Source organism: Zeugodacus cucurbitae, chromosome 5 (genome assembly GCF_028554725.1).
Source record: "Zeugodacus cucurbitae isolate PBARC_wt_2022May chromosome 5, idZeuCucr1.2, whole genome shotgun sequence".
NCBI classification, from domain to species: domain Eukaryota; kingdom Metazoa; phylum Arthropoda; class Insecta; order Diptera; family Tephritidae; genus Zeugodacus; species Zeugodacus cucurbitae.
In genome coordinates, this window is record NC_071670.1 from 32,537,163 (window position 1) to 32,602,165 (window position 65,003).

The 65,003-nt window shown below is 34.3% G+C and overlaps 2 protein-coding genes across 17 annotated transcripts; both read right to left on the reverse strand.

The window, feature by feature from the left end:
- Positions 1-8,143: 8,143 nt before the first annotated feature.
- LOC105213925 (uncharacterized) lies at positions 8,144-30,893 on the reverse strand. 3 transcript variants are annotated; one of them, XM_011187043.3, is made up of 4 exons: positions 19,320-19,573; positions 17,834-18,094; positions 9,068-9,253; positions 8,144-8,503 (listed from the first exon to the last, which is right to left on the reverse strand). In XM_011187043.3, exons 2-4 carry the CDS (start codon positions 17,999-18,001, stop codon positions 8,339-8,341), a joined length of 519 nt encoding a protein of 172 aa, XP_011185345.2. In that variant the 5' UTR covers positions 18,002-18,094; positions 19,320-19,573; the 3' UTR covers positions 8,144-8,338. The 3 variants fall into 3 exon arrangements, with proteins under 3 accessions (XP_011185345.2, XP_011185344.2, XP_011185343.2); XM_011187042.3 differs by lacking the exons at positions 8,144-8,503; positions 9,068-9,253; positions 19,320-19,573 and adding exons at positions 10,988-11,655; positions 11,718-11,810; positions 30,241-30,893; XM_011187041.3 differs by lacking the exons at positions 8,144-8,503; positions 9,068-9,253 and adding exons at positions 10,988-11,655; positions 11,718-11,810 and having other exon boundaries at positions 19,320-19,480.
- Positions 30,894-33,519: 2,626 nt separating this feature from the next.
- LOC105213923 (uncharacterized) lies at positions 33,520-45,966 on the reverse strand. 14 transcript variants are annotated; one of them, XM_054231864.1, is made up of 11 exons: positions 45,827-45,966; positions 41,618-41,889; positions 41,233-41,547; positions 36,442-39,706; positions 36,024-36,131; positions 35,475-35,819; positions 35,330-35,398; positions 35,006-35,071; positions 34,829-34,906; positions 34,689-34,748; positions 33,520-34,466 (listed from the first exon to the last, which is right to left on the reverse strand). In XM_054231864.1, exons 4-11 carry the CDS (start codon positions 37,207-37,209, stop codon positions 34,116-34,118), a joined length of 1,845 nt encoding a protein of 614 aa, XP_054087839.1. In that variant the 5' UTR covers positions 37,210-39,706; positions 41,233-41,547; positions 41,618-41,889; positions 45,827-45,966; the 3' UTR covers positions 33,520-34,115. The 14 variants fall into 14 exon arrangements, 8 of the variants coding, with proteins under 8 accessions (XP_054087839.1, XP_054087843.1, XP_054087840.1 ...); XM_054231868.1 differs by lacking the exon at positions 45,827-45,966 and adding an exon at positions 42,061-44,044 and having other exon boundaries at positions 41,233-41,544; positions 41,622-41,889; XM_054231865.1 differs by lacking the exon at positions 45,827-45,966 and adding an exon at positions 42,061-44,044 and having other exon boundaries at positions 41,622-41,889.
- Positions 45,967-65,003: the final 19,037 nt, after the last annotated feature.

Sequence of the window (65,003 nt, forward strand, 5' to 3'; positions counted from 1 at the left end):
GTAGAGATACCAATGCTCACGCACGTATTTATATATTTACTTATTTATTTATATGTATTTATGCATGTTTATTATATTTATATACTATCATTCCTCTGGATTATTGCTTGTATGCAGTTAATTGAGGTCAACAAGAGGTCATGCTGAATAATTCCATTTACTTTCATTCAGTTGTTAATTAAAACTTTTGCTAGGAGTATGCTGTAAATAACTAAAACTGTAATAAGTGTAAGTAAAACAACAAAGTGGTAGATTCATGGCATTTCATTCAATTATACTGTGATTTAGCATGTTAAGAGTTTTTGTTGAAATAATTAAAGGGACTTAATTTTCACCAGAAAAAATATAAATAAAATCAGTCCAAAAATATTAATTTGACATAATTAGCCTGAAAGTTATGTTACAATCATCAGCTAGCAATTGACATGGGTTTTGAGCAAACCATTTCTTACTGCTGATGTGTATTTATAGGTACCGTCTAATATATTTATTGAAAGGTTGTCTAAATTTAATCTGCTTAGCTGTCTGTAAGAATTTAATTCATATACTCGGTGTATTCACGAACGATCCATGGGATAATCCAACGTTAGGTATTGGACCAAATACATTTTTCCAGAAGCTTATAGCGTTTTTAGACAGGAGCTAAATGAAATAACCGGCCTCTTTTTAATCGTATTTTAATCGACTTGAAAATCAAATGCAACTCTGCGACAAAGACATACGAGTTTTTTGATAATAAAAAGCTACGGTAGATGTCGCTGCTAAAAGTATTACCAACTTCTTATGAAAAGCAAAAACAAAAATGTATAACAGCTGATCGGTAATCGAGTAGTCGGCAGTACAAAATGCAAAAAAAGGTTTCTCAACAAAAATTATTTAATTTGGCTGTCTAAAAAATTAGCCATAAGTAGAAAAGTAATTCCTTCGACTTTCGATGTTAGCCTCCAAAATCGTTAGCCTCGCTTTCGTTATTGAATTTATTCCAAACATTTTTGATATCTTACCAAAAAGTAAAAATATTTGTACAATACAAATTGTTGAAATCATCACAATTTTATTTCCCTTCACCATCAGTACTATGCAAATGCCGGTTAATTGATCAATTAACACCTTTACATAAAAGCTGTTACGAACAATAACTTTAATGAACTAATGATAAAATTCAAAAATATGTCCGGAAATATGGGAATATAATTATTAATTGTCACATAAAAATTACGAAATACAATGGAACTTCTTTAACTCGAATCACCATAATCCACAGAAAAACTTCGAGAATTTTCATTAAAACATACATTTTTCAAAAACCTGTAAAATATAGATTTATTCACAGTTCACAGAGAATATTTTTTAAAATTCTACGTTGATAGAAAAATTTTAAATTTTGTATCATGCTCTGGTCGAAAAGTTCGATTTATGGAAGGAAATTTGTATGGAATTTGCCTTCTATTGCCACTTCAAGAGTTCTAGTTAAGGAGAACTTCGAGTTACAGAAGTTCGAGTTATGGAAGGAAATTTGTACGAAAATTGGTTTCTAAACGCTATTGCCAACTCAAAAGTTCAAGTTATGGAGATCTTCGGGTTATGGAAGTTCCACTGTATATTAAATAAAGATTTTAATTTGTGGGGTTATTTGCATGTCGGAGATACATATTATGTCTCCATAATTTTTTGAATTTTATTACTTCGGTAGCCTTATTAATTAACACTAAAACATTTCCTATTTCCAACGCTCAAACGAAACTAAATGTCAGTTGTTAAATAACACTGAACTAAAATTATTGCTGTGATTCCGTAGACAATGCGCATCATTAATTTTCTTATAAAATGTTTTCGACAAATGTGTAAATATTCACACGTGGCCTAAATGCTAAGGCGGTTAAGTACATACACAATATATTAAGTAAACAACAATAAAAGCTAATGAACGCTTATGCCGTGGGAAATAATTTTTTGTGCAAATGTGGAGGTTAATTTCCGTTTGAAGAATTAAATGCTAAACAACACGGCAGCAAAAATACCATTTATAAATAAATACAAAAGCTTTTAAACTTTAAACAACCATAGCGACAGACAACCGTTACCGCGAATAATAAAATACATATTCCAGATGGACGCACAAAATGGTAAACAAAAACAAAAACGCACCTGACGAAAAAAATAACAATGACACCTACTTAAATATTTTAAAGCCATCAGCATTAGGTGCTCATAAAGCGTTGGCGCACTCTAACTGTACATACACATCGCGCATATATACATATTTTAGTATGCCAAGAGGGGTGTAATTGCCGCTGTAAGGTGTTGGCGTAAATTGTGCTTAACTGTAGGCCATTCTGCGGTAAGTGTGTACGTAAATACTTAACATAAGCGTTGTACTTACATACATATTCGCACATGAAATCACATAGCCAGTTTCCCTTGTAGTAGAGTCGTACGAAAGTAAAAGTATATAACACAAAACAACAACAACCTGTAGAATGTTGTGAAGATCGTGGTGTTACATATGTCCAAGAAAGTAAGTATTTAAAAGAAAGTAAGTATTGTACATAAATATAATCATACTTTGATTAAGTCCTTTATTTACTAAATTTATCAAAAAATTTCCCATGCGAAACTGTTACTAGACCAAATCCTAATATATTAAAACTTTGTTTACATGAATTTTCTCGATGCATCTCTGATTTAGTCCATAATTTTGATGGTAAAGGAATGTCAAAAATCGTCATAAGTAATTTGAGCTGAGAAGATTAGAAACTGAAATCGAGAGATTTGAGAGGATTTGTTTGGTGGTTAATTGTCTCTTATGAATATACTCCTAATGTTAGAATTTTTTCCCAACAACATATAGAGAAGCATCTATTTATTATTTCTAAGTTATTTTACAGAAAAATGTTTCAATAAATATTTATATCTAGACATTTCGCAGATTGCAGAAAGTTTATGCAGAATTTCGCAAAAAATTTTTGCAAGCTAAATAACATAATACCGTTCACCCCTACGAAATACTCATTCGCAGTTCTCATAAACGAGTACATTTATACGCCGTCTTAATTTACAAAATCTTCCAAATTTTGTTTGATGCTTGCAGCTTTTACGTAAGCTTCTCTTTATTTTTACCTTTTTGATTTTTGTCGGTGTTCACTGATTTTGTGTCAAATCTTACGATTTACACGTGATTAAGCATCAAAGCCAATTTACGCACGCTTATTCGAGCGAGCGAATAAAAGCTGAATAATAAACAAAAGGAGTTACACACATTCGCGGATAACATAATTTTTAAATACACTCAATTACCTCACATTCCTTTCGGTAGTTAGGAGGGAGATACTCACACAAGTTCTTGCGAAATGTTTACAAAATGTTTTTATTAAGGTTTCGCGTTTTAATCTCTCTCGCTGCACATACATTTCTTCAAAAGCGTTGTTAACCAAATTTGTTTTTGGTTTCTTGATATCGGTGCTCTGATTTGCACTCAGTGTATTTTGTTACGCAAAATTTATTTGATTACCTTTTCACTTTGGATTAAGTTGATTTCAGCTTATCTCGATTTCCTTTCGTGAATATTTTATACATTGCAATAATTGAATTGCCTTTCCAAATTGTATAAGTATTGATGTGAAATACATTTAATTTAATTAGAAATAAATATATTTATGGATGGCTTTAAAAAGCTCACTACTGTATCCGCAGATATGAAATTATTCAAATATAAAGATTAGATTTAACGGATATCTAACAACACTAATCAACACCTACACCTGAGATAAGGAAATACGTATGTATTGGTGAATTTTAAAAAAGAGTATGCTTCGATGCCTATCACAACTTAGTTTTTTCTTGAATAACCCTATTATTCCTCAATTTTACAAGCCAATATACTCATGAAGTACTTCCCTGATCGAGAATTTTACAGTCATTTCAGGATGGAGGATGACTGGAAAAGATAGAGAAATGAAAAATAAGAACAGCTAGAAAGTAATGGAAGTGATTTACTATAGATGAAACGATTGAGAGATATTAGAACGAAAGGGTGATCCATTTCGAGGTTCCAACTTTTTTAAATAAAAAACACAGAAATTCAAATTTAATGGAGAATGTTTGTTATCATTCGAAAGAACATTATTTGGCATTTATTTTTTTAAAGATTATCTCTTTCAAATGTAGGTCGCGGCTAAGTCTCAGATGGTCTATCCGTTGAGTCCAATTATGAATGACTCATTCGAGTATTTCGACTGGTAATTGACGAATAACAAACATGATGTTTTGCTCCAAGGCCTGCATAGAAGCGGGATTGACCACATAGCCTTTAAACTTTACATATACCCACAGGAAAAAGTCTAAATGTGTGATATCACGATCTCAAACGGTCAAAAACGCGAAGTTATCTGCTCACCGAAGTATGCTCTCAATAAATCTATTGATTGATGCGATGTATATTGATCAATTTGTGAACGTTGTTCTTTCCATGATGAAATACAAACAAATACTGAACAAAAATAACATTACAACTTGGATCGACTCACGCGCGATCTGATAAAAAATACTATTGAAACAAGTACCTCTACTTGGATCTCACTGTATCGAATGCGAGCTTTTCGTAATCTTAAAATATGGTGTTCCTCTAAGATTAATCTATTAATTGGGATTAAATTGTACTATATTATTTAAATGTCAAAATTTTTTTATAATCTCGCCACATGTTTCACACAATATTATAGTTTTGTTCACATAACGGTTGTTTGTGTCACCAAGAAATAAAAGAGTTAGATATGGGGTTATATATATATACAAATGATCAGAATGACGAGTGAAGTTGAAATCCGGATGTCTGTCCGTCCGTCTGTCCGTCTGTCTGTCTGTCCGTCTGTCCGTCTGTCCGTCTGTCAGTGCAAGCGATAACTTGAGTAAAAATTAAGATATTTTAATGAAACTTGTAATACATATTCCTTGGCACCCTGAGGAGATTGCTTTCGAATATGGGCAAAATCGGTCTACTGCCACGCCCACAAAATGACGAAAACCGAAAACCTGTAAAGTGTCATAACTAAGCCATAAATAAAGATATGAATATAAAATTTGGTACATAGGATTGCATTGGAAAGGAGCACATTTGGATGTACTTTTTTGAGAAAATTGGGCGTGACCCTGCCCCAAATAGGTTTTTTGTATATATCTTGCAAACCAATAAAGCAGTTGTTTCTTTTTATTTTCATTTCAGATCCCATATACTTCATTATAGGTAATCTACAATTAAGTGAGCGTATAGACTTCGGCATATTGTATCTTGGTGGTGAAACTAGGGAAATCGGTTCATGAATTACCCCAGTTCCCATATACTATTTATGATGATTTTCGTTATTCTATTGATCTTTATGCCGAATATATGCGTCGAATTGTGTTATCTTTATAAAATTACATCAATAAATTACGAGTTTATAAAATATTCGGTTGCACCCGAACTTAACCTTTCCTTACTTGTTTTTATTTGTAAATTATTATCTTCGAAGGGCGAAATCACTATTTTGTAGATCGTTAAAACTCTTCAGACAATGTATTAATCAAATAAATAATATATTTACTATATGTCGACAACATTAAACCACTGTATAGTAATTAGAACAGTAAGTTGTTTTAATTAGTCAAAAATCTATAAATTAGACCATTGAAGAAACAGAAAATCCATAATACACTCATATAGTACATCTCTATAGTGCGGTGGGTATTTAATGTTCGCTGCACTTGAAATTACATCTTCTTGCTTGTTTATTTTCATTTCTTTTATTTTCCTTTCATTTTTATTTGTGTACTTAGTTTTTCATTCATAAAACTTTTACATCTTACAACAGTAAGTAATTGCACTGTACAATGAAATCCACTCGCTGTAACAATATCATAGCGTCTTTTTTCTCTCTTATTGCAATTTTAATAAAATATTAACACCTCTCCAAACCGCATCCGCTCCTCACGGCTTGCCTTGACGTCTCCAGCTGACATATTATTCATTCCGCTGTTGTCATTTTTTGACTCATTTAATGTTAAACATCCTAGTGAACAAGCTTACGGACAAACTTTTACACAAATACTTATCCACAACGGCAATATATGTATATACATAAGCACTATATTCTTACAAATGTATATCACTAGGTCCGTGGTCGTAGTCCGACAGCAGTCTGTCTTTGCGCCTTCTTAGGTTAGCTGACTTTGTTGTATACAAGTTTCAATGTTTAATTTGAAGTTAAATTTGATGTTGTTAATTTTTTTCCTACTCTCCTACGCTGTACAACTATTTTATACCATCATTCGCCGGACGTGCTGTCTGCCATTGACTATCGCTGCTGCTGCCAGCTGCTGGTGTCTGTCGCCGCTTTTGCTTTCGGTTCTCCAACTTCCTAACTGCCTGGCGTCCAGCTTCCACTTCCACATCCGATTTCGCAGCAAGTTTATGGCCACTTGCAATTTTCTTATAACAATTTGTGTTGCTTTGCATATTATTTTACTCTTAGTTTTTTAGTTGTGTCTTCCGTTTTTCAACATTTACAAATGTTGATATTATTTTTGTTTAAACTTATGCCAACGTCGCTATTTGCTTATATACTTATGTTTTGAGTGGCCGAGACTTTGAGGCAAGCTGAAGTGGTTGCAATTCAATGGAAGAGTCAGCAAATAAACATCAATATGTATAGATATATAAACGAGTAGTACGATTTTACTGCGGTGCAGTGATTGAGTGGAAAACGAGTAATGAATATAGGTAAGCGGAAATAAGAAATATTTTATGAAAAATAATAAGAATTTATTTTATAACAATCCAAGTCAACTTGACATGGGTAGGTGAAACATAAATTTACCAAAGAAGATTGAGATTTTTATGGGAGGTATGTGCCAGTAGACAACATCAACGATTAGTCAAGAAAACGCAACGTCGTTCTCTGAACTCTATAAATACTTTCACTCAAAGCTGTACTTATAGTGTGCATAGTCAAGTGCATTACAAAATCAAATAAGCTAATTCGATGCCGCTTAATTGATCAATATGTCCCGATTTCATAACGATATATGTGAAAGTCCAAATCGATATAAATCGAATCAATCGGTATATAGAGGTTAAGGAAAACCATTGGCCGATTTAATGTGTTTTTTGCGTTGGAACTGAGAGATTGAATAAAATATACTTAATTTCAACAAGTTTCATTGTTCAGTTATGAAATAATCGTTTTTTTATTAAGATGAAATACTAATTTCGATTTGGAAAGTACAAAAACATTCAAAGTATTGGCCATTGGCTTTTACACATTTTGACCACCTCACTGTCAAGTTGTGGATACCATGCCAATAGAAACGTTTGTCTTTTGAACACTAATCAGAGACCCAAATTTGGATTTCTGCCTAGGAATCGAAGTGCTGCCCAGCCATTGTGTGTCCCATCGACCAAAACAAATGGTAATCAGAAGGGGCCAAGACTGGTGAATACAGCAGGTGGCATAAGAGCTCCTAGCCAAGTACTTTTATTGTGTCCTGAACCGAATTTGCCGTGTCTTCTTTTACGTTCTTCATTTCTCACATCAATCAATCATTATCTTTGATCCGTTAAAACCATCTTTTGAATGTTAATAATAAGTGAAATATCTAAATATTTACTCCAATTATCGATTGCGCAGTCACGGAAAGTCACTCCTACGAAAGTCGGTATTACGTAACCGGAACGGACTCGACGTTTTATCCGTCCAACTAGTGTCTACTCGGCAGTATTCCTATTGGGTATTTGCTGTCATTACAGCGAGAAAACCAACCAACAGAAATCCGGAAATCAGTTCTGAGAAAGCTTAACCTTTTTCCTCTCAGATCTCACTCAGTTCTAATCTTATAAACTTAGGTTGTATCATTAGCACAAAAACCAAAAAAATAAGCTTAGAAGAGAATGATAATATCTTTCTAAATAAGAAATCTAAGTCTAACATTAGCTGTCGAGCCACTCGTCACAGAATACTTCGATGTTGAAAGCACACTATCTTTTTATTTAAGTATCTAATTAGAGAAGAATTAATATGAGTAGAGCTCGTAGCTTTCTAATTTGTTAACGTATGCCGATAATAAGCCGGAAATGTTAAAAGTAAGATAAATGAAATATTAATGCAAATTTATAAACCAATTGCCATATACCAATTTTATTCCTTTATTTTCCATTTTCTTTAATATTTCTATATAATTAATATCCGGTTATCCATAAATATTTCCTTAAAATAATAGTATAATAAAAGATGTTGTTGTACAAAATCAAATTCGTAACTTTAAATATTAAATGCGCTTAAAATTTACATAAAACATGGAAAACTTATACTTCATTGAGCGAATCAAGTGGATTTTCCGAAGTTGTGGTGGTTCTCGGCTTTGGGGTAGTTGTTGTCGTAGTTGGATCTTCCCATCCCTTGACTACCAGTGCGTCGCCAAATACAGGTTTGAAGAATAAAACAAAACGTGAGTAACGACGAGCAGAATTCTGTAATAAAAAGATATTTGATTATGAACAAGAATACGCTTTAGAAAAAGTATTGGAAATATTATTTGTTATATTTTAGTTTGATATGTCAACCTGGAAAGTTTGAGATACATTTAAAAGATTTTTACATATTTGGAATTTATATTTGAAAGCAACAATTTCGGTAAAATGTATGCATAAATTTTACCAAAATTTTTAATATATATACCAGTATATACCAGTAACTTATTGTTGAATTATATCCATAAAATGTATGCAAAAATGTTACAAAAATTTATGTTGTACAAATAAATTCCATTAACCTAATAATCAGTTCATTTATGCTTGATTACAGAGGCTGTTAAAAAGCTTTTAGAAAGCTTAAAACCTTACTCAACTAACAGTTATTTTGCTGCAAATAAAGCTTTGCTTTATAAAGCTTTATGTTGAAAAGCTTGCTTTAGTAGTTTACATCGGCAGTAAAAAGCTAATTTTAACTTGAGCTTGCAAATTTAGTGGTGCCCTTATCTAACAACCGAGCTTAATTTGACGTCGGCATGCTTTTAATTTCATTTATAAACTTACCATAATAAGCCTTGAGAACGATTTGGATATGTTGGTCAAAGTTGCAAACGACTTGTTGAAAAGTTCTTCTGGAAAGTCCAAAGACACTTGCTTTCTATCGAATTCCGGTACGTCATCATATTTATTGTTAGAGTTACCAGTAGCTCGGGATGGACGTATTAGACGACTGGTTTTCAGCGATGTTAACTGAAAATATTGAAATGCAAAAAAAAAAAACAGATAATATAATATTAAAATGATTAAAAAGAAAAAGGGAGAAAGTAAATGAATGCAATCAAAGTAGCTGGTGAAATATGATAAAGTTAGAAAATATTTGGATATATAAAATTAATATCTGAAAATAAATACATATAAAACAATTGATGTTTGGGAGATTAACCGGATCAGAGATACAAATTCTCAATATAGTATGCGGCAGATTTATCAAATGAGACAATGGTTTCATAAATTTTTAATTACCAAAATTCGTTTAGACTCTGCAATGACTGACAACTGTTCTAATTGAATGGCATTGATTTTCATAGATTCTGATCGACTTAAAGAAAATATATACTTTATATTTCTCTTAAAAGTGCCTTTCCTTATCTAAATAATACTTGTAGGCACTGAAATCTGTTGATAGAAATAGGGCAATTATATAGGAGATTTATACCGTTCAATAGGCTTCCGCATAAAAATCATAGACCTCAACAATAGGTTAGATATTATATATGTTGCAATGACTTTATAAGGCAAAGGTCCACATAAAATCTTCCAAGTCAAATTAAATTTTCAAATTGTCGTATTTGCTGGAGATAGTAAATAGGGAATAAGAGCAAGAAATATCAGGGGGTTTTAATCCAAATGAAAGCTGAATATACATTTTACACTGAACAAACGTTGGAAAAACACAATAATATAATTTCTAGAATAATTGCAAGAAAATAGACTCGCTCCGTTGGCTAGTGGCCGCTGAAGTGTGTATGTTCTAATATCAATATGGAACTCTTGGGATTGCCGCGAGCCTGGTGGCGGAAGTATGGCTATAAATGTCGATAGAAATATAGATAGTCAATAGAATCTACTAGGCCGACCGAAGCGTTTGAGTTTTTATTGGGCATATCAATTCTATGTATGTATATAAATACATTTTAAAAAGCAAGGAAAGAAAAGACAATTTTCATCATAATTTTCTAAGTAATTTCTCTAACGATACGATTATTTATAGATTTTTTAAATCCATTTTTATAAGGAGATTTTAAGTTCCAAATTGTTAAATTAGAAACTAACTTTTTTATGAAAATTTTCAATGCCAAATATAGGTTCCAACAAAAGATATTCTAGAAAAGGGTATAGTATATTTATATATCTACCACCATCGGCCATGCCATTCGTTTAAAAAAATTATAAAATTTTGAGAAAATTAGTTTCCTTTTCCCTAGGATTATAAAAGATTCACTCAAATTAAAACTAATGGGTGCATGTATAAACATTTAGGAAAATATTTGTTTGTAAAATATATTATTTATAAAAAATCACTTGAAATAAATTATATAAAAACACGATTTTCAGAAAACCAAATATATATCGTATGATTTATTTAAATCCTGTACAATTATTTACAGTTATTAATGATATGGTTTTACAATCGTATGCAATGGGAACGTAAAAATACTTAAATTAAATTAAAAATAAAAAGAACAAAGAAAATATATAAGAAAAAAAATTTCGAATTTTTTGTTTTTGAAAATATACAAAATATCAAATCGACAATAATTCGCTTATAAGATAAAATAAATTGTTATACGGTACAGAGTTTAATGAGAGCTTAGTTGTAAGACAAAAAAGGATACATTATGTACATAGGTATGTAGAAAAAGAATACAAAATATTGATTTTGAAGTTTATATGGGTTATATTGTAGAAATTTTGTATATAAAATACGCATTTTTGCATGAGTATGTGTGCGCGCTTTGCCTTTGTACATGTGTTTAGTTATGTATGTGTGTGTCTCTCGATGAAAGTGCATTCTAAAATGTGTGTGGATCGATGTTTCAATAGCAGCGCATATTTGACAATAATTCTCTATTGAATTGTAGTATAGCCAGGGAAGGGTTTTTTAAGAATATATTTAAATATGTATATGTACATATTCGCATATGCCTCCATACATATATGAATATATATGTATTTTAGTTAACATCACAGCAGCCACTTGCAACTCCTTGCAACTAATAGCCAGCCTCGTCCGAATCTGGCGCGGCTGTGGTGCCACCACCAGCAGGACCAGCTGCAGAGCCTTGCAGAATTGGGCCAGAGAAGCCGAGGAACTTCGAGACAATATTGCCCAGTCCGGCATTTGGATTCGAATTGCCATTACCCGCTGAAGAACCGCTGAAAGCGGTGATTGTGGTCAACACGCCAGTGGTCAAATCGTTGGCAATATTGCCTAGGGTGCGTATTTTCGGTGAAACGACGGCGGTGACGAGCGTTTGGAAGTCCTTAATCGGTACGGGATTCTTAATGTCCCACTGCTTGTTCTTCTCGATGTTGGCGCGATCCAGCTGCTCGATGACGCGTGTTTTGGTGTCGAGGAAGTTGTCGATTTTCTGTGCAATGAAATTATTGTAGATATAAAATAAATTACAAATATTTGCTAAGTAAGGCTTACACCAAAGACAAATCCCAGCACGGCGTTTTTCGCTTCGAATGTCGCTTCGGGTAATTTTCTTTTATTGCGCTCAAGATCATCGCCTGAAACTGCCTGTAAAACCATAATCAGAAATTGTGTTAAATATTGCTTTAGAAAATCGCAATTCATTAAAAAAAATGCAGTTTGAACTCACATGGCTCAATTTCTTTGCTAAATTGTGTGTTTGTGTATGTAAGGCTTATGCTTTCATAAATTGCAAAAAAACCTGTCAATTGCAAATCACTAAAAACAAAGCGCAGATATATTTGCCATAAAATCGCCGACATTTGCACTTTGATACAGCCATAAATACATGTCTTTAATGGCCGCTAAAAATATGCAAGTGGCAACACAATTGACCTAGCCAAGTATCAAGCGAATAAGGTCGTTGCACAATTTCGCAAATACTGTTGAAATATTGATTTAATCAATGCAAAAACTTTTGCAGCAATTTTCAGCTATTATGCAGCTCAAATTGTATAATATTAAGCTAACTAAATATGCATGCAGTTCAAAGTTCGTGAAGTTGAGTTAGTTATTTTTTCCTATTCAATAAATCGGCAATTATCGTTAGATAGCACCAAAGTGACCACTAACCCACCACTTGGCTTAATGCATACGGTGAGTGACCGATTTATAGTTTGACTGTGTCATATCACCTATAGCAGCGCTACAAAAATCCGGTTTCAAGTTTACATTCATTTCAAAAAACAAACAAACCATGATCTGTGCATAATCTTGTTTAAGCGTGTTTTTTTTGTAATTTGTTTCAATCTTAGATATGTGTTTTTTTCTCGATCCATCTCTTATAATATGCGCTACTCGCGTTCGACTTGACCCAGTTAAAATATAAATAATTGCACAAGCGGCAAGAAATACTATATGATATGAAACAAAAATGCGAAACAGAAACATGATATTTGCTAATTTTTGAAAACATATTATCTTATTGCCCAACAAATTAGCAGTGTCATAAAGTTTTAGTTAAGACAAAAGCAGCGCTCAGTAATTATTGGTGCCTCAATCATGTAATTATTTATCATGGTGTGGAGAGTAGAGTATAAAGCGCGTATGCCACAATCTCTCATTGTCTTCTATAAAACTGGTTACGATCAAAATAAAATATAAATAGAACAAATATAAGCATTAATTAAGTCTAAGCTAAAGCTAACTTGTCATTGTATATAGTTAAAAATGGGTGCTTCCATATAGTTAGAATTAGAATTTAATAATCAACTCATTTGTACTGCTTTGTTTAAACTCTGAATTAATTTTGAAGGTTACGCAGTCAACTTTATTGGCATTGAAATTTTTTATTACAAAAGATTACATTTTTTAAATATTTCAATTGCATTTTCAACAAATTCCAAAGCATTGCTAAAAGCTGTTGACTTATTAATCGATGGTTAACATAACAAATTATATTTTCCATAAATTAAAAATGTTTCGATTAACTGTTGACTACAGTTGAACTTAAGCACCTTGACTTAGTAAATTGAATTTAATTTGTCAAGATTTGTTTAATTCAATTGTGACACAGCTGTTGACACTTGAAGTCTGCTAGTTTAGTTCTATCATTACATGAGACTGTAAAGGCGTCTTTCGTTAAGCGTGAAACTTGTTTTCAAATCAAAAGTATTCAACGAAATTAATTTTGTAAAGCAAATGAATAATACGTTACATTACAATTACGTTCAGTTGAGTTGTACAATGATTAGACAACTATTATATAAAATCAAGGCTTATGCAGTAGAAACGATAGTATGTTGTATATGTATATTGAAACATTTTAGCTCAGTACAAATTTTGAAATCAACCTTACTTGTTTCTGAAGATAAATTAAATAATAATAATTAGTGTTGCCTACATCTTGGCGCATCGATTATTAAAACACGATACCTTATTCAAATATAATAGTACAATTAGTTGGAACAATTAAGACATTAATTAAGTCATCGTAATTAATTAAGCTCCAACAATAAATATTTGTGGTATGTTAAAAACTATCCAGTAAATAAGATGGATAACAATTATTGGTTTAATTGTTCAAAAATATTTATAATACTTTTTATTTTTAATTTCGTAATTAACAATATACTAAGTAAACTTAATTTGTGAAAAATACACATATTACATATTTTATATATACGAGTATATATATATATATCTTTCTCTTTAGTGTTTTTCAGAAATCTATAGTCGAAATTATTGATTTAAGAGCAGATTTTTCAAATGGGTATATAAACACTATAAATATTCAGCGGTATGATATTTTCTGCCGAGAACCCACCAACATGAATTTCTTATATTTTAGATTATTAATTAGAGACTTTGAACTGGCAACAAAATATAGGTATATACTTAGAAAGTAGAATAAACAAGAGATGACCTTTAAACTTCAAACAAAATGCGTAAAATCGAGTTTGAAAGGCACTGCGAAGGCTACAAAAGCTTTCAGCATATGAATCCAATAAACATTGCCAACAATTACATCTATAATTGCAGTTTGTAAAAAAACAAATTAAAAATTTTAGCACCAAACATTAAAAGGCAACTAAAACTAACTGCTATATAGAATACATAAAATACTATAAATTGTTTATATTGTATACATTTTTTCACTCTCAACAGCAGCCAATAATTAACTAGTTTTAATTGTAGCCGAGAGGAGTTAACGGTATTATTTTTTTCACATTTAATATACTAGTTGAGTGCAGAATGCTTTTATAAAGAAAAAATAAAAAAATTTAGAAGTTCAAAGCATGTCCAAACTTAATATGTGAGACGTAATAGAAGAAGTGACATGGCGTATACGCAACAGAAATGTTAATAGAATTACTTAAAAAAAAAATTTAGAAGTTCAAAGCATGTCCAAACTTAATATGTGAGACGTAATAGAAGAAGTGACATGGCGTATACGCAACATAAATGTTAATAGAATTACTTAACAGTTACTTTTGGATTGTTAAATATAAGCTAAGCTTTTATTATCAATTATGCAGTAAAATTTCCAGTAAAAAATACAAGTTTAAGTAATTAAACTCAAAATTTAGAGTTTGCGATTATTTCATACTCAAAAAGCAAGTTACTATTTTAATTTTAATTTTTTATATCCCACATTTTTAGTTCAGCGCATTTTTCGCTTTTTCATGATACCTGTCTTCGCTACAACGGTTTCGTTGCTTTACCACTCTGTGGGAGTTTATTGCTGCCCAGTGCGTCATCATGAAATGAAATTGCATAATAATTTCTTATAATATTTGTGCCAGCCGATTTTTGTTTTCCTTTTTAATTCAACATCTTAATGTGTATGTGAGCTTTTCGGCTCTCGCATGGTCTCAAGCATGCGCTTGAATAATATTACACTCAACAGGTCTACGCTTCTGCGCTCTTCACGCTTCTTTCTTTTACACACTCTTCTTTCTTCGCTCTTCTTTCACTTTCCATTTCGTATGTATGCATGTACCACAGACATATTTGCTATGTTGCTCTTTACTATTTGGTTTTCATTTTCGTATTTTCGTATTTGTTGTCATAGGTCGCTTTTGATGGCTTGGTGTCGTGGTTGCGCACATCGATGGTCAGCTCAACGCTTGGACACTTGTTTACATAGCTACACACGTAACAACAACAAATCACCGTGGATACCTTTGCTAGCTTTAATTTGATGTCGTTCAGTTTGTTAGTTGGTGTGAGAAATATTTTAGTTTTTCAATGTTGAATTAAAAATTTAAATTTCAAAGCATTCATGTCATTTTGTCTTGCTCTTCTTTTATTATTATCAGTACATATATAAGTGTGCGTCAAGGTCGTGCGTGAGTTGTAAAGTTTTTTTTTTCATTTTTTATAATTGTAGGTATGTCATTTTTACTGTTTTCACCCATATATTGGCATAGTGCATATTTATTTTGCTTGTTGTTGTGGTTTTTTGTGCTTGACCAACAAGTGTTAATGACTTTTATGATTGATTTTCGTATGTGATTCAATATTTTGTTTTATTATCGTACATTTCCATGCATTCATACACGTACGTACGTGACTTTCATATGTGTACTTAGTTAAAATGATTTATTTACGAGTCTGCCATAAATTTGATTTTAGCGGTGATTGCGAAATGCAATGACTAAAAACATTTTGGCGGCAATAGAAACCATGCGGGCGGTATATAAACACTGCTGTGCATTAAAACTAAAAATGTCTACCGAAAATTATGAGAAAATACTTATCGAAAATACTAGCAGAGCATACAAATTAACTTTTATTATTAAAAAAATGTTAAATATAAATTAAATGCATAACGGCGGTAAAAAGCTGCGCTAATAATATACAAAGCGTGCTTAAAATTTTGAATTGTTTTTATAAGAGAGAGCCATTCGAATTGAATGTTCATGGTTTGAAGTTAGACCTAACCTTCAAAAAGCACGTGTAAAAAATCACAGCTATCGAGGTTTGCCAAGTTCATATGAAGACCATAGACTAACGTCCACAATAGATTTTTATGAAAGAAAATATTAAAAAAGTCCAGAGAATAAGTTTAGTTGAACATCATCATCGAGACAACATACGATTGAAAGATATCAATGCAATATTTTTCTCTGAGCGGAGAATATGCCAATACCCTGAGAACTGTTTTGAATGAAAAAAGAAATTTTTAACACAAAATTATAAGTTCAGTTTTTCAGTGGTATATCGATAACATCTATGTTCAATAATATTACAAAATCGATATTCTTTGAAACGATGTGGCCTTTCCGTCAATTTAATACCAGTAAGATTGGATATATCTATTACAAAAAAATTCCGGCGATCAATTTGTAGACCTAACAACACTTGGTTGGGTATTTATTTTTTTTTTTTTTGTAACTTACATGACATTACGATTTTTGAGGCAAACTGCAAAAACATAATAATAATTTGTATGCTTATGATTCCATCTCTCGAAAAAATAGTCCAATACTCTGAGTACAAGAATCGATTTTGTCGTAGAGCCTTAGACTTAATGACATTATAACATCCAGATTTTTAAAATAATCTGCAGAACAGAAAATATTGATCCAACAATTTCCAATTCTTCTTTTGACAACTTTGAGAAGGTTACAAGTTGTTCGCTTTATTTAAATTATGAAATTCTATTCATGAATAGAATTTTTAAAAATTGAGTTTTTGAAAATACACCACTACACTAGAATATGCTTTGCAATTAAGTACTTGCGCTTGCCTTAGATGTTCTTTGATTCCCCTTTAAAAGAACAAACCTAGAATTTTTACAAATCTATCAATCAAAATATGCATTAGATTATATTTAATAAAAACTGAATAAGTACGAAACAGTAACACTTGTCTTTTAATATATCTGTGACTCTAGTTAAAGCTGTTTGATAAACTAATTTCGCAGTTAAACATTTATATACAGATATATTGAATGAAATAATTTTAATAATTACATTGGGTTGGTTCAATACACTGTTCATAAAATAAAAATGTATAATTTTAAAAATTCGAATTTTTTCAGCCAACACTTTGAAGACATCAAAAAGTGAAAGAAAGTAAAAATGGCACTCCTTTCACGAAATCTCATGTAAAGCATGAACAAAATAATGACAGTGCACTAAACACTGTAACAATGTAAATTAAAGATTTTACTTCCTGCAGTGCAAATAATGAGTGCTACACAGTATATATATACACTTGTATATAAGGTACTTATATATTTACAAATACATGTAAATTTGTGCTTGCAATTGTAACTATTCGTCAGCAGTAAACCACCAGCTAAGCGTTTCCTTCTTTTTCAATCAAACATACACGCTGACACGGACAAAGGCAAACCATTCATCTAAATAACCCCACTGTACAACAATACCAACAATTTTTAAGCAAAATTGAATACATATGCACTTTGTGGCACACCAACAAATAGCCACAGTGTAAGCTGTTGAAAAACCAGTTGTGGCAGTCCACAAAAATATGGTCAGCTGCTGCGGCACTTGCCACGAGGCAAGCTTGTTGCATGATGATGCTGCATAACGAATTGCTGCAGCAATATTTTTCGCCACTTAATTTTCTTTCTACAATTAACAACTAGCGTATATTACCTCAGCATTTATAGGATTCAAATCGCTATTGATTGCATCCGCACTATCCGCCTCCAGTGAGAGCAGATCATCAGGTTGACGTTTGACACGCAAAGCAGGCACCGCCAGACTAGTCTGACAGATGATAAAGACGAGGAAAAGACCCAAACTGCACCGAAGTGACTGCATTTTTTGGCTGTTTATGTTTGGTTTACTAGACGTTGTTATGTCAGAGGGATGAGTGAGTATTTCTGCAGGTGAAGAGAGGGAGTTGAAGAGAATCTGGAAAGATAGTTAAGAATTTAATATTTTATACTTTAATATACTAGTAAAGAGCTTTAAATAGATTGAGGCTTACACCATATGAACAAGAATATTGAATATATGTATATTCATTTGTTTTTTGAAAAACATAATATGGTGCAAGTTTTCTTCTGATATATATATATACAATTATTATATTTACTGAAAGATAAAAATAATATAAGTGTATATTTTAAAGTGGCTTAAGTCGACTTAAGTTAGGATAAGTATTGTTTAAGCATAAAGTCTCAAAGTTTCAGTTTCAGTCTCAAAGTTGTGTTTTGAGTCAGTTGGACAGTATTGCAATAAAAAACCCTCAGTAACTTAAATTCATTTAAGCTATTTCTACTTTTAACCACTCATATATAATCTAGAACAATTAAGCTAAAGTTAATAGAAAGGTTCAAATTTAATTTATTTTACACAATTAATAAGATTAGAAGTGGAGATTATTTAACAATTTTTTTCTCCAAAACTACAGCAATAATACAAATATTATGTATGATCTATTGTTCTTTAAGCTTACAATTTCTATTGAAAATGGCTAAATAGAAAAGTGAAGAACAAAAGGATAAGTGAAGATAAAGAGAAACTAGAGTTTATATACATTTATTACCTACAGCCCATAGATTCTACATACATTATTTTTTTCAACGATTATAGAGAAAGTTCTTAGGCTGTTACAGAACAAATCTGTAGGAACTACGGAGAGTCTCTACAACGTATTATGTATATTACTTATATAAAGCGCTCGCTAAATTAACTATTTAGTTACTTATAACGCAAGTTCAGTAATAATTTTGTAAAACATACGTAAGATATCCGTAATACGACGAGGGAACACAACTTGATATAATTATTTATCAGATTAAGTGAATTTTTCGCTTTAAAAACTAATTTTAAACACTTTTTAATGAAGATAACAATGGTACTAACATAAAATTTCGTTCTTCAATTTCACTTTTCTACATACATATATATCTTCACCAGATATTAAAGCCTAAATTTATTTCCAACAACTATGATAGTACTTCAGAAGCGTTATAAATTTGAAATTCAAAAGCAATTATTTTATTTTTTTTTCAAGCAAAAAGCCTACAATTCAAATATGCATTGCATTCCAGCTTAAAGAAAAGAAAACCCACAAATGCAAATAATGCAAAATTGGAAACAATGAAATGTTTGTATGAACTTAAACTCGTACCACAATATCGAAGCACACTCAACTCGTCGGCACAACGGACAGCTACGGCAACACTAGCGTTATAACAGGACGCACACGATATTAGCGCGTTCACTAACTTTAAGCAAATGACTGCAGACGAAAGCAACTTCGGTGATTTAGCAGTGGCCAAAAATCGCTTACAACAGCCCCCAAACACCAGGCACAACAACAATAGTGCATACCTTGAAGGCAAGTTAGTCGGCCAAGAGCCGAAACGGTGCAAGCGCCAACTCAGTTTTGGTGTGATACTTTTGTATGTATGTATTGTACTCATTTGTTGTTGTGAGTGCGCATGTGTATCGATGGCCGCTTACATTGGTAGCTGATGTTGGTTGGCAATTGGCAGCCTGTTTTCGGTTATTGGTGGCTGGCAGTAGCTGGCGCAGTTTTAGTAGCGCTTTACATTGTCTGTCTGCAAGGCGTCCAAGAGGAACACGAATGTGCAGAAGAGTAAAACGCAGACTTAACTTACCATGGGTGGATAAGCAAACGCGCTTGCAAGTTGCTTGCTGCGGAGGAAGGAGGTGTGCAGTCATAGTCTCAATTGCAAGGTATTTGCAAGCGGATTATAGGTGAGTTGAAGCGTATCAAATAAAGAGCGGTGAAGCGTTGTTAAAAGAGCGCCAGTAGGTTGTGAAAAAATATCAAAAATGCAGCAACAGTAAAAAATAGTGCTCAGAAAAGTCACACCGATATGCTTACAGCCACACTTAAAGACGCTCTTCATTCGTTTTTTGTCTGAAGCAGTAGTCGTGTTTTGCGCATGCGCAACGCTCACAACTCATTTTAGTTGCTTTACACTAGCAGAGAACGGCACGAGCTATTCGACTCAAGAGCGTTACGGTTTGCTGAGCTCACTCATTGATCACTCGTGGTCAGCTTGCTGGTGTTGGAAGAGTATGTTGTTAATTGGTTAAACCAATTTTTTAGTTTATTTGCTGCAGAGTATTGCCAAAGCGTATGAAAGTACATACTTCAATTATTCAATGTTTTATATATAATTTTTTAATGTAAGTATCATTTATTTTTTTAATCACTTATCTCTGTGAAAAATACATACATATTTATTTCACTCGCTATTAAAATAATGTTTCTCCTTTCCTAACTCCAAATGAAATCATAATGGCCAACAGTACTCAATTTTGTAGGAATATATCGGTTATTTTAAATTGCTGGGTATCTGTTTACTTATACGATGAATGCTTACACCTAACTAGTCGATACTAAAATAGGTCCTTTTTTCAAAATAGACCTCTGCCCAAGTGATACAATTCTGCCATCCTTTCCAATACCGAAAGATCGGTGTTCAAGCAACAAAATATTCCATCAGCGATAAGTTCTTTTGATATCATTAATTCAAATTAATTCAGTAATTCAAATTAGTTTTTGTAATCTGTTTTTATATTTTCGTTTAGAACATGCTTTATTTAGTTGAGCTTTAAAAAATAGTATTAACTAAATACTAATTTTGCAATAAATAAATGTTTTCAATATAAAGGGTGATCCATTTTAAGGTTTCTTATTTTTTAAAGAGAAAAACACAGAATATTCTAATTTAATGGGGAATGTTTATTAACATTCGAAAGTACATTCTTTGGCATTTTTTTTTAAGATTATCTCTTTCAAATGGTGGCCGCAGCTACGTCTCAGATGGTCCATTCGTTGATTTCCAAGTGGCATCGTCTTATTGAAACCAAATGTACGCAAAGATCAAAAGCTTAAATTTCAGGTTATTGTGGCGCGATAACGGTCGTCATTGACAGTTACATTCTCACCGCCATCATTTTTGAAGAAATATGGACCGTTGATTCCACCGCCACATACACCACACCAAATCGTTTTTTTTTTTTGGATGAAATGGCGACTCTTGAGTCTCTCTCTTCTCTGTCCCAAATGTGGCAATTTTGCTTGTTTACATACCCATCGACCCAGAAATGTGCTGCCAAAAATTTGGCTCGAAAACGTCGGATCTTCTTAAAACTTTTCAAGAGCTCATAGAGCGAAGCTATGTCGCTTGGGAAGGTCGAGTGGTTTCAATTCTTGCACAAGCGGTACAAGTTATCAATTTAAAATCTCGACGTAAAATGCGCTAAGTCGTTCCATCCGTCAATCCGAGTTGTTGTCTTCGCTTACACTCTCAGCTACGGCTGCTATATTTTCTTCACTGTGTGCTGGACGTGGTCTAATGGTCCAATAATGAATGGTGGGTCTCAAGATAGTACGCTCAGTAGACCGATTAAGTTGAATGCACTAAACTCATTCTTTACAGAACATGAATTTTCGTAATAAAGTTGAACAAATTGTAAACGTTGTTCAGGCGTAAGTGTTGTATCCGCCTATTTTCTTTGATGTCGGTTTTTGATTAGAAACGCCAATGTGCCCCGAAAACTCTTACCATGGATTATTTGGGTAAATTCAACGATGAGACTAAATTAAAAAGCCTGTCAATAAACGAATATTAAACAGAGAGTAGAATTTTAACCAAAATAGGACAAGATATTAATCAACATAAATCGGTATAAACTGAATCAATTCGCAATACTTTAATGAATATAAACAGTTCGAGAAAAGACAGTAAAATTTACTGTAGAATACCGAAACGTAAAACCTCTTCAGTTCAAATATGGAAAATATGACAAATAGATGGACGCACACAAAAGAAAGAAGATAGAATATTCTTTTAACTTAAAAAAAAATATTGGGGAGACATGATGGTAATAACGAGAATTTTATTGTTCATCTCACATATTTCTATTGGGTAACAACAATACTGGTTTCTTTCTATAAATATCATATGTGATATCAAAAGTTTTGCTCAACTCTATTTTGTGGGTAACTTATGCAAATTTATAGGGTCTAAGAGTCCATGGCTTGCGCTACATTTCATCTGTCACGGGAAAACAAAGTTCATATTTAAACATTTGCAATTGCACTTGTTGACTTAGTAGGTTACCATTTTTTATACAGTAATTACAGTATTTCATAATTTTCACAAGAAGAACGAAAATAATTACACATTTTAATTACAACAATCAATGTCTGTTTTTCGAATGACACTGATTACCTGCCGCTTGTTTGCCTCAATACCACAGTAGATTATCACCTTTGGACAATATTTGTAACAATGCAAACCGGACTGACGATTTACTTGTGTTTGTATGCGTATTAGCGCGTAGTATTTTATAAAAACTACTTTAAAAGTGCTGCACAAAAAGTATCTCCACTGCATGCAGTTGGTTTTTAAGAGTTATGTGCTAATGCTAAAAATAAATAAATTGCTCAAGTTCTGAGCAAAAATAGGCATTGCATTTATGCTGCAATTATATATATATAAGAACATTTAAATTTTACGACAGCGTTTAGTAGCACTTACGACAGGCAGCTCCAAAAGTTAAAGTTCAAATTATATCGAGAGCGATAATAATGTTCTCCCAACATTTTGCATATAAAAATTGTGGCAACATAGATTTTTCTCAAAACTAGGCCCAGTCTAGACTTCTGCTTCGACCAGACTCTTTTTTCGTTATAATTTGAAATCAGCGCCATCTTGCGAACTAAATCCTTAAACTGTATAAACTTTGCTTAGAAATAAACTTCAACTGCATCTTCCTAATTAATAAATGTATTACAAAATACCTATAATACTGCTAATAATAGATTTAAGTCCCCATAATAAATTGTTTTCTTACGCATGCACCTAAAATCACTAAAAATTTCAAAAAAGCTTAATTTTTTTCACTCTACACAGATATTAAAATAAACACTCAATTATTTAAGCAAAACAAAAACAAATTAAAACATATTTAATAACATCAAGCAATTAATATACCCGCAAATTTGAAGTGTAAATGTGTATGTATGTATTTCCAATAATTTTAAATGCAATTAAAACTTTGACGCCAAACAACATTACATACAAAATACTTTAAGTCCTTGCCACATTCAAGCTGCTTAAGTCATTGAGGCTAATTGATTAGTATCACTAAGGCGGCAACCAAACCAACAACAGTTGTACTATGTAATCGGCGCATAGAACCTTCACCTTTGATTCGGCATACATTTTTATTTGCTGTATGGCCTATGTTAAAACTAAAGACAAATGAATATAGACCCATATGGTATAAGTATGTATATATGTACATACTTGTATCATATTTCTTATAGAATACAATTAGTCTGTTATTAGATCTCCAAGGTGGATTTTAATAAGTCATATTACACACACCCAGTAGGATTTCGTTAAAAATAGAAATGATGAGACTAGAACATTATCTTGGCGAATGCTCAGCCTTCTGTCGGTTAACAAGAGATACTTTCTACAGCTCCCAATATTACAACCGAAGAGGAATTATAAAAAATTGAGAAGTTTCGTCAAATCGCTTGAGTTGTTTAGTTGACGCTTATTATCATACCTTTGGGGAGCACAATAGGCCTAATGATGGCCTAGATGCGGGCAGTTGCAGTCAGGCTCTCTTTCCCTTCTTTTTCGAACAACCAAACAATATTTTTAGTTCCCAACAATTTTTGTAATTGTATCACCGTATAATAATTTGAACGATCGGCATTATATTTTATTTCTCGATTAATTCTAGTTTATTCAATATAACCCGAACCGCTGACCTTGTCTTATAAAATTTCTTACAGTTCCAGGCTCGCATTTGGAACCTTAAGACGCAACAAAGGAGTATAAAATACTTTATATCAATAATAATAGGTTATCTCCCTTCCGCCTTTTTGTCTTTTGAATTTCGAGGCTATGCATAAAGCGCTACAGAGCTCGTATCTGGCAATACTATACATCTTTGAAAGGTCTTGACATAACCTACAAAACGACGATATGCATGCGTTCAACAGTTATAGACGTGTAAACATGGAGTTCACTAACGCCAAAGTTCGCGCTATTTTAAAGTTTTCCTTCGTTAAATGCAATACGTTTCGTGAGAATAATGATGTTTTGGGGGATGGTAGTCTATCACTTCGAACTATATAATATATATATATATATATATATAGTATATAAATATGAATATTGAAATCATGGAAAACATCGAGTTAGACCTGCATGTGGCATCTCGTGACATCACCCAGGAGAAGGCTGGATACACAAAAAAGCTTGAAGTTTGGGTGCCGCGTGATTTGACGCAAAAAAACCGAACTCGAGCCATTTTTGAAGCGGATAGTGACTGGCGACGAAAAATGGATCACTTACGACAATATCAAGCGAAAACGGTCGTAGTAGAAGGCCGGTCAGTCGTAACAAACATTGTCCAGGCCAGGAAGGTTTTGCAGTATGTTTGGTAGGACTGCAAGGGAATCATCCACTATGAGCTGCTTCCATATGACCAGACCAAACGAAAGCGGAAGGGAGATATTTGCCAACCTAATATATGGATAAATACGTTTGAATATTTCCAAGCGGTTATATGGATAAATTATAGCGAAGCCTTTGGACAGACCAAATTAGCCTTGAATATCGGCTACTTAATCTTACTCTTTTTAGATACAATTGTTTCAATATTTACTTCTATGTTTTAATTTCACTTGAAAAATGTGTTCAACTGTTCAAAAAGAGAGACAACGGAAATGGCCTTTTGATTATTTTGTTGTTAAGTCCATAAAAGTAAAAGACGTTTTTGTATATACCACCTTCAATTCGAAGATACCTAATTTCTTCGCATTCAACCGCAATGGTGATCAACAGCCAACATTAAAAAGAGTCGACTAGGTGTTGGCTAACCACGCCTAAACGGTTAAACCATCAAACCAAACGCATGGCAGTGAGGAAGGTTTGAAGCAGATTTCACACGCCCATGCAATTTCGTGATATTATAATTTAGTGACGATATGAATTTGCATAATTTCGAAAAAAAGAATTGCAAAAGATGAACCATATTAGAGCATCGAGCCAATTGCTATAAAATTTTATATCTGCAATGGAGATAATAACTATCTATAAGCTATATAAGACCATCGGTATGTCCCGCTCTACTCGTCAAAATGAAAAACATTTTACCATTAAAACTGAGAACCAGATTAAGCTCATTGAAATGACTTGTTAAAACCCACAATTTCTACCTTGTTTTATGAATACTTTGGTAGATTTTAATATAGGTAAAGAAATTCCTAGATGACTTTCAAACAAGCTGTCAAAGTAAACACATGGGTTTGAGATTTATCCTCAGTATAATGCAAACTACCATAGAAATGCCTTAATGGATAGACATATGTAAAAGAAAAGTTACTGAATTTGGGATATGTCCCAGAGGTTGTCGTATATTACTTCTATAAGGTATATGCAACATAAATGACTAATATAAACCGCAAAAAAATCAAAAACGAACTGTATCAGTTCCCAGACCAAACACAAACCTTTACACATTAAAATATAAAAAATAATTACAAAATATGTTGACGACAGCAGCTAGGGCATTAGCGGGGCTTACCGATGCATATATGTATGTAAGTTTTACCATCTAACAACGAAAACAAAAATTAAACAAGAAACCGGTAATGGTCTCAAGGTCGTTGAGCAAATGAGTTAATTGAGTGAATGTGCGTACGCACAAATGTGCATGTGACTGCGTGTGTGTGCGGCAGATGGTAAAACTGATAGCGATGTTGGTCGGTTTTGTGTATATACGATTACCTCAATTTCGTCGAAATGATGTCTCTCACGATGCCTGTAAAGCGAAAGCATGGCAATTGGTGAAATACATTAAGTGACACTTTGAACTGGAGCAACAGAGATTAAACTGGAAAACACAGCTACTATATAGTAGATATATGTATGTATAAGGGCGTAAAAGTGTGTCAATTACTTCGTTTTTGCTCACCTTTCTTATTTGGTAATTTTCCGCTCTTAGTTAACAAGTCTAAAACTTGTGGTATTTTAGGGGAATATCAAAACATTAACACCACCTTTATGTTTTCTACAAATTATGTATAAATTTTTGGGTTATAAGCAACAAAAAAATAAAAATGTTAACCTAAATGTTTCAGCATTAAATGTCAGCTCGTTGTTTGACAACTCAATTTTCATGTCATTATGAATTTTTAATTGGAGTCCAGAAAGTGTTGATGTTTTCAACAGTTTAAGTTTCAAACCACGAATCACCACACAATCTGCTTGGAACCTGACAACATGGCACACTAACATAGGGTCCATTTGAGCAATAAGTAATAATTCCGAATAATTGAGTAATTGGGGGACCCTGAGGAAAGAAGTGACAGAGGAAATAACAATAACGATTGCCAGATTGTAACCGAAATGCGTTTTACTTTTTCTAAGGTAGATTGTAATTTCAATGAAGAAACGAGTTCCGACACAAGTTAATAACACCAAGCTTAGTGTGATTAGTGCGTAGATCCGGATCTTGTCGCCGACCAAAACCATACATTTATGACATATGTTTCTACGACCAAAATAAGAGAAATTTCGAAAGTATTTCTGCCCTACAGGAACTTCGCAAAGTCGAACAATAATTAAGAATCCCCTGCAAAGGGATCCTTTGAGATGATTGGATCCATACTCCCACATAGGGCCCTCATATGTGAACTTTGAATCGGAATCGTTTTGATTGTTTGTGTGTTTCCTTCACTCCACAAGTTCTCACTATTTCAAACTATCCAAACACTATTTCACTATTTATTTCACTATATTATAACACTATTTCACTATCCAAACTATTTCCAACAAAAATTTTGTATGCTTAAACACACTTACTACAAAAGATATGCGCTCCTTACATAGTAATATAAAATGATATACAATTGATTCTACGTTAATTATGTTTTGGCAATAAATAAGTGACATGATATATGATTGCACTTTCAGTGTCCTGAAGCAACTTATACTTCTGCTCTTAACACCTGCCTGTGGTATGAAAAGGAGTATTACTGGCTGTGGTTACATTGAATGACCTTGAATTGCCTCTCACATTTCATCCTACTGCCTCAGTGGCCGCGCAAGCCCATTAGCCCTGTCTAAATAAATGAATGATATGTCACTAAATATTTGCGCTTCAACCACTCATTTTTAATTAAAACTATATCTTGATTTTATGTACCCTTCATTTCATTTTCATTTAATTTATTACTGCTTCAAAAAATGTATGCAAAAATGTTGCTCTTGAAGTGTCAATGCAATAAACCATTTTTGCATTTTATTTATTTAGTACATCAGCTCAGTTTTAGGAAAGAGCTTTTGTATTAAGTTTGCGAAAATGCCATTCGCAAATCAACGCTGTCCTTCATCTAACAAATTTGCACTATTGCGAAACTACGCTTTTAACAAAATGCAGATGTTAGCTAATACTTTATATCTATCAAAGATCTACCCACGCTTTACCGCTTCTATGTTTTGCTTGTGTTATTTATTTGCGGTTTTTCTATTGCACATTTCGTAAATGACAACGCTAAATTAATTAACAGCAATAAAATTAGTAATGCTATTTGCTTAAATTAAGGCCTTTTGTCAATGCAAATAAATCCAAATAATTCTCGTGGCAGATGTTGATGACTTGTGCCTGCAGTAAATCAACAGAAGATATTTCTATATTTTTTTAAGATATTAAAATTTATTGAAATTCGGAAATTTGGAACAATGGAATAATAATCAAATTACGCAATCTCTTGACAAACCGCTCGAATGAATTTATACACTCAATATCCCTCTATGCTATTACATGGACTGAAAAGTGTTTGCTGGCATGACTGATTTGTCGCCACAAACTAAACATCTCCATTCTTCTCTTAAAGTACAAACTTTAACTAGAATACTGTAAAAGTTTGATGATATTTCATCCAATCAATATCCCCTTATTGGTTCTACAACTACGTCATCTCTGATATTTTTATTTACAATGACAATATATGTAGTAGGACCAGAAAACGTTGTGAAATGGTTTTGGGGTACCTTAAAAGTAAATTTAATTTAAGGTTTGCACTTGATGGATGCAATGACTAATCGGAGTTAATGCACCGAGTATAACCTGGTTAATGGTTGTTGCTCAGTAAAAACAAAAGGATTCGAAAATGAACAGTCTTCCGACAAAATTAAAAAAAAATATATTTTTAGATCCTCATTAAATTATTTTCATATCATATTACTGTGTGTTATATGATCGATTGGACGTGGATATCAAAGTTATGATTCTACTTTGTTAAGCCAAAGACTTCTCAGTCTATGTTTGCTTTGAAACCAATATGATGTACGTGAAGTAGAGGCAGGAAATTCTTTTTTCCTCCGTTTGCGAAGTTATTGCTGGTGTTAAAATCCACGAATTAAAAATTTATTTTTTGCCAATATTTTAAAACAACACGATAACATGTAACGGACATTTATTGGCCTTGGAACTTCTTTACAGACATAACGAATGCTAAACGAATTGGAAACTGTAGCCTTCTGAATATCGTAGATTCTGACGGTTTCATTGGAATAATTCTCCTTTAGACTTTCCAGTCAAAATTTATTTCTTCAATTATTCTTCCTTGTGATCTTTTGGTTGACCAAACGTGTACCATTGCATAATCGAGGTGGATTCCATCATTTTTGCTGCCAAAATCGTCCAGTTGCTGAACCAGTTATGATCCAAGTTTTTTTTTATATGCTTGAGAGAATTCTCTCAACTAATTTACATTTTCTGATAAGAATAGTGCAGAATGGTTGCAATTCTATTTTACCATTCTCAATATTCAGCAATTGTTTTTAAAATACTTGTGCTGATGGATCATTTTGCAGTTGTACGCACATGTTTTTGGCCAATTGCAGTGTTTCAATGTCTTGCCATAAAAATTATTGTTTTATACATGCGTTAATATCATGGGCGAAAGTAGAGTAGGTAATGACCGGCAAAGTCTATCGGTAATCACCAGACCGTTCAGTAAGACCGTTCCTCCGAAAACTTGGGCGTTGTCTTTGAAATCTTGTATAGTTCGATCGAATGCTTCGAGTGAATATTTGTGTGCCATGCACTCATCACATATTGTGTATTGTGGTTTGTTATGAAAGCCCAGTGGCGGCTTAAATGTGCCGTTCGCCTGCCATGTAAACCACATAAAGTGGCCCACCGATGCAACTGTCAATACTATTTTCTGTTAGTATATATATTAATATATAAAGGTTCAGTATATATATTAAATGACAATCATACCATAAATACTTCTGCACTTCTACGGCATAGATAATTTAATTCATACCATGTACGCTATTTTTATACGTTACCCGGGCTTAGCACTTGAACACTCCATTTAAAATACAAATTTTACGATTAGTGGTATTTCTCAGCAACCATTTAATCGTAAAAAATCTACTGGTGCGGTTCGGCTCAATCTATTACTGAAGAAAACAATACGAGCTGGAGAGCTAAACAGTCGAGAGAGTTGAGAGGAGAATCTATAGTTCATGCCCTTATAGTAGTAATATACCTATCTCGCAAAGTACAAAAGCCTAATCTATCTAATAGAAACAGTATCTTCTATGATACATGTTCATTCAGAGTTAATATAGATAAAACGCCAAGCATAACTCCCCTTCAAATTATATCCGTAATATAAACAGTTCCATCAAAAGATAAACATAAGGAAGAAACAGCCACAATTTTGTTTCGAATTTAATGGACATTTTGTAATTATTAGAGAGTAATTATTCGATTGGAGAAATATAAAAAGGTAGGTTTAAAATCGAACATCACCAAAATATCCAAACAACTTACAACTCCATAGGAAAAATAATTAATAACTGACTAAAACGTGTTTATACACATATTTATTGGCCATGCTACAGTCTAAATTATTTGATTATCCTAGATCACAAAAGTAAATATATAAATGTTCCTGTATGGACAATATATACGCATAATGTGGATATATCAATTTTTGCATAAATAAGGGTTATACTCACATTGGTGATGTTATTTCCCCACAGTTTTTCTTTGAATCAAATTAGTTCACAAATATTATTTATTTATTTTATTACTACACACTAACAAAAACTTTTTTGTTGTAAATCAACAGGCGAATATTGAAAGCAAAAAACACGTTGTTAAAAGTAAAAAATAAAAATAAAAATTCACAAAAATTTCTGCAACCGAATCAAATGATTTGCGAATTCGCGAACATGCTTTTGTAATAATAACAACAACACTGAAAGACTACACAACACAACACACTTTGCTGACTATTAGAGCTTACGGGGTTTAATCAAATAGATAGATATTATTGCATTTGATTGTATGTTTGTATGCGTCTTTATTTCATGTGCACAATTCGATAATCACTGGATGACGCCGAAGACGCTGACCGATATTTCGCCGATATTGCAGAATATGGTTTCTTGGCCAATTTCTTCAGTTGTCTGAGAAACGGATTAATTGCAATGAAACAGTGAGCGTAAGTTCGGTTTGCACAAACAACAAAAATACTAAATAAGAGCGAACAAGTTTGATTTTACACCACTTTAATGCGCGAATTTATAAATAAATAAGCAATTTTAGGCGAATTCATTAACGATTGCATTTACTGGCGGCATGTCAAAGTTTGTTTACGATGCGGTAGTCACTTGAGAAAGACCGATATATAACTGAGGCTACTATAGCACGCAACAAATTGCGCTTGCGCGACAACTCGTAGAAAGCGATGTCAGGTGAGGGAAAATTCAATAAAAAAAGCAAAAGTGTTCATTTGTATGAATATGCTTGTAAAGAAACGACATCTTCATAATAGCCACAACTATACATAAATTATTATATACATATGTGCTCGTACGAATATGAGGTAGAGAAATTGAGGAAAACAATAAGGTAGAAATGCGCAGCCAAGCGAAGTTGGGTGATTATAGCCACAAGCAGCGGGCTGGAGAAAGTTGCGCTTGGTATGAATAAACAAGTACGTACGTACATATATGTAGCATGTGTGTATAGTAGAGAAATTTTGTATCAAAACAAAATGCTTAAAATGTGAAAGAGAACTGAGCATTGCGCATACCAAAGTGAAGAAACGCAAGAACAAATCTGCAAAAAATATATAAAAATAAGAGCATTGCCAAACTAAAATTAAATACAGTACAAATATGCTTGGCACGTAAGTACGAGAAAGGAAGGGCGACGATTCGATCCGATTCTCAGAAATATTTCGAAGTATTTATATGATGGTTACTGCTGTGTTAAACCGAATATATGTAAACGGAAAATGATATTCACCCATTTTTGTCATCAAATCAGAATATTCTGAAGAAAATATCAAATCTCTATTTTATGTATAAAGTGAACCGATGGTTATCTTCACATTCGCTATTTGGAGTATTTAGGAAATATATGTGTGTTTTCAATGTCAGTAGAGTGTAACAATATTGATATAGGTATTTTAAAGAAATTCAGGCGGAATATTTATACTCTCGCAACATGTGGCACAGAGTATTATAGTTTTGTTCACATAACGGTTGTTTGTAACACCCGAGTTAGATATAGGGTTATATATACCAAAGTGATTAGGGTGAAGAGTGGAGTTCATATCCGGATATCTGTCTGTCCGTCCGTCCGTCTGTGCAAGCTGTAACTTGAGTAAAAATTGGGATATCTTGATGAATCTTGGCACCATAGGAAGATGCTTTCAAAGATGGGCAAAATCGGTCAACTACCACGCCCACAAAATGGCGAAAACCGAAAACACAAAAAGTGCAATAACTAAGCCTAAAATTTAGTACAAAAGATCGCGCTATGAAGGGGCATATTTTGATGTAATTTTTTTTGGAGAAGTAGGCATGGCCTCGCCACCCACTAAGTTTTTTGTACATATCTCGTAAACTTCTTGAGCTATATCAACCAAACTTTCTAGAATCGTTTCTTTTAGGTACTACCTTATACAGTCCAAAATCGGATTATAACCACGCCCTCCTCCCATACAAAGGTTATCTATGTTGAAAACTACTAAAAATGCTTTAATTCAGTAAGGGAAAACACTAGATACCTTAAATTTCAATATAAAGAAGGTACGGAAGCTGCACTCAAATTAGTACACAAAATCTTAAATGGGTGTGGCTCCGCCCACTTATGGTTCAAAAACCATATCTCCGAAACTACTCGACCAATATCATTGAAATTTGGTTTGTAATATTTTCCATACATATCAATGATATGTTGTGAAAATAGGCCAAATCGGTTCAAACCCTATATCCTATATACCAGAATTGTGAAGTCGATCTGTTTACTTTATTTAATAATATGTAAAGTAAGCACTAGCGAAGATATCGGGACAGAACTTTGCATAAATACTGCATTTATAGTGTGGCAGCCCCTTTCCATAGGTTTTCAAAGCCCGTATATATCGTACATGAGGACCTCGGCGCTTCTAACCTAATATGAATGAACTTTGATATAGTGTAGCTTGTTGTAGTGTGGTTTTCCTTATCCTAGGTGATTTTTTTCCTAATATATGGGTCAAATTGTGTCTTATCTTAATTCAATTAAATAAATAAATTGTGGAGTATAAATGTTCGGTTACACCCGCATTTTTTCTTTCCTTACTCGTTTATCATATATATCTACCAATAATTGAGATATCTTAATATTATTCAATATGATCGTCACACTTAACTTGTTGAAACCCTTTACCACTTTTAATGATCACCAGCTTAATTTTATCAGGTTTTTATCAATCTATACCTAACATGTCTATAAGTTAATGAAATTAGGAAGAATATTGACGTATCACAAAAAACAGTCCATCAAATGCACATTCCCATATTATTCATTAATCGAAAGTCATAAAGACTATTGTCGAAATTAAGGGAAAGTACTGCAAATTATATACGCAGATATATTCGGTTGAATATTATATTTGACTTTTTTCAGTTGAATTGATAATTTTAGTAATTCCACTAAAATGATTCATTGGGGTTTCCATTGTACCTTATGTAATTTCGATAGCCACTTCACTGGGGTTTGTCAAAATATTTTGCTTGTGGAAAGCAACACCAAAGTTATGTAGTTGGGTTTAGTATAATATAATATAAGAAGCATAAAGCGATGCTATCTGTATTTGATGATGTTTTCCTTTTAGAAAATTGACTTATTCGTTTCGCTACTATTGATTGACAGAGTACCAAATAGTAGGCCAGATATCAATATAATTTCAGAAGAACATTGTATTGAAAAAATTAATTCCAAATTTGTTGTTATAATTGTGGTTTAATAGCTTAAGATTTCGATAATATTTATTATTGAAATACCACTTAATATTAATTGCAACTTATTTTACATATTATAACTTTTCTAATTAAAATATCTAAGAGATAACTAAAAAAAACTAAAACATTTAAATCGCTGTTGAGCTTAATGAAATCTCACATACTTTATTGTCAAATCTAATTCTCGCACATATGTATATAAAAGTATAAAGGACTTTAATAACTATTACTTACAATTATAAAATGTACAAAACTAAATTATTACCTGCGTTGTACTTAACTTTGCACACATCATATATGTACAAATGCGTTTAAAAGTTAGCTGTATAACAACAACAATATATAATGATAAATAAAAGTACAACACGTGCTAGCTGGCATTGTTAAAATAATAATAAAACATACGCGGAAGCTAAATGAATAACTCTATTGCGTAATTACACTAATGCCACTACTTCATATAGCGTTGCTACGCCGTTTTTTATCAACAATAACAACAACAATAACAACAACAACAACAACGAAAAATCTTCCATGAAAAATAATAAAAAAAATTAGTGCAATTTGTACCACTATAGTATGACTATCAAGCGTTAATGCTTCTGCCCACCGCCTCCTCCGCCGCCTTTATGACTGGAACTGCCAAACAAAGAAGCCGACGCACGCGATGCACCGCCAGATGCGCCCAACGAAGCATTCAAGAGCAGATTGACAAGACTGCCCACTATATGTGAAGCGATATGCTTGATGAAGCCGCCCGAATCGGAACCACCGCCCGCATCGCCTTTACCTTTATCGCCGCCCTGCGAATGCCGTGAATCAGAGCGACGCTCATCATCGCCCTCCTCATCGGATTCCTTGCGATTTTTCGCTTCCACGAAACTACTAATGAGATTGCGTGCAAAGAGCAAAGGATTGGGACGTAAGTCGTCATCGTCAGGGTCCTAAAGTGTGGGAAAAGCAAAATATATATTTTTGAAAGTTTTTGTGTTTCAAAATGATAAGCTGATGGTTAATTGAGAACCACAGAAAGGCTATCAATTACGTTAACGTGCGATTATTTACAGTAATTAGTTAGTACGAGCTTATAAGTGGTGCGTATCTAAATAAATATAATATGACAAGTGCAACACCTAATACTATAAAGAATTGGAAGGAATATGTACTGCGCTGAGTTGAGCGTAAACAGTGCCAAGCAAGTTCCCGATGAATTGTCCATTGTTTGCCTAATTTGTTTTTTTTTTTTTTTAATAAAAATATGTGATTAGTTTAGAAGCCAAAACAAATTAATATTAGCTGAACGTACTGCTCCACCGCCGCCGGAAAGTCCATCAAAGGCGGTGCCTATATACTTGCCCAGTACAGTGCCGAAGTTTTTGTTGCCCTGTTAAAGAAAATAATTTAATTATTATTTTGAAGTTAATTAAAAAATCGTGAGTGTGACTAATGAACGATATATATGTATAATTTCATAAATACCTACCGCCAGCAAACCGGAAATTAATGAAGTTGCTGTGCTAATTAGGGATTCAATATCTAAGCCGCCCGGCTGGAATTAAAAAAAAAAATTATGAAATGAAATATAATAAAATAAAATAAAATAAAATAAAATAAAATAAAATAATATAAAATAAAATAAAATAAACTAAAATAAAATCAAATAAAATAAAATAAAATAAAATAAAATAAAATAAAATAAAATAAAATAAAATAAATAAAATAAAATAAAATTAAATTAAATTAAATTAAATTAAAATAAATTAATTTAAATTTAATCTTAATTAATTAATCCAAGCTATTTGCTCACCCCAAATAATGTTGAAATTACGCCGGTTAATGCGCCAATTAATGCGCCGATATCCGAGCCACCCTCACCCTAGAGAGTTAACGAAAAGCAATAGATATTTGTAAACAAAAGAAAAATATGGAAAATGTCTTACTGGCTTACTTACCCCACTCAAACTCGATATAATGCCCACCAAGCCGCCACCACCGGCAGGTTCAGGCGGCGGGGGAGCATCAGGGAACTCATCGTCGTTATCCAAATTCGCTGCTGCTGCAACTGGCGTCAAAACTTCGCTATCTTCCTGTTTGGCAAGTTTTGGTCCATCTACATCAATTAGGGCGGTGCTTTGAGGGATTGTTGTAGTTGTTGTTACGGCTGCAGTTGCTGCTCTCGTGTTGATCGTCTTTGTGGCTCTTGCTGCTCGTATTGTTGTTGTTGTCGCATATGTTGTTGTGATTGTAGGACTACTGTTTATATTCTGATTTCTGCGATTTTCAATGACTATCTTAGACTTTAATGTTGAATTTAAATGAAAATTAAGTTATTACAGTTTTAGTTTATTTTTTTTATTGCTAATTACAAATATTTGTTTCTTTTTTAGATAATTAAGCGCTATTCCAATGCGGTTAGTATAAGCGAAAACCAAATGCTTTTAGTACTAAATCATAAACAATACAACAATTTTGATAAATGAATACTGTTTTGACATACTCACTCTATTAGCGTTTGACGGTAGCAAAAAGTCTTCTTCTAGTGAATCATCTGTAAGCTCATTGTTACGATTGTCAAGACGTGCATCTACTAGATTATTGCGAAAGTCCTGCTGGTGTGAGATAAAACGACCCTTTAAATATTATAAATAATAGTGGATTCTTTTTAAGTTTTGCTTGAGTTACAGTGATACTTATAAGCTGACTTTAGACGGTTAACATTTTGAATTTTTGTCCTACTATCGGATCTCTAGTTATGATTTGGATTGCAAATATGTTAATACATTTTCTACCTATGTACTATCGCTATTAAACTCTTCCAAAGTATTTATTTTAGAAATGTACTCAGAAGACTCAGTTAAAACTCATGTGTGGGTTTCGAACAGTGCTAAATATTGCTTCACAGATTCCAGTGTTAATCACCTGGTTCAAAACGGACTCGATCATACGGACCTCAGCCGGCACCTCATGTGTTTCGAGCGCATTTCGTTTGCGCACAACCTTCTTGCTTGCCTGCTCCAACAGACTACCCTTGTCCGCCTTTGTAATCAGGTAATCCAAGGTTTGTGTAACTTTTTCATCTACAAGCGTCTTCATTGCGTGAACTTGCTGTAAAATTTGACGCCGCAGCGCTGCAACACGTTCTGCGACATTTGCTGCCTCAAGATCGCTTTCAGGCTGTACGGTTTGCTCTTGTGAGGCTTCCTCATCAACACCGTCCACTGATTGTCTGCGTACCTGTTGCAGTGTTTGCTGCATATCCGTCTTGAAATCGTACACATCCTTCTCACCTGTCACCAAATCCATGGCACTGGTGAGTATCAATAATGCACGATGATCGCGCGTCAGCTGTTTTTCAATATTTTGCACCTTGGTCACGAGTTCGTCATCATTTAGGTCACTAGCTTCAAAGAGCAACGCCCTTACTATGTCCACTAAGTTACGTTCCATGAGCTGTTCGGCTTGCCGCGCGCCATTCAAGATTCCCAACGTGGTGATGACGCGCAGCTCTTCGCGTGGCAAACGCGTCTCTAAACGCTTGTAAGCACCCATCGCACGCACATAGTCGGCATTCAGTTGGACGCGTATGGATTTGCTTACTGGCGCGCTGATAATAACCTGCGCGAGGACAATCAATATGATGGCGATGATGGCCAGTAACGGTTTACGCATTTTACGCCAGGAACGCATTAATTCGCGTGTAAATATTTGTTTGGAGATAAAACGCCCGATTTTCGTAACTTTTAAGGATGCACCACACACAAGAGGATTGAACTAATAAAGCTAATGGTTTTCACTACTAAATTATTCACAAATGACCTGCGACAGTTCCTCAACAAAACGGCACTAAATCACTTGACTCCGGAACATTTCATTTTATATGGCTACAACATTTCCTACGTCGGATGCGTGCTGGCCAATGAAGCGTATCTTCTGCACTATTATTGGCGCTCAAACTAAAATATACGTAAGTTGAATATTTGCGCCACTACAACAACATTTAAGCATTACTGATGACACGACTTTGGTCACTATTGATGGTGCTCAACATGTCGTATGTTTCCTAGGCTTTACACTCCACTGCACCTGTGGCAATGCTTCGCTGATCCCTTGTCTGTAGTTTGTCTTCAATTGAATAAAAGTATATTATATGCAAGTGGGTAATGGAACTATTTTAATTGGAGTCAAAGGAAGCGCTGTTTGTATTTCCTATTTAAAAATAATTGAAAATAATATTGCTTCATAATCAATTGTTTAAACACTGTGTTTTAAATGTAACATATGCGTCGGACGATTATTCATTAAGAAATCTAACAATAGCATAACCCCGACTAGAAATTCTTTACACAAAGTTCCACATTACCTTAAACCAGTTCTCAATATTCTTATATACCCCAGTCAAATAATTATATGTGCATTTCGGTTTTTGTTTATATTTCTTATTCAATGTTATTTTTTGGATTTCGGTAAATGTGGAATAAAAGGTTTATATGTTACCGTTACTATGCAACGAAAATTGTTTCTTACTTTTTTCGTTCGTTGTAAAGTTACATTAAGAATGTGCTTGTGAATTGGGTATTGCATAGAAAATATTTATATGTGCAAAATCAGTTTAGCGGATCTGTCTTACTGATAGCGTCGCAGCAAAAACTTTTTTTGCTAAAATTTGTTTTAAAAATTTATTTATTTAACTTTAAGCCTAAAATGCCTCGTGGAACTAGTTTATCAGCCGAGGAACAAGTAATAATCATACGAATGCATAAAAGCGGTTCCAAAATGGCTCTAGACAAATGCGACATCGGAACTGTTTATGGTATAGTGCGACGCAGCGGACGAAAAACAACATTGATGAGCGGTGCGAAAGGATGATTCGACGGCTAGTAGTTGCGGACTTGATAAGCAGCGATCAAATATGGACCTAGTTAGGACAAAAAATCACATTAAATATAATTTTTCCAATTATAAATAAAAATCAGTTTCTGTGACATACCTCCATGGCACCTAAACCAACGCTAAAGGAAGACACAATAAAGTACATTTGAGATTTGCAAATAAAAACCAATTCTGTGCCGATGAGTGATAGAATACAGTATTTAGTGGCGAAAAAAAATTTAATTTGGTCGGCCCAGGTCATTGCAAGAAATATTGGAGAGATTCGCACCAGGAACGACGGTCCTAGTACAAGCGATGTTTTGGAAGCGGTACCTTGATTTCATGGGCTGCATTTTGCTGCTGTGGAAAGCTATCTACATGTTTTATATTCACTCAAATGAATGCTAATATCAATGTAGATCTTTTGGACAGCGAGTTAATAAAATTTGCTGGCAATATTTATGGCATATAACTGGACATATCTAAAGGATAACGCTTCAATCCACACGCAGAACATATTTAACGACCGGAAAATTCCGGTATTACAATGTGCAGCATTGAGTTCGAACCTAAATCCTATTGAGGATCTCTGGGAGGAACCTCTATGCTCCTGTTTTCCATAACGGAAAGCATTTTGAGACAGTACGTCACCTTAAATTAGCCATAAAGCAAGAATTTGGTAATATTTACATAACTATTCTACAGTCAGCAGTTAATTCTCTTAAGCGGCTTAATTTAATTTTAAAATATAAGGACAATTCTACTGACTATTAAAATAAACATTTCTTTCAGTTAAACTCAAATGTATAGACTTTACTGGTAAAAATAGTAAAATGCACATATAAATATTTACCATTAGCCTAAACTTCAATTCTGTTTTATAGTTTAAAAAATGTTTTGAAATTTGTTAATTTTTTGTTTTTTATATCGTATACATTAATAATAACAAACCTGCATACTCAGAAATATTTTGCAATTTTGTAATTTTTAATTTTTTTAGCAAAAAGTTCAAAAAAACACTGATATCGAAAAAGGCACATCCACATATATGTATATACAATTACGTGGAAGCTAAACAAAGTAATTTTAGCGAAATAATTCAAATACGCTCCAAAATGTTTCAAAAGTATTCTCAATCATAAAATTATGCATAACACTCTAAGTAAGACACACTTTTTTATAAAAATACAGTAATGATGTTATCATATTTATTCAAATGAGCAGAGTAAAACTCAACTGATTCTATCAGCCAAGTGATCGATTTTTAATTGACGATGTTTCGTATTCTCACCTGAAGTAATTAAACCAAGTTTTCCTGGAACGAAATGACAAAATCCAGAGAATTATTAATGAACGTTATGAAGACGTGACTATATGTACGTTAAGATTATAATATTAATAATTCTCCGAACCGATAAAACTGTGGTTATTTAGTTTCTACAAACGTTTTCAGATAAATTTGAAGTGGATACCTGTCCAAAGAATAAATATATTTGTGTCAATCACATTGAGAATATAAATTTTTAAATTTAGCCGATTTTTCCGACATGGAATCTGTCATATTAAGAATATAGTAAAGTGTTTTTTAATAAGAGCGCTACAAAAGTTAGTAGCGGTTTGGGATTTCAATGAAATTCTTTATTCCTGTGAAAGTACATTCCATGTCATTTCGTGTGAAACTCGATTTCTTTTGCATGGCCATCGTGGGCACGCTTGCAGAAGTCCAGACACTGAACCCAATTTTCGGCGGTTTTCAATCATAAATCGGTCGATACTGCTGCATTTTCAAGTTCGATTTTCGTAGGAAATTTATCAATCATCGCTGGCTTGTTGGTATAGACCATAGACTTGACGTAGACCCACAGTGTCGCACGACCGAGGCGACCAATGGACTGGACCATTTCGTGAGATAACACGTTCACCAAACTTCGTTTTTAATAAATCGATTGTGACATTCGCTGTATGGCTTGTTGCGTCGTCCTGTTGGAATCACATATTGTCCAAGCCCATATCATCCAAAACGGGCCAAAAAGATTCGGTTATCATCGAAAGGTAGCGATACCCATTCACAGTCACGTGTCGGTCTTGATCATCACGGAAGAAGTACGGCCCAATGAAGCCGCCGGCCCATAAGCCGCACCAAACCGTAATTTTTACGTGAAGCAATGGTGACTTATTGAGAATTGCTGTGGACTGCTGCCTGACCAATAACGCATATTTTGCTTATTGACGAAGCCATCCAGCCAGAAATGAACTTTATCGTTGAAGATGATGATTTCCAAGTTGGTGCTCAGTCTTATTTACCAAAATACGACGTTTGTGCTGGTCAAGCTGCTTTAATTCTTGTATCAAATTGATCTCGTAAGGTTTTCGTAAAATTCACTTCAACGACGTCACAGAAAAGCCCAACGCGCTAGAGGCAACAATATTCTCGACACTCTTGGCACTTTTTTGTCTAACTGGCCCGGGTACATTTTGTATTAAGCCTGTGAATTCAAATTTTTCCACTAGACGCTCAAATTGTTATACTAATTTGGACTCGTTGTTGGATCGTATATCCTTAAGGAAGAGAAATGTCAAAAGACCAGCGTCGTTTGCTGCCCCTATCGGTCTACTTTTGTAGCGTGTATTTTTTATTATTTCACAACGAGACAACACAAAAAAATATTTATTGGAACTTACATATGTATATTCATATCCAATATGTGCGAAGAAGTTTATTTCGAGAATAGGAAAATTTCTTTCGTTAAACACAAATTCATTTTGCTCACCTATGTACATATGTACACAATAAATACTCAAGTATTTTTAATTTTGATTTTCTATATAGTGTATGCTTACCGAGTGTATTAGTAATCTCTCAGGTACAATAACGCAACAATTAGATGTAACAAATTTGAACAAAAACTTATATCTTTAATGGCATAACGAATATCGGACTTTTACATTTTTTTTCCATATGTCACGTCCGACGTCCTTGTGATTTATTAATTAACGCAACGCCTCTATTTCTTCTTGTAGGACGAGGTAGTGTGTAGAAGAGCGACCGCAATCCAACTTCAACTGACTTCGCATCTTCCTGTTTTGTTGATTGTGCATCTGATGTACCACTTAAAAGCGTCCTATCCCATATTCTCTCTTTTTCTATTCCGCCTGCTGTCAAAAGAATAAACATTTATCAGCTGATGTAATAGTATAACTGAAATTCACATTTGTCAATTTTTACCTACTGATCGAGGCGTTGGTACACTCCGAGGAGGATGTGCTGCTTCTGTCCACGGTATTTGTCGTTCAGTAGAAACACAAGCGAGTGTGCAGCATAATAGAAACACCGCCGTTGTATATCTGTGCGTTAATATTCTTGAGCGTTCTCCCATATTGTTTCGCCGTCGTTTCAAATAACACTAAATTCACAACATTAATACAAATTACGCCTCACTTGTTGATTTGAATACAATATAACATGGTTTTCCGCTTAAAAACCCCAATAAGGGAGACCTATATACGGGCGGAGCAATAAAATTAATATACTTGAAGATTTTAAGAAACTAAGAGAGGTCGAAAATTGTTTATTATTGCAAAGCTATATGAGGGTATATATGTAGAATATTACAATTTATGGGTTCTCAATGGTATAAGTGTGATCCATGTGATCTGCGAAATACATACCTCTATTTCTATATTTATTTCGATTTTTCAATGCGCAACAAGCTACAGTTATGTAAACAATATTATTTTACTTTGCACAACGTGCTGCGAGCGTATAAGAAATCTGAATAAAAACATGAATCTTCTGATAATGAGCGCTTTTAGCATTCTCATTGAGAGCACACGGGCTCAAGCGTGTAAATAAGTTCAAAGCGTAGACGACTTTCTAGAAATGTTCACTGTTCATTACAATCTCGTTCAATAAAAAAATGAGAGAATTCGTGTACTAGCTATCAGCTTGCGCGCTCAACTCAGCTCTGTTTTGTTTTTGAATGTTAAGAAAGTTGAAGGAAGTAAATATTTACTTGAAGTAACAGTCACTGAGAATTGAGAAAGTAATTGAAATAGTAAAAAATTAACCCTCTCATGCCTGAATTAAAATTAAACTTAACATTTTTCTCATGACATATTTTTTTTTATAACTCTCTTATCTTTAGTTGTTTATATAGCTCACTTTGTTTTAAAATAAAACAATTATTTTTATGTTTTTGAACACTTTTTGTATAACCTCTTTTGTATAACTTTTTTCGCGAAACGTTTTTTGTCAATTCCATTCTGCGGAGAACGCCTACTGAATGAACTCGTGCGCAGCTCATATCAGAAAAAGTAACTGTATGTTTGCAAAACACATAAGTATACACAATTGATAAAACCGCTGGTTAAATAGCGAGAATTAGAAGCCGGTAAGTACAATGCTGCCTATAGGCAACATTGGGCATGAAAGGGTTAATAAATAAATGCAAACTGATTGGTAAAGTATGTTATAAAAATTACCAGTTTTTTTCTGGAACTTTTAGAATTCTTAATTAGTAAGATCAACTTTGGTTAGTCAGAATGTTCTCTTTGTTCATTACTCACAAATTATTTTAAGAGTCTTTGTATTTATAGAACATAAACAAATTCTTTTTTCGTTCTTCTTCCTTCCATGAAATGCCATTTCTCAGTCATTTAAATATAAGTCAGTTGTTTGTTCGTTTTGTTACTCACCAAATGTGGACGGAAATATCGCTTATATATTACGGTATACTTAATATTATCTCGTAAACTACTAAAGCTATATGAACCAAACTTTCTGCAGTCACTTTCCTTATGTACCCCATACACACCAATAGTTGAAATCGGATAATACGCCCACATCCCACACAATGGTTATGTTGAAAATTACTGAAAGTGTGTTAATTCACTAACGGAAAACACCAGAAACACTAAATTTTACAAACTCTCAAAAACAAATCGACCGATTTCAATGAAATTCAATGATGGAAAATGAGCGAAATCGGTTCACAACCACGACTACTTTCCATATAACTCAATTTTGAATTCCATTTGATTTCTCAACTTTATATATATTAGAAGATACCGAAACGAAAATTTACATAAATACTATGTATGATCTCAGGCATTACTTGTGGCAAAATTGTCGAAACCGGACTATAACTTTAAAGACCCCGGATATCGAACATGAAGAACTCATTGCCTAGAGTAAATTCCTCCTGAAAATATCGTTAAGTCTCTCAGATATTTTAATGTAAATCAGAGAGAATCTTCTTCTTATAATAGTTTGTCCGTGTAACAAAAATAATTAAAATCGGGTCATAACCTCCCCTAGCTCCCATATACCTAATTATAGTTTTTTCAAAAATAGGGTGCGTATATAGTATACCTTAGTGGTGAAAATTCGTGAAATCGGTTCAGGAATTACCTCTGCCCTTATATACATATATACTAACTTAAAGAACTTTAATTTGTCCTACAAAACGTTAGGAATGTCTCAGCTTTGCCGGTCATTTTGGAGGAATCAACTAAAGTGGGGATTCTGCACGTAACATTCCTAAGCAAACATACATTTTCCGATGCGATTCGAATGCTTGAGTGTCAAAGAGATTCCAAAGCGCATTTTCAAATAATGTTTAAATTTATACGATTAATTTTTTCACTGTTATCAATTGTCAACAATTCGCAATATACTAAATAAATTGCACACATACTAAATACAAATATCAATTTTAGAATAATTTTGTTGATAACCTAAACCTTGCTGCTGTCTGCTGTCATTTGATGCCTTGGAAATTGATAAGCATAATATTTTAAATTGCTTCCAAATAAGGCACCTAAGTTTAGTCAATACAAAACATTCGTGTCAATAACATTCCGGCTACTAAAATGACCGCTCGAAAAGTAATATTGCACTTAAGAAGTGCAATATTTTTCTTATATTACATAGAATATGTAGCAGCGCAACCCACAGGTGTACATATATTCCATAGTCTAACACATGGTTTCAACAGTCCACAAGTTCAGCAATCGCCAGACTCCATTAGCATTGGCGGTATGAATGGTGGTTATATGGCCGTACACGCGGAATTACATCCCTGGCAACGGCATCGACACCATAACGGACATGCCAACCATAAACATTTTAATTTTGTCCTTGGCCAACCAAATTTTCACGATTCCGGAGAATTCAACACTAACAATGTGGGTAATGCACCACCATACATACTGAATCATGCAGCTGGACCTTTAGAAGTGCCAAGCGTAAACGTAGCATTAACTGAGAATACAATAATGCCACACCACCCATGGCATAACCCGCACAGCGGAAGGCATCATCATAGATGGCATTTTGGCCATAGAGGTAGGATTCTGGATCTAGACTTCCATGGCGGCTATGAAGCTGGTGGTTTCGGACAAACTGCAATCTTTGGGACAGATGAAAGGGAGAATACCGAACCACAACGAACAACTGGAGAAGAAGGAATAGGTGAGCAGGAAAGTAGTATACCACAACGAACAAGTGGAGACGAACAATTGGCAGAGGGTGCCACAGACATTACTACATCTACAACGCCACAAGCTGTAATATCAACTACAACTGAAACTACAGAAGGAACTGTAGAAATTACAGAACCAACGACGAAATCATATGAAACAACAGAAGTCAACGACTCAGTTGCAAATCAAACAAGTGATGCTACTGTAACTACCGAACCAACAGAGAGCACGTTTGCAATTGACATAAGAGGCGAATTTGCCTGAAGAAAAAACAGGAAAGGAATTAAGATAAGAACCACATTAAAGCTGGGAATATGTTATATAAATACAGTGATATAGTAGTATGTTCACTTATCAGTGTTTGTGAATGCAAGTTGTGATGTTTGTATAATATGTATATGTTAGGACCGATATCAGTTGCTGTGATTTTAATACCATTTATAAAAGTTTTCTTCAAATGTATTAGCAAAAAAACGAAGTTTTCACGTGAAAACAATAAAATTATTTAAATTATTGATTTGTATTATACATACATACTTTAAGTTTACAAATATAACAAAATTGTTTTAAAAATAAATATCGGTTTAAGTTAAATTATGTATCAGCTTTAACTCTTTTTATTTCGCAAAAATGTTTTTCAATCGTTTTACATGTTTCCTAAGTCGGAATCATGATACTCCAGTGGCAATTATTTGGTTAGTCATGCGATAAGGAATATAGGGTTCTTTAAGGAACCCCGATTATTTAATTTTCAGAATTATCAAGTTTAAGATCTTAGCCGGGCTGAGCTTTAAATAACATATATTTTATAAAGAAATTCAGTATTTTAAATAGGGTATAAAAATACGTTTTAAAATGTATTTACTTCTTCCATAACGAAGTGGGATGCTCATCTTTATACACTGGTAAAATGTGGACAGAGTATAATAATAATAACATAATGTTTCCTTACATTTTACAAGAAGATAAGTTTAGCACAAACAGGGATGAGTTCCTTGCAGCAGCAACATCGGAAATAGTCTCATTTTCTCAGTTATACCAAACAGTAAAGTATTTTCGTTGTACTGCCACCAATTACAATGTCGTTGTTTCTACTGCACTACATTCAATACGCATTACTCCTCATATTACTGCAATATTTAATGCATCAAGCAGCTGCAGGTTCAACTACCATGGAAGTGGCTCATCACAAGTGCAGTGATAAGGAATGTCGGCAATCGCACGAAAATGCAATGTTAATGAAATTTATACGTGAACAACAGCGAAAAAAACAACAACAACTTTTAGACAACCCTAAATATACTGGTGATCGGCAATCTTTTCGACATCATAACGCAGTCAAAGCTACAACAACAACAAGTGCACCAAAAATACGCTCGGTTAATGGCAAGAAGACACTTTTCAGCAAACGAAACGCATTTATAAACTCGCAAAATATTACAACAACTCTAAATATTCGACGCAATTCCACCCAGTTGCCATACAATACAACCACTGGCACCGGCACCGCTCACAACGGGACAGAGCCGTATGCCGAACAGATTGTACTGTACATGGTAGCACAACGTAAATGCAATCACCATCGCCGACGTTGTTGAATTTCGTGAAAATAAATTTATATTACATGCATACATTATTTTTAATAAGTAAACCAGCAATAAAATTTTACTTCGAAATAAATGAACAAATAAATACTCACGTACATATATATATTTTATAATACATAATTAATGTGTGCACATGTATATAAGTGTTTTTCCGCTTGAATATTTATACATTCATTTCTTTAAATATGAGTACAGTGTTATTTGAGGTTAACGGTGTTATCGCTTAATCTCTATATTAATATATACGTACATACATAAAGCATTAGTATTATGCACTGGGACTTTGGAATCAACTAATGGTTTCTCCCTAATTTCTAGTACTAATAACTGCATCTCAAAGTACACTAAGAGAAGGGGTTATTGACATTCTACAGTTGTATGTTTGAAACTGAATAGCAAGGTTACAATTTGTATCTAATATGTGCCACTGTAATAGCTCTTAAGTGTAAATGGGTGCACTTAGCTCGATATAGTATTATACGTATGTCAACATAATTTATTTCAATCATGTTTGGTGCATTGAATGCATTTAATCAAAATAATTCATATATGTACTTATAGTTAATACACAGGAATATATAATAATATTAATACATATATATGTGTATGTATTTACTGATAGCATGTAGCCAAGGACATTATTTAGTTCATTAATGGTGAAATATTACACCATACAACAAAATAAATTTTTTTCTGGGAGATTGAATCAAAAGTAAATATTGTGTGTTCTCCAATTTTCGAAGTTAGCAACTAAACTCGATATATTTGCCTTCAGTGTTCGAAAAAAGGCTTATTAAAAAGGCGTTACTGAAGAATCCAAAATTTGGATACATACTACATTTTCTTCTTTCTTGATCACACTTATATGTCAAATGCTATAAGGAGTCAAAGTTTAAAAAAAAATTTAAAATTTGATATTTAAAAAACTTCCTACACAGTTGTTGCAATAATATGGAAAAATAGTGTGTGCCCATATTATAATTTTTTTTAGTTACTTTAACTTTATTATAATGCTTGTCAATATTTTGTTTTCGAACTTGGAAACTAACTGCGAAAATCATAGAATTCTTGTTTTTTACTTTGATTAATCTTCCGGAAAAATTTAGTTTGGTCTAATACCCAGCGGAGTGTTGTACAGTGTTATTGTATACGTTAAGCCACGTTCACATTTCTTAATAAATTACTCAGTTGAGTATAACATATAACAATATATTAGGTAAGTAAATTACAAATGCAATTCGTAAAAAGTTTGAACAGCCCTATAATAACGCCGTTATTATCAATTTGATTAGCTAACAAGTAAGGAAGGGCTAAGTTCGGTTGTGACCGAACGTTTTATACTCTTGCAATTTATTTATTTTATATTATATAATAGAGAATTTGACCCACTTATTCGTCATATATATGGTATAAAGTCCATTGAAAGGAAACCCTAATATTAGGTTAGAAGCACCGAGGTCCTCATGTTCGATATATGGGGCCTTGAAAACCTATGGTCCGATTTCGGTGATTTTTAGAAAGGGGCTGCCACACTATAAATGCAGTATTTGTGTAAAGTTCTGTTCCGATATCTTCACTAGTGCTTACTTTATGTATTGTAAAGTAAACGATTCAGATCGTCTTCAAAGTTCTGGTTTATAGGAAGTAGGCGTGGTTGTGAACCGATTTGGCATATTTTCAGAACATATCATTAAGATGCAAGGAAAATATTACAAACCAAATTTCATTGATATTGGTCGAGTAGTTTCGGAGCCACACCCACCTAAAACTTTGTATATCAATTTGGGTGGAGCCCTTCTGTACCTTCTTTATAATGAAATTTAAGGTTTCTGGTGTTTTCCCTTACTGAATTAAAGCATTTTTAGTAGTTTTGAACATAACCTTTGTATGGGAGGTGGGCGTGCTTATAATACGATTTCCTCCATTTTTGGACTATATAAGGAAATCCTGAAAAAAAACGACTCCTGAGAATTTCTCATTTTCGAAAGCAACCTTCCTATGGTGCCAAGAAACAAGTGTTTCATCATGATATCTTAATTTTTACTCAAGTTACACCTTGCACAGACAGACATCCGGATTTGAACTCCACTCCATTCCACCCTGATCACTTTGGTATATATAACCCTATATCTAACTCGTTTAGTTTTGGGTGTTACAAACAACCGTTATGTGAACAAAACTATAATACTCTCTTTAGCAACTTTGTTGCGAGAGTATAAAAATCGTCCCTATTGGGAGTATCGAATGGCAGAAGAATGGACTCTAGTCGATTGAGTCATGTATACAAATTTTCATCTGCTATTGTGAAACATGATCGAAAAAAGTTAAAAATTTCTAACCATTGAAAAATATCTGTAGACAAATGAGCGATTGAAAAGCATTAACAGTCGATGGTTCGATGGTCGATCGATACTTACAAAAGCGCCGGTATGAATATCAATCTACCGGAGTGGCCATTTTTCCTAGCTTGGCTTACTGCATTTCGACACCGACCGTTTTCGTTTGACATTGTCGTTAGTGAATGAATTTCTAATTTTCGATTTGCAGATCGAAATTCGGTTCATTCACCCTTTTATAAACAAACGGTTTTGTGATGTTAAGTTTCTGAGCAATTGAAACTGAGCTTACATGTCTGTCGGACTCAACGATTTCCATTATTTTACCCGTATTTTTGACAATTGGTTTTCTAGAGGTCCATTTCAGGAGTCATAGTAATAAATCGTAGAATCGGAGATATTGTCTCCGATCCACCAATAAGAAATAAGGATTTACCAAGATTTGCTAGGGTTAACAAAAGTTAGATGGCTTGATTATGAGCCATGCTTGTTAGTTTAATTCACTACAACGCAAGATCTTTTTAAATGATAAAGGTCAAATGTTTTCAGATATGCATACTTTTCTCATAACCGTTCTGATATACTATGATATATGATTTTATTTTTGCGAAGCTTAACTACATATATGCATACATATAAATATAACATGTATAAATAACTTAATATGTTTAAATGGCATTTTGCCATCCATACAAAGCCCTTCCGTTCTTTATCATATCGCGTTTATATTTATCAAGAAATCCCTCATGGACATCAGCTTTTATGTACGCTTATTATTTTAAATGAATTTGTCATGAGCTGTCTGAGCACCACGTACTTAAATTCATATTAATAAATGTGATTTGTGTTATGCATTATTATAAGCTTGAATATAAATATGGCGTGTGTTACAAGAAAAATTATATCAGCGAATATATGTATAATATCTTGCAGTTAACTTAATGTAAAATCCGAACTTCAGGGAAGTAATTAGAGCATAAAATAGTTTAATAACCATATACATATTAAGATTATGTGGACATATGTATAGCTACATGAGCTCACAAAATTGTCACGGCTTATTGACCACGAAATATTATGCCATAAATTTATATTTGCATTAAATGTCAGTGGTAAATTAAAAATAGACAGTATACATTTGCATACCAAGAGTAATTGTATTAATAAAATAAAACTTTGTAGTACGGCAACTTATAATCTTCAAGAGAGCGGCTAATTTCTTATGTTTCCTACATTAAATGTGCCCCAATTCATTACCTCTTAGGTTATGCTAACTTTTAATCATTTAGCTAGTTTATTAAGTTTATCTTTATTATGATATTATTAAAAAAAATGTTTGCTTTAATACTGGGAAAACCGACTCCCAGTATTAAATATCTTTGATTTGCCGTTTCTCTACTCGCTTTCTTGTCTCTCAAAATTTGAGTTGAATTCGATACAGAGTATGCGGGTCATTCTTGAGAGAAGCGTATAGTAAAGTTGGCCGATACAGGTGATGCTCTGAGAGTATTAAAGAGTAGTATTGAAAACAACGTTCAAGAAAAAATGCAAAGTGGGTACATCCAGAACGATGCTTAAATAGCATGATTTGAGACTTTGATTATTTTCGGTACACGCGCCATGTTCCCTACATCTGGACCACAGGTAATTTTTTGATTATCTTGACCAAAAGAAAGACTGGCTGAAATGCAGTATAGGAATATAGAATAAAATCGAATTTTGTTTAAAAAAAATTAAGAAAAATATATGAAAAACAAAGACGTTATTTATATATTGTTATTAAAATAACACACAATTCGACCTATATATTCCACATTGAGTCTACTAGAATATCGAGAATCACTATATAAAATATAATATATATGGGCTGTGGTAATCTTTGGTCGTTTTCACCCATTTTCGATGCCCACCTACATCATATCCATGATTTTACGTTTACTTAATTTTGCTAAGATATCTCACATACTAACCGATATATACGGTAAAAAGTTCACCGTAAGTTTTCGGTATATGGGGAAGTATTGACCCGATTTTTCCCAAATTTGGCACAGAAGCACACAAGTCGAAAAAACAGATCTTAAATCTGAGAGGGTTAAGTATATTTTCGGTAAAAAATAGTCCACAAGCACTGAAATCCACATGTAAAATTTTGTATAGAATTGTATAGAATTTTAAGTGCAGCACTTCTGTGCCAACTTTACCATGATATTTAACCTTTCTGGTGATTTTTCTAACTGAATTAAAGCATTTAGTAATTTTTACTCTCGCAACATGTTGCACAGAGTATTATAGTTTTTTTCACATAACGGTTGTTTGTATCACCCAGAAATAAAAGAGTTAGATATGGATGAGGTTATCAGGATGACAAGTAGCTTCGAAATCCGGACCAACCTCTTTAGGGTGCCAAGGAATATGTGTTCCAAGTTTCACAACAACTGAACACAACCAACTGTACACAAACAACTGTTATGTGTACAAAAGTATAATACTCTGTGCAACATGTTGCGAGAGTATAAAAATAATACACAGCGCGTCACATGAATGCTTAAAAATAAAATAAGAAAATGTTTTTTTTTAAACGGTTTGTTACGTTTAGCCCATCTATTAATTGTATCATATATAAAATGTTTCTAAGACAAGCATTACTAAAGCAATTTCTGTAAGAGGTCATAAGCGGACTACACCAGCAAGTTTCGTCATATATATATGTTAACCGTCAGTTCTCGTTAACTAATATATGAGCGAATAAACCTGATCCTTTCACTTTAATTCGCAACAAATATCAATGGCACTTTGCGTGCTCGTTTTGTAATTATTGGCAAAATTTATGCAAATCAAACATTTCGGCTTTAAGCTTGTCTTATTTTGAACATTACATTATTATAAAATTTACATTTTACTCTCCACACCAAAATTTCAAGGCCCTTCAAAGCAAAAATATTAATAGTAATAAAACTATCTCCAAAACAAAGGAAAAATATTGTGTGCATAAATTTTATTTCCAAAAATTATCTGCAATAAATTTGCTTACTCATTTCTATGCTAATTGATTTGAATGTCTTGTCTTGTCACTGCCATTTGCCGAACCATAACCATACTCAAATGCGATAAAATGCCAAATACAATGGGCTTTGGTGGCTCTTGAGAAATTAGTGCTGAAAATATGTATTTTTATTAATATCATAATTTTTCATTTTAATATGTTTTGTTTTGTTTTGTTTTTGCGCTTTTTTTGCAACATTTTTTCGCAAAAATTTCGGGATGCAAAGCTAATAGCAGCGCTCACTTGGTTTTTATCTGCAGTCAGCATTTCGCAAAAAATTATTTGACACCTTTTTTACACTCGTACATACGCGAGTTTATCACAACATGATCGTTGACATATAATCATAAACTATTAACAAACAGCTACCCATTAGCAGATCTGCATTTTACAAATATTCACTTACAATATATACACATGAACATATTAATACTCGTATATGTGAGCATCTAAATTTCTTTCTTTTTTATTGTTTTGCGGTGAAATAACCTTTTATGATTCAAAATCGAGATTAAGCAATACATTATTTTATTTCTTCATTAAACCGCAAAAGATATTGCTGCGCAGTGGATATTTTTTTTTTTTTGTCGGAGGGGGAATCTTCAAAAGATACCGTATTAAATAGTATACGGCATGCACGATTCATCCCATTCGCTTAAGATACACCAATTTTGGGATCACGCCCAGCAACTCTAAGTTTTGCAGGACTTGCGAAGAGGGACGCCTACGTACTAAACCCTAAACTCCGTCTTCTATAGCTCTTTATTCTCCCTTGCGGTACCACCGCTAGGTATTTCATCACAAGGGTAAGCTTTAGCCAATTTGCTCATCTCCAATCCAATTTGGTCTACTGGTCACTTGTCATCCTCCTTTCGCTGCTACGTTGCCACTCATTCTTTCTTAGCTCTGTTAGAGCTCTCGCGGACCATGCTCTTACTTGATTCCATACATTTGGTGATTGGATCATGTGCGCCACTATATTTCCTGGTGTGAGGCGTTCCTTTAGTATTTTCTCCAGTTCCGTTCTTTCACATTCAAAACGAGGACACTCAAAGAATACATGTAATGCGTTTTCGCATCCATTGTCACAGAGGGAGCATTCAGATGCATCGCCATGTCCATACTTTTGTAGGTATTCTCTAAAACAGCCGTGTCCAGTCAGGAACTGCGTCAAGTAGTAGTCTGTTTCACCATGCTGTCTTTCTACCCACTTTTGAATGTTTTTGATAAGCCTATATGTCCATCTACCTTTTGTCGTCTCGTCCCAGCGTTTCTGCCATTCATTTAGGCTCTTTTGCCTTTCGTCATTTCTCTCTTCTGTTGTCAGGCGTCTCTCCGTACTTTTTATTTTGTCAAAAATTCTTTTTTGTTCCATCGCTGCAATGTCTGGTGGCATGATACCAGCTATAACTCCGACCGCCTCGTGTGATACAGTCCGAAACGCACAGGAAACTCTAATTGCACTTAACCTCATTATAGATTTTGCCTTTTCAGCGTATGATTTATGCTGCAGTGCAGGTCCCCATATAGGTGCCGCATACATTAGTACCGACTGACTCACTTTGGCTAAGAGTGCTCGTCTACTCTGGCTCGGTCCACCAATGTTAGCCATTAGTCTGGATAGTGCAGCCGTAACCCTTGCCGCTTTTTCACAAGCCTTGTCAATATGGGTCTTATAGTTTAGTCTCACATCTAACATCACCCCCAGATATTTCAGGGACTGCTGTGTGGTTATATTGTACCCGTCAATATTTAGCGTAGCAGTCTCTAGCTTTTTCCTACTTGTAATTAGCACAGCTTCTGTTTTTTGTCCTGCTAATTGTAGTTTAGTTTCTGTTAGCCATTCTTTTATTTTAGCCGCGGTCTCATTGCATATATGCTCTATTTGGGTGATTTCTTTTGCCACCACCGTCACTGCTATGTCATCAGCATATCCGATTATTTGTACCTCCTTTGGTAGGGGGAGGCGCAGCACTCCATCGTAAAGTATATTCCATAGTAATGGACCTAAGACTGAACCTTGGGGTACTCCGCCCGTCACTGCGTAGTTTTGTGGTCCTTCATCAGTATCATATAATAGCATTCTATTGGACAGGTAATTTGACACAATCTTTACTAGATATAACGGCGTTTTTTTTAGTTCGAGAGCTTTTATGATGTGAGGCCAGTAGGCCGAATTGAAGGCATTCTTCACGTCGAACGTTACCACCGCACAGTATTTTTTAGAGCCATACATCCATCTGGTTCGCAGTGCGCAGTGGATATGAGATTTGAAATATTGTAGCGTAAAATCAGAAAGAGCTCGTCCAGTACTTCCTTTGAGTAGAAGTATGGTTGATTATTATTGAATAATAAAATATATGTATTTATTTATTCCGTATTTTATTATTCGGTAAGAAATAATGCTCACTCAGACTTTGATAAATATGACTACTGAAATCTTTACTAAATTGATAGAGATTTAATCAAGCGCAACAAGAATTATAAATGCTCTTGCTCTTTTCGTAAAACATTCAGGCATTTGACCAGATCACCTAGAGGATAACATTCGGTTTCTATTGTAGAATTCATTGATTTGCTGTCGATCACACACTAGTGATTTTGAAAAAGTTAAAAAAAAGGTATCTTATCGGTTTTGCAAGGGCATAACGAAGAACAAGCCTCTTAGTTATGTATTTATTTTGAATAGTTTACTCATTTTATGGACACGAGGAACTTTCAACTTCTGACTTTGTTAGAAGTCCGTTAACAGATAGAACTTGGATGATTCTTCGAACAAATCGTAGTACTTAATGTCATGAGATATTATATTAGCGAAAATGTTATTAACCAATCAACTAAATCCTTTTCCAAAAATAATAATTTCGCTTTTCTGAGATTTGAGCACAAACCCTGCCGAATATTATTTATAACTAATCATCATCATCAGTTTGGCACTAAAACCGGGTGATGGTTTTGGCCGCGTCCATAAACCTTCGTCAGTCGTCCTGCCTTGCGCACGTCGGCGCTAGTTGGGGATTTCAAGCTGCGCCAGGTCCACATCCACTTAATCTTTCCACCTAAGTTTCGGACATCCTTTATAAGATAAGTACTTATCAGACTATCCTCGTGCAAAGCTTCTTTGAAACTGAAAAGTTTCATACATATATGACCATTTTTGGCAGCCTAAATTCTTAAGAACTGTAGTAATATTATTATATTGAGCATAAATCCATTCGAGACAATATGAAAGTAATGCATGACTAGATACTGGCGCAGGTGCAGTATGGCAACACTCTACACCAACATACCATGCACGTAGGTTAAGGTTACACCGATACCACGTACGCCGAACAACGTGAAATAGAAATAAACATAAATAATCAAACACAACAACAACAACAACAATATGAACGCAGCCAGCCGATGCGTCACACAGACAAATCAATAATACACCACAAACATACGAGTAACTTCGAGAGTGACTTCTTTTCATAGTTAATACTTAGTATGTGTTAGATTTTACATCAACGCTATGGTTTCAATCCCAAATCAATGGATGAGATAATGCATTTTGTGTTATTGTTGTGTTGCTACTAGTTTTCGACAATTTGCACATCGTTCCATGGCAACAACGAAACGGCGAAACGACGAAACGGTTTAATTTGCACAAATGCGTCTCATTTGAATAAGCAAAGTGCGTGCGTGTGCGCGTTGCTGTGTTAGCCGCGCCATACACCAGTAGCGGTGTCACAATCTAATTCACCTTAATCTGATTTGCAACAACATGCAGCTACATGGCAAAAGCGAAAAAAAATTCAATGGTTTTCGGTTTGATTTTTGCGACTACGACTTTTATAATGCAAGCAAGCGACCATTGTATACGAGTGGTTGTTGTTATTGCTTTTTTTTTTGCAAACTCCACCAATTTCAAGCCTGTTTCGCAGACATTTTGCGCAACGTAGCTGCAGTCAGGCATTCAGCCAATCTCAACGGCAAGCGCTGCATCAGCGCACTGCAGACCTCACAGTGGCGTATACGTAATTTGTTAATTTTCCATGTATTTGGGTTTATTGCCAAACTATCAAAAAATCAGCGAAAAAATAGAACAATTCGTGTGTAAAGCTCATGTTCAGCGCACACACATATATATTTTTTTATATTCAACAGTATCGTGGCTACTACACAACAACAAGTGCAGGCGCAAATGTATATATGTGTAACAAAAATAATAACAACAACACGGCGTCTGCGTTCGTCGCTGCTCTGCTCTGCTATGGTCGATAACCGCGTAATGACGGTGCTGCTGCAAGCGAATGTATCTCAAAGTGGTTATCCTTCAGCACAGATATGACAGCGCATTTAGACGCACGCACACACATTGCCACATTTAAATACACACACACACGCACAAAGTCAGCTTAACACACATGGCAAGCGTAATATACTTTGATAAGACCTTATTTTCTGATTTTTTTTTTCATTTTTGCCCCGTCGGATGCAGGTTTTTTCTAGTTGCAGACAAGTTTTAAGTTTTGTTGTGTTTATTTTCAGCAGAAAATTGAAAATTACCTGTCGCTGTGTTAACACGCTAATCAGCAGCGGTTAGTGCGAAGGTAGAACTGTTGTGTCTTATTGCTGGCGCACAAAAACACACAAAAAGTTCGACTGCAGTCTTTTTTTATTTAGACTGAACTATTTTAGGCAATAAAAATAAAAACTTCGAATCGGAAGTGTTTTATTTCGCCGTTTATGGTGCGTACACAACGAAAGTCGGTTGATAAATGCATTTGCATAAGCGGTGGATGCTTTTGTGGATAAAAGAGTATGTGCTGTTTTTGTCAGTTTGAAGGTTGCTAATAAATCATATCATAGCATTTAACATGGCATATAAAGTTTTATTGGTCACTTAAGCATACTTAACTGGACCACGTATTAGCTTTTATAAAATAATTGAGACTTTACCGGCCTTGAGTGTTTGTGACTATGAGCTGCAGTGCTTTTTTTCAAATTATGCATTTGAACAAAGAAACCCTATATAAGGATTTTTAGCTTATATTTTACTTATATATTAAATCATCTTTATTTGGGGTTCAAAGTATAATGTTTTTTATAATTTATGGAACCTCATTCAAATGAACATACTGCTGACTTTTAATTTTGATGTTTTAATGAATTTCAGATAGCTCCTAATTTCTCACTTTATTAAGCGTTATTATCAATGCATAAATATCCATAGTTCCTTATTTCAAATTTTCATTGCCCACGTTACTGATGTGAGATGCGGTTTTCGACTCAAAAGTAGGATCTGTCAAACCCCTTGTTCATTGCAATTTCGTACTCCTGTCGTTTTTCGTTAGTCAGTTAACGCATTTTTAGTAATTTTCAACATAACTATTGTATTGGGACGGGTGTAGTTAAAATTCCACTTCATCCATTTCTGATTCATAATGAAGTATCTAAAGGAAATTACTCCAGAAAGTTTGGTTGATAAAGCTTTAGGTGTTTTTGAGATATATACAAACCCTTAAAGGACAGTGCCACGTCAGCTTTCCCAAAAAAGTTGCATCCAAATCTAGTCCTCCGTAGTGTGATCTTCTGTACCACATTTTGCTTTCATAGATTTACGAACATTGATTAAAGAAAACTTGCGTGGCGTCGCCTTCTTTTGGATTAAAAACCATGTCTCAAGAACTATTAGACTGATTTCGTTGAAATTAACACATTCCATATAACGCAAATCTGAATTCCATCTGATTCGTTATCGTTGCAATATATAAAACCAGAATAAATGAAGGTATTCAAACAAAACTTTACACAAATACTTCATTTGTAGTGTGACAACTTCGGACTATAAGTTCTCAAGGCCCCAGATATCGGACCCAAGTGCTTGTGGTTATGTCGAACATTTTGATAAATTTCACATATTTTTGAAATAATTTCAGAGAGAATATTTTGCTTTTAATAATGTGTCTCTGTGCCTAAAATGGGTAAAATCGGTTCAATACTCTGCCTCTAGCCCATATATAAATGATATATGACTTTTAAAACTCCGATGGACTTTATACAGTATATATCGGCTAATATGTGAGATATCCTAGCAAAATTAAGTGTGCGAATGAGTGAAATCGGTTCATTAATTACACCAGCCCTCATATACTACATATATAAACATTTTCGATATTCTAGTTGACTTAATGCCGAATATATGGGGCAAATTTGGTGTTATGTTGATAAATTTTAGTATGTAAATAGCGTGAGTAGTAAATGTTCAGTTACACAGAACTTAGCCCACCTTTCTTGTTATATATGTAGACCTATATCTAACTCCTTTAGTTTTAGGAATTACAAACAATCGTTATATGAACGAAACTATTAACTCTGTGCAACATTGTTTTTTTACAGAGTTTTCTACAAAAAAAATTGGCTAAAAAATATCTCGTATTTTTCCGAAAATAATTTCTAGATCGGTTCATTAATTCTCAAGAAATCTTGACACCCGACATTAAATGATGGATATAAAGGAGGATGTTAATTAGCAACATGAAGCTCTCAAAGAAGAACAATTTATTATGAAAATAGTATGTAAACCACGTGGTAAATAAATATTACGCTTATGGTTCCACGGAGCACCCTACGGAGTAGCTCCTGCGTTTAGTTTATTATTTATAGTTGAACTTGTTAATTTAACAAGTAAATCATAACTTATTGGTCATAAAAGTAAGATTGTTCTTTGAACCTACGAACCAAGCGTCTACTCCACTGAACGGCCGTCAACTCATAGTACATGTGCTCGCACCTGTTTTTTATCACGCCGGGTGATATATACATACTTCTACAGTGTCACTTGTTTCCAGCAGTAACTCATGCGAAACGCATTAAATGTAGAACATTAAAATTGGAGTTGAAATAGTTTTGTGCATTTTATTTTCGTATAGAAACATCATTTCTCAGCATTTCCGCTTTTAAGCACTTAGCATTTTTTGTTTCCATTACTATAACCTTTCAGTCAGATTTTTAAGTGTCAACTAAATGTACAAATTGCTCTATTCTTTTTACATTCGTGCTTATGTATTTACAACAAAAACGTATACAAGCGACGATCGCGATCACGCACCAAATTTTATGAGCTTTAATAACAAGTAATCTTCGATTTGGTTAAGTACTTACCTACATTACTCTTATTTTTTATTCTTAATGCGCTTATTGTTGTTGACAACATTGTTAATTAGATTAATGACGCCGAACAAAGCTTATGAAAACAAAATCAACCCAAGCGTAGCGCAACTAAACGAAGTCAACTGCTTAACAGTAACATAACTCAACAGCATACCAGCGATATGACAGGTGAACAAAGAGCAGCCAGCATTCAACAACCAATACTCAGCCATTGTGCGAGATATTCGGTCTCGAACAATCGTCTAAAGGTCAAAACAATTACTCGTAGTCTACAAATTGTCGAGTCCATTGTGCGTACGGGGTCGATCGGAAGTTCGGCTGCCCGCGGCAAGGCTCTTCAGTGCATTTGTAAACACATCGCTGCTCATAAAATTTGATTATCATACATAATGCCGCATAATTGAGTGCATGTTTGTTTTAATTATTTGAAAAAAAAAACATTAAAATCAATAAAAAATTTATGACACATGAAGTTATGGCGTCTTTCATTATTTGTGCTTAATGTGTTGTAATTGCACTTAATTAACATGTCAACGAGTTATCTAGTTCTTCTCGTTTTTTTAATATCCTATGATCTATGAAGTCTATTTGAATGTAATAGTTTTTTAATATGACCTTTTAGGACCTAAATCAGTATCAATCAGTATCAGTTGGACCTTATTCAGTTCAAAGAGTTATTAAGTTCTTTTCGTATTTTATAATATTCCACTCTCTATGAAGTTTATTGGGATATAATAGTACTTATTTATTTGGGTTTTATTTTATTTTATCGCAAGTTACTATCAAGTTATAATTTTAAATGCCTCAGACCGTTCGTCATTCGTCATTCTTACTAAATCCTGTCAATCATTTTAGACACAGAGAGAGTTTCTTAAAACAAAATATGTCCTCTGAATTTTTTTAGAATATCAAAGAGATTTAAAGATATTTTCGGTTAAAAATTAGCTGCAAGCACTGCACAGTGGGTCCCCCCATAGGCCAAAAATCGATAGCAAAATATTTTGACAAAATGTTAAGGAATTGTCTATAAAATTACCAAAATTATCATGTAGGGACCGAGAAGGTAATCTGGTAACGGATGTCCAGAGCACACTGGGATTATGGAGGGAACACTTCTCCGACCTGCTCAATGGCAGTGAAAGTACAACACCAGGAGATGGCGAACCCGATTCCCCAATCGATGACGATGGAATAGATGTTCCATTACCCGACCATGAAGAAATTCGAATAGCAATTACCCGCTTGAAGAACAACAAAGCGGCGGGGGCCGATGGATTACCGGCCGAGCTATTCAAATACGGCGGCGAAGAACTGATAAGGTGCATGCATCAGCTTCTTTGTAGAATATGGTCGGAAGAAAGCATGCCTGACGATTGGAATCTTAGTGTGCTCTGCCCAATCCATAAGAAGGGAGACCCCACAATCTGCGCCAACTACCGTGGTATAAGTCTCCTCAATATCGCATATAAGGTTTTGTCGAGCGTATTGTGTGAAAGACTAAAGCCCATCGTCAACGAACTGATTGGACCTTATCAGTGTGGCTTTAGACCTGGAAAATCTACAATGGACCAGATATTCACCATGCGCCAAATCTTGGAAAAGACCCGAGAGAGAAGAATCGATACCCACCATCTTTTTATCGATTTTAAAGCTGCCTTCGATAGCACGAAAAGGAGCTGCCTTTATGCCGCGATGTCTGAATTTGGTATCCCTGCAAAACTAATACGGCTATGTAAGCTGACGTTGAGCAACACCAAAAGCTCCGTCAGGATCGGGAAGGACCTCTCCGAGCCGTTCGATACCAAACGAGGCTTCAGACAGGGTGACTCACTATCGTGCGACTTCTTCAATCTATTGCTGGAAAAAATAATACGAGCTGCAGAACTAAATAGAGAGGGTACAATCTTCTACAAGAGTGTACAGCTCCTGGCGTATGCCGATGATATTGATATCATCGGAAGCAACAACCGCGCCGTTTGTTCTGCGTTTTCCAGACTAGATAAAGAAGCGAAGCGTATGGGTCTGGTGGTGAATGAGGACAAGACGAAATATCTCCTGTCATCAAACAAACAGTCAGCGCACTCGCGTCTTGGCTCCCACGTCACTGTTGACAGTCATAACTTTGAAGTTGTAGATAATTTCGTTTATCTGGGAACCAGCATTAACAACACCAACAATGTCAGCCTTGAAATCCAACGCAGAATCACTCTTGCCAACAGGTGCTACTTTGGACTGAGTAGGCAATTGAAAAGTAAAGTCCTCTCTCGACGAACCAAAATCAAACTCTATAAGTCGCTCATTATTCCCGTCCTGATGTATGGCGCTGAAGCGTGGACGATGACAACATCCGATGAGACGACTCTTGGGGTTTTCGAGAGAAAGGTTTTGCGCAAGATTTATGGTCCTCTAAACATTGGCAACGGCGAATACCGCAGACGATGGAACGATGAGCTGTACGATTTATACGACGACATTGACATAGTTCAGCGAATAAAAAGACAGCGGCTACGCTGGCTAGGTCATGTTGTACGGATGGAAGAAAACACTCCAGCTCTGAAAGTATTCGATGCAGTACCCGCTGGAGGAAGCCGCGGAAGAGGACGACCTCCACTCCGGTGGAAAGACCAAGTGCAAAGTGACCTGGCTTCACTTGGTGTTTCCAGTTGGCGCCAAAAAGCAAAAAGGAGGAATGAGTGGCGCGCTCTGGTGGATTCGGCTATAATCGCTTAAAGCGGTTCCTACGCCAAATATATATATATAAAACAGTTTTATCTGGAAATCTAACGGGACTTTCTAAAAATAGAATCGTGCCGAATCGAAAGACGTGAGTACATGTTCATTTTCACAGTGCAGCGAATGCTTCTCAACTAAAGAGAAAATTCAAAGTCTAGCGGATATTTACGTTGCTGAATTTCAATGATTTTAAATGTATTTTTAAGTGAAAGGTATATATTTTATGTTCCAATAATAATAAAAGGCAATCAATGCTTTTGTTTACCTTGTTTTTAGGTACGCGTCTTTATTATGAGTAGTTAATGTTTCAGTTTTTTTTCTGGAGTCATCTCCTTTAAGCACTTGATTATGTATGTATGTATGTGATTGGCGTTGCAACCGTTTAGCCGGTTATAGCCGAATCGACGATAGTGCGCCACCTCTCTCTCTCCCTCGCAGTTCGGCGCCAGTTGGAGATCCCAAGTTTAACCAGGTCGCTCTCCACCTGGTCCCTCCAACGGAGTGGAGGCCTTCCCCTTCCTCGGCTTCCTCCGGCGGGTACTGCATCGAACACTTTCAGTGCTGGAGTGTTTTCGTCCATTCGGACAACATGACCTAGCCAGCGTAGCCGCTGTCTTTTTATTCGCTGAACTATGTCAATGTCGTCGTATAACTCGTACAGCTCATCGTTCCATCGTCTGCGGTATTCGCCGTTGCCAATCTTCTGAGGACCATCAATCTTGCGCAAAATTTTCCTCTCGAAAACTCCTAGTGTCGTCTCATCTGATGTTGACATCGTCCAAGCTTCTGCACCGTAGAGCAGGACGGGAATGATAAGCGACTTGTAGAGCTTGATTTTGGTTCGTCGAGAGAGGACTTTACTGTTCAATTGCCTACTCAGTCCAAAGTAGCACCTGTTGGCAAGAGTTATTCTGCGCTGGATTTCGAGGCTGACATTGTTCGTGTTGTTGATGCTGGTTCCCAGGTATACGAAATTATCTATGACCTCGAAGTTATGACTGTCAACAGTGACGTGGGAGCCAAGACGCGAATGCGCCGACTGTTTGCTTGATGACAGGAGATATTTCGTCTTGTCCTCATTCACCTCCAGACCCATTCGCTTCGCCTCCTTATCCATGCGGGAAAAAGCAGAACAAACGGCGCGGTTGTTGCTTCCGGTTTAGCTCTGCAGCTCTTATAACTGTTTCCAGCATCAGGTTAAAGAAGTCGCACGATAGTGAGTCACCTTGTCTGAAACCTCGTTTGGTATCGAACGGCTCGGAGAGGTCCTTCCCAATCATGACGGAGCTTTTGGTGTTGCTCAGCGTCAATTTACACAGCCGTATTAGTTTTGCGGGGATACCAAATTCAGACATAGCACTTGATTATACTGCATGAAAATGGAGGAAATTGGATTATAACCACGCCCACCTCCCATACAAATGTTATGTTGAAAACTACTAAAAGTGCTTTATGCAGTAAGGAAAAACACCAGAAACCCTAAATTTTATAGTACAGATGGTACGGAAAAGCTGCATTAAACTTGGCCCAAAAAATGGACAACGGGCGTGGCGACGCCCACTTATAGGTTAAAAACCATATCTCAGGAACTACTCGAATTTCGTTGGAATATTCGGTTCACAATACTTCAATTTGAAAATTGGCGAAATCGGTTTACAACATTTACACCATAATTTTTAAGTTCATCTCATACAAATACTACATTTAGAGTGCGGCATCGCGCGCCGGCCGAAATCGAACTATAGCCTTTCAAGACCCCAGATATAGAACATGAAGACCTCAGTGCTTTTGGCTAATTCGGTAAAAATCTCAGATACTATCATAGCAATATTTTTTATTAAATATCTGATTATAATGTCTTATTAACAATCTGTATATATATGTATGTATAGAAATGTCTTATTAAGAATCTGTATATGTATATATGTAAAGAAGTGGGCGGGCGGGAGTAACCACGCCTTTTTCCCTCCATATATTAATTATTATGTTATTACAATAATTTGACAAAGTTTAAAACCGAAAATAACAAAATTATTATAACTTGTCCCGCTCGTTCCTAGGGGAGCTATAGGATATAGTCGTATTTATGATATATTTAGAATATTTTTCCAGATTTTTGGTAAAAAATTTCATAGCGATATCTCAACGGGAAGTATTTATGCGCGCGGCTTGATACAAGCGGACCCACTGTGCACAGAGGTCCTCATTTTCTGTATATGGGGCCTTGAAAAGTTATGGTCCAATTTGGATAGTTTTGAGCGTTTCCCTATGCTTTATTAGTGCAACATTTTATTCCGATATCTTCATTGATTTTTGATTGAATGAATCCCAAATTGGGACATCAAGCCCATGTATGGTGGGATACTCATGCTGGTTGGTTGGTTTATAGGAACAGGTTTCATAATGACCTTGAAATTCGGTTACATATCGAAGGAACTCAGTTCCTTTTACTAAGTTTAAAATCTTCAACATATGCTTGACGGGACAAATGTCTTCACACGAACGTTGGCTGCACTTAGCACTTTTAATGATGATGTAACAGTCAAAGAACAACATCCGAAGCTTATCTGTTGAAAAAACACTTCACATTTAAATACTGCGTGAATAAGAAATATAATATTTTATTTTAACTTTACCTTTACCTTTTACATTAAATAATGAATTGTTAATTTTTAAACAAAGATATCAATTACCTAACCACGCAGCTATTATGCAAAATATGCTTTAAATAATTAATAGTAATAATAACCACGCCTCCGGCGCCAATAAACCCTGATGTGCAATAAATTGTTAGTGTAGGTATACCAGCATATTTATTATGGTATATTGAAGTAAATACAAGTTAAATCTTCAGTGAGACAATATATAAATTTGATTTTGACTTTCGAAAAAATAGAAACAATTTTAACAATTATCTATAAACTTTTTACGTCAGTATTGGCCAACACCCGCCCAAGTAACCTGTTGCAACGCATCAAAGGCGAACGCTCATTTTCGCCATGAAAGAGCCATACTAAAGCACAATGATTTACGGTTAGTTTATGTGGCTCAGCAAAGTAATTGTGTTTTAGAGATTTTTATATTGCACACAGCAATTTGTGGTTCATAGGTCTAAAAGTTATTAAAAGACTCTTAAGTGAATATAAATTCGCATTTATTTGTATGTGCGTGTACCGTAAATTCATTTTACAGGGGAGTAAAGTTAGGAAACCGCAAAGACGGCTAGTTTTAGAGGGCTTGCAGAGCAATTGC

What these genes read in the sequence shown, in the direction of transcription:
- LOC105213925 (XM_011187042.3), bottom strand. Translation starts at nt 18,001, where the DNA reads ATGCAGTCACTTCGGTGCAGTTTGGGTCTTTTCCTCGTCTTTATCATC. An exon ending in TGAATCCTATAAATGCTGAG is followed by an intron (nt 11,811 to 17,833) that starts GTAATATACGCT and finishes ATGGTTTTACAG; the next exon opens with GCAGTTTCAGGCGATGATCT. An exon ending in TGCTGGGATTTGTCTTTGGT is followed by an intron (nt 11,656 to 11,717) that starts GTAAGCCTTACT and finishes TTCATTGCACAG; the next exon opens with AAAATCGACAACTTCCTCGA.
- LOC105213923 (XM_011187038.3), bottom strand. Translation starts at nt 37,209, where the DNA reads ATGCGTTCCTGGCGTAAAATGCGTAAACCGTTACTGGCCATCATCGCC. An exon ending in TAATTTCCGGTTTGCTGGCG is followed by an intron (nt 34,907 to 35,005) that starts GTAGGTATTTAT and finishes TTTCTTTAACAG; the next exon opens with GGCAACAAAAACTTCGGCAC. An exon ending in TTTACGCTCAACTCAGCGCA is followed by an intron (nt 34,467 to 34,688) that starts GTACATATTCCT and finishes CCCACACTTTAG; the next exon opens with GACCCTGACGATGACGACTT.